Source organism: Gossypium hirsutum, chromosome A04 (genome assembly GCF_007990345.1).
Source record: "Gossypium hirsutum isolate 1008001.06 chromosome A04, Gossypium_hirsutum_v2.1, whole genome shotgun sequence".
Taxonomy (NCBI): domain Eukaryota; kingdom Viridiplantae; phylum Streptophyta; class Magnoliopsida; order Malvales; family Malvaceae; genus Gossypium; species Gossypium hirsutum.
The window spans coordinates 76039344-76111432 of record NC_053427.1 but is presented as its reverse complement, the minus strand read 5'-3'; the positions used below and the strand labels follow the sequence as shown (position 1 = coordinate 76111432).

At 35.7% G+C, this 72089-nt stretch overlaps 1 protein-coding gene and 1 non-coding gene across 2 annotated transcripts; one reads left to right on the top strand and one right to left on the bottom strand.

The window, feature by feature from the left end:
* Window positions 1-4798: 4798 nt before the first annotated feature.
* On the bottom strand, window positions 4799-7429 carry LOC107930146 (transcription factor DIVARICATA). The gene is made up of 2 exons (XM_016861719.2): window positions 6151-7429; window positions 4799-5893 (listed from the first exon to the last, which is right to left on the bottom strand). The coding sequence occupies exons 1-2, from the start codon at window positions 6573-6575 to the stop codon at window positions 5392-5394; spliced, it is 927 nt and encodes a 308-aa protein (XP_016717208.1). The 5' UTR covers window positions 6576-7429; the 3' UTR covers window positions 4799-5391.
* A 36687-nt stretch (window positions 7430-44116) lies between these two features.
* Window positions 44117-44223, top strand: LOC121228675 (small nucleolar RNA R71). The gene has a single exon (XR_005926250.1). It is a non-coding gene; the product is annotated as a small nucleolar RNA R71 (small nucleolar RNA).
* Window positions 44224-72089: the final 27866 nt, after the last annotated feature.

Genomic DNA, 72089 nt, shown 5'->3' with positions numbered 1-72089 from the left:
ATGGAAGAGGTGGAGAACTTGTTCGTTGAGAGTTCGCGATGAAGAACTTGTTCATTGAGAATTTGTGCCAAGGTGGAGATTGTTAGAATTAAATGACCCAAATCCTTATTTAAATAAAACACAGTGGCAAAATAAAATAAAAGTAAAATCCATACAGAACTACACTTCTTTTATTTTATTTTAGAATAAGGTTTTTTAAACCTTATTAGACTTCATCTATTTTATATTTATTAGAATAGGGTGTTTCAATCTTACTAGAATATGGCTTTATAAGCCTATAAATAGACATAGTCTATTCCTCTTGTAATTATTCGAATTCGACATAGTGAATTTTCTTCTCCTCTGCCCGTGATTTTTTTCTCAAAAGGGTTTCCACGTAAAATCTGTGTGTTCTTTATTTTATTTTTATTTTATTTTCACATTAGGTTTCTAGGGGACCCAAATGAAAATGTGCATTCATATTTTATTATAGTTATGTCCTTGTAGTTAAAGACAACACCGAAACTTTGAAGGCGAAGTGAAAAGAAAATACAACGGGCAAGTCTCAATATCAATTTGTGCTAGCTTAATTTGCTTTCATTACATGATTTCATTAACTAATTGTGTCTATAGAATGGTTAATATTCAAGGGTAAGTAAATGTGTGTTATTCCAATTGAATTAGAAAATGAAATAATATTGGTAATTGATCGCATGAAAGGTATGATATGCTTCGTGAATTTGATGACATTGTTGTGATAATATATATGTATATGTATGTATATGCTAGTGATATGGTGTGTATATGAAAATATAATGAAAAGAATGAAGAAAATATATATATCCAAGTTAATGGTATTGAGAATGTCTTATTAAACACTCTTAAATAGATTTTTGGGTATAGTTGGTATGCTATAGGATTCGTTATATCGAAGTTATTTTTACGTTGGATGCACGTTATTTGCTAGTTCTTTAGAGCTTTGTGGGTCAAGAACATACCACTTTAGCACTAGGTATGAATGATATAAAGAAATGAAATCTCTATTTGCATAAATGAGAATGAAATATGATAAGCATATGAAAGACCATTCAAAATACAAACTAAGAGCCCTGGGAGCCAAATCATGAAATTTATATATTATCATCTATTTACCATTCTTGTATTAACAAGGTTTTTGATGCCTTATTATCAGCGTGTGTTTGTTTTGTGCACATTTGACAAATAGGTTTTGATAGTTGATGACTCTTCAGCAGCATTCAAGCGCCTCTATTTTGGGAAGAATATTTTTTAAAATTTTTTTTTAAACAACTAAAACCTAAATCCTAAAAGAAAATATATTTATTTAAAATAATAAAAAATTTTGAACTCTCGAAACCTTTTTTTCTTTTCTAAAAAAACATTTTGGAATAGAAAAAATCTACATTTTAAAAAAAAAACATTTTTGTTTGTTAGCATTTGTGTGAAATCACTTACCTGTTTTTGTGTTTGATTCATGTTCATGAGCAATCTAGTTTGTAGATCTTGTGTTCTGTGAATTTTATTTATTTGAGATTTGTATATACAAATCTTTATAGATTAAAAAGTAATGGTTCTTTTACAAAATTTACGTATTTAGGTTCCAAGATTTTCCAAAACTTATTAGTTCATGTGTTGAAATCCTTTAGATCTAAATCTTATATAAGATTTCAATTTCACGTTTTGTTGCAATTGGTGCATAAGAAATGGAGAAGAATCAATCATTTAAAAATAAATAATAAAATTATTAAATGCTAATAAATAACAGCAAGAAAAGTCCAAAAGAAAGAAATCCTAAGAGGACGTGGTATGATGGAAATTTCTGATTATCTAAAGAATTTAATTAATTGAAATTGGCTTGGCATACAAAAATTTACCTACTTTCTTGGAATGCAACATTTCTTTAGAAGTCATTATCTTGCAAACAATAACATCCTAAAGAATCACATTTCATTATAATTCTAACATAAGAAAACATCAATGTTTCTAAGTGGCGCGGGAGATTCTATCCAAGCAAAGGTGTTGGATCTAAAATTGGGCTCAAGTATTATTATACTTACTCATTAAAGTGGATCCAAATCAAATTGAGCTTCTTAAATCCGAACCCAAAACATAATGGATATTTAAATATTCATCCATACTAAACGGGTAAATTAAATTGGTCTCAAATTATTTAATTAGATCCAATTCCAGCATTGTAATCAAGTCCCAAAATACATCCACTAATTCAAACCAAATTAATAAACCTCAAATTTTAATAATTAAATATAAAATGTGAGCCAAACAATTCAAATCGAAATTCAACCTAATATATTTATTTTTCAATTTTCTTTTGTTGAAATTAGGTATCCACCGATAATAGTGAGAGAGATAACCTAATATTAGATTTGTTTATGGGTCGGGTCACCCAGTTTAGCTCGAAAACTCGTTCGAAAAGTATAAAAGTTTGAGTAAAAATATATGCCTGAAAAATAAACTTGGGTAGAAAAATAAGGCCTCAGGTAAGGCTTTTTTTTGCTCGAGCCTGACCCGGATATGCACAAAAAAAAATTGTTGTTCTTTTTTTTAATGTTTTCTTCTCTTTTTTTTACTGTTTTGTTGTTATTTTCTTTTTCTTTTTTTCACTATTTTGTTACAATTTTACTATTATGTTACTACTATTTTGTTATTATTATTTAGATATTGTATAACTCTTATTTTATTGCTATTTTTTTTTACTATTTTAGAGGCATTTGCTTGTTAAGTTGCACTTTAGTGTTATTTAAGTATATATTTTTTTTAAAAAATTATTTTCAATTTGTTAGGAAACATTTATTTTAATATTTTTAGTATTTTTGATATACTATATATATTTTTAAAATAATATAAAAAATTAATACAGGCAGTCTGGGCTTGGACAAAAATTTAGGCCGATTTTTGGGTCGAGTCGTGCCTAGCAAATAGGCCTAAAATTTTGGATGAGCCCGGCTTGACACATGAACACCTCTGCTCAATACTGAATAAGTAGAACTAATGCCAAATTAGAGGTGTTTATGGGCCGAACCGAACCCAACCAAAAAAATTAGGCCCATTTGCTAGGCCCAGGCTCAGTTTGACCTGAAAAATGGGCCTAAAATTTTACCCAAGTCTGGCCAAGATAAAAATACTAAAACCCGAGCTAGCTTTGCCCTCCTATATTAATTTTTATATATTTTTTAAATATATATAATACATCAAAAATACTAAAAATATTAAAATAAATATTTTCTAACAAATTGAAAATAAATTTTAAAAAATATGTATACTTAAATAACACTAAAATAAATGCAACTAAACAAGTAAATGCCTCTAAAATAATAACAAAATTAACAATAAGATAAGTGTTAGACAATATCCAAACAATAACAACAAAATAGTAGTAACATAATAGTGAAATTGTATCAAAATAAGGAGAAAACAACAAAATAACATTAAAACAAGAAAATAGCATTTTTTTTGTCTTTTTGTAGATTCGAGCTAGTCTTGGGCGAAAATGGCTTACCCAATGCCCAACCCATTTATTTTTTTGTTCAAGTCTATTTTTCGGACTTATATTTCTACTCAAACCCTCTCACTTTATAGACGGGCTGGGTGATCCGACCCATGAATAGGTCTATGTGAAATTAAGTTTAAAACCAATTATTCTGACTATTATTAAGGGTTAATTAACGTATAATTCAAACTGAAATAATCTGGACAAAATTAAATATCTACCTTCTGAATTCAAATAATAATAGTAACAGAGGGAAAGTAATCAGAGTTTTCAATTTGAAGAGGAAAAAAAAGAGAGCAGAGTGGGATCTGTGCGGTCCCAAAAATACCCAAGGGCTTAAAGAAGCTGAGGGCATTTTTGATTGAAAATTTTAGAATAAAGTGACCGAAGTGCTTTCCCTATGCAACTTGCAAGAAAAGAAAGTGGATGGACAGTTAATTCATCCAACAGAAAAAAAAAAGTTTATTTTACTTAATATATTGCTCCATGCTGCCTTTAATTTGTTTGACAAGTTGGTGGGACCGAAATTTATACATGCATTGTGGTAGCAATACGGTGGCCACCGAGGTTTTCATGAAGCCAGTTGGAACAGCAAAGAACAATGGAAAAGCAGGCATAATGAAAAAAAAAAAAAGAAGAAAAAAGTAACACTTTAGAAAAAGTAATACGGGTTACAGATCACATCAGGATCCCTCACTGCACTAACCAGGACCAAGATGCTTACAAAATTTTTAGTGCTTTGACCCAAATGAAAAGCCATGGATACTACTATTATTGTTATTATTATTTTTTTTTGCAGGTACCTTTGAGGTCCATCCTGAAGAAAAGGAAAATGGAGACAAAAGATGCGGTCACATATGATCTGGTATTCCTAAATTCCAATTCCAAAATCCCACCATAATAGAAGAAGATAGATGAGAATCATTGATCTATGATGCTAAGATTCCTTCACTGACCATTAAAAAAATGGGAGTGGGGGGGGGGGGGTTTGAAAAAAGAATCAGTGAGTCTTTGGCAAAAATAATCAGTTTAAAATCGAAGTGGAATGGAAGAATGAGATGCTTTGATTAGTGGTTCTTAACCTTGGATCAGTCAAGATTCTATTATCAACATCAGTCAACTAATTAAACTACCATTTACTTCCTTTTTTTTCTTTATTGCCAACAAGGAATTTGCTACTAAAATATAAACCCGAATTTGCCAAAAAGACATCACCATTAAGCACAGTCATTAAACTATATCTTTAAAAAGCATGCATTGTGAGTCAGATAGATCAACATTTGACATGGCATATTGCTCAAATCACCTGCTTCCACTTTGGCCATATATCCTTTTAAACCACAATATTATTTCATTACAATAGCCTTATTAACTGCTTCAGAGCAAACTCATAAGCAACAACAAGATAACCCCTTGTGGCTAAAACACCAAAGCTGATCCATGGATTTCTTCATGTTGTCCCAAGTTAAGGTGCTGAACATCAGTGTTTGAAGCAAGGAAATATGAATTATTTCAGGCTCATATCAAATTTTAAGCCTCTATAGTACAGTCTGTCATTTTGCAGAGGACTCGGATCCACATGGTGGTATCTATAGAACACACACAATCAATCTAAGAATAACAGGTTACAACAGATGATGCAGACACACGACTAGACTAGAATTAACAAGAGCCCAAGCTTCAAGTAAATAAGCTTTTATCTTTTTGGTTCAATGATTCAGAATTTGAATGATAAATCACAAAACCACCTAACTGATCTCTCTTTAAGTGGAAACTACGGACTAAAATGCATCTCCAAGATATACACATCACTAGTAGGCTTCATCTTCATCTCTTTTAACTAATAATAATACCTTGAGAAAAGTCTTCCCACATTATCACTGAGTTTATTGATGTTGTTGCATTGACTGCATCTGGAAATGAGTGTTGTAAGATCCGAATTGAGATCTGGGAAGAGTTTCTCCAAGCAAATTTTGTTCCTCCAGCTTGGGTCCGTATGATGAAATCCCACAGAAAGGGGACAGGAAAGCATTGCAATTACTCGTCCGGTTGAAAACCATAGTTGCTCCATTTTGTTGCTTCCATTCAAAGTCGATCTCTTTAGTTGTGGCTAGTTTAGCTTGCTGCTGTGCCTGTATGACTGCAGAAGAATCACTTGAAGACGAATGCTTGCAGCGATCCGGTGACGAAGAGGGAGTATCAGGGACATTAACCGTTGTGATATCATGGATACTGGACCTCCTCTTGTCTTTCCCCCCAGTGACCTGCCTGATGAAGTATTTCTGAGCATGACTTGCCACTTGAGTCGGTGTTCGAGTAGTCACGAAATTGCGTGAAATATTTCTCCAATCCCCTTTACCGTACTTTTTAAGACCCATTAAGAATTGTCTGTCATTAATCATCAAGTCAAACATCATAAGCCGCTAGGAAAAATGCTGAAAACCATTGAACGGTACAGAATTTGCACAACCAAGAAAAGCGACATGCACCAACAAAACATACACAGTGTTTACCAACCAACCACATTGTCAACATTCATAACAATTGCAAGATTCAAACAGGAAACTCCATTGATACCTGATATCCTAAGGACTGATCATAATTGTCAAATATATAAAGAACCAAAAAAAAGGGCTAGCAGTTACCTGTGTTCTTCTTCAGTCCATGGCACTCCTTTCTTCCTTTCTTGATCAGAAGAACGAGACCCAGTCCCTCTTTTACCAGGAGTGTAATAGTGTCTAAATCCATCAAAGCCTTGACTATCATTACCCCACTCCAATGTAAAAGATTCACTGCTATATCCAGGGATTGGAATCAGGCCAGCCTCTATATCACTCACATCTTCTTCCAATTCTCTGTATTGCTTGATGACATCCCCAACTGTTTTTCCAGGAATCATAGATGCCACCTTAATCCATCGATCAGGGGTATCTTTATCATATAAAGCCAAAGCATTTTCAAAGCACTTGTTCTCTTCAGGCGTCCATTTAGTACCTTTACTCTCTTGAAAAAACCAATTGGAAGTATGTAAATAAGAGGCTGGAGAGAGAATTTCAAGTCCCCTATTCATTTGTTACTGGTTATGTAAACTGCCAAAGATGATTTGCCCGTACGCAAAAAAAGAAAGAAGAAAACTATGCTTTTCTCCCTCTTTGAATGAAATTGTTCAAAGAGAGAGAAAAACCAAATTAGAAAAATGCAGAGAAGTAAGGCTGTTTTAAATTAGCAACGAAATATCAAATCATAAAAACATTAAAATGGATTCGGTACCCTTTTTCACACAAGATTAAGTTGAGGAATCTCAAAAAATTGAACTTTCCAAAACCCAAGGAAAATTCGAGAGCTGGTAGAAAAAAAAAAAGAAAAAAGCAGATCTTTGCAAATATAAATGAAAAACCCCGACATACATAGTAGATCCAAAATTACATACTACAATTACAACTAGAAAATTGATATAGAGATTAAAATTTAAAAACCCAGATCATAGATTTAAACACAAACTGGAAAAAAAAAAGAACGCAGTAAATCGATGAAGAAAGCAAAAACAATAAAACAAAACAAAGAAGGTTCTAGAGAATTGGAGAGCTAAAAGTGGGGGGAAATCTTTAGCAGTTTATATTTTGTTAGGAAGATAAAGCAAAAGCAAGGAGAAGAAAGAGAGAGTGCATGATAGAAATGAATTATAAGCACACTCTTTTGAGTTATATTTTGTACTGCTTACAAAACTATGAAACAGAGAATGATGAGACTGAAAGTGAAGGCAGAGAGAAAGAGAGGGGTCAAAGCTGCTAACTTGTGATTGGTGTTGAAGAATTGTGGGCGCTACTGTGGCCAAAGCAACGCTCTTTTTCTCTAAAATATTATGAGGGAAGGGTGATGGCCAATCAGAAGAGAGACATCGACGGACATTTGGCTTGTTGGTGAATGAAATTGGATGTTTGGTTTTCTGGTCTTTTTATTTGGAGATGACCAATTTTGGCACGTGAGATGTTTGTCCTTCGTGTCATCCAAAGTTTTAATGGGAGGTGAAATGTGCTTTTTCATTACAAAATTAGTAGAGAAATTTGATTTTGAAGTTAAAAGTATTAAATATATTTTTTGAGAAATTATTAATTAATAGTGGAATTTTTAGATTTCGGTGAGATATTGATAAGTATTCTATAAGAGTATAATAAAATATTAAAACAAAGATATATGTCAATATTTTAAGACTATTTGTGGAATAAAATAAAATACTTGCTTTTTTTTTTACTAAACATAAAAGTTGAGATTTAGTTACTTTTAATTTTTGTATTTGGAAGTAAAATTATCAAATAACTTTATTCATATTAACTAGTTAAAATATATATAAGAATTAGATTAATGTATATTTAGTTAAAAGGATTTTTTATTCTCCCAATTTTGAAATTGAGCAAATTGATCGCTCTAAAAAATATTAAAGCAATTTAATCCTCGTCAGTTTCGAAAGTGAGCAATGTAATAACAATTAATAACGACGTTAATGTGTTGATTGAATTTTAGCTCAATTAACATAGACATTGATGTTAGTGTAGGAAGATGTGGGTTTGAGTGTGCTGAAGCGTATTATCCTCCTATTTAAGGGTTGGGGAGGGGCTATGAGTTGTTCTAGACATTATATTAAAAAAAGCAGATATCATCAAAATCTATAATGAGATTGTTCAAAAAAAATGACATTTATGTCATCTATCAATAGTAATACTTTGATTGATATAGCAACAAAATTAGCCTTCGATGTTTACATATTTTGTCATTTTAGTCTTAATTCTAAAAAATTCAACAAATTTAGCCTTAATTTACACAAATGTAATGAGATAAATTTGTTAAAATTAACATTAAATTGACAAAATATGTAAACTTTAAGGGCTAAATTTCTTATTGCCAAATCCAAATCAATTTTTTTATGTTTTTTTTTATGTTTGGTACGATAAAACAAGTGCATTAATGTAAAAATAATGTACAAGTCAACTTTTAAAAAACAAGTTTTATAGTAAAATGTCTTATCATTTTGTTTTCTGTAAAACATTGTACATCATAACCTTCTCTACTTTCTCACCTACTCTAGAGAATATATCTTGCCCTTCTCTCTTTCTGTAACACCCTTAACTCGTTTCTGTCGTCGGATTAGGGTTATAGAGTATTACTAAACAATCAGAAACATTTGAACCTTATATAATTCAATTGTAATCACATAATAAATTATTCATACACATGCATATAGTCCCTGAATTGAGCCCTTAAAAATAGTTTAGAAACAAATTGGGATCAATTTGAATCAGTTTGGAAAGTTTAGGAAAAAAGATAAAAAATCTACAAAACAAGGGTCACACGGCCATGTGGCCAGGCCGTGTGTCTCACAAGGCTGAGAAACATGCCCATGTCTTGGGCTGTGTAACAATTGAACTAGGGACACATGGCTGTGCCCCAACCCGTGTTCCTACCCGTGAAACTCTCTAAGTAGGGTCACATGGCCGTGTCACACGCCCGTGTGCCAGGCCGTGTGTTAGGCTTTGTAACTCACTGACTTGCACCCTAAATAATTCATCAAATGACACATGGTTGTGTCGCCAGGCTGTGTGTCTGACATAGCTGAGTCACACGCCCGTGTCTCAGGCCGTGTAGACCCAACATGAACCTTAAACAACAAGTTTACCAATTCAAGCTTACTTGAACTCTAAGTAATCCATTTACCAGCCAAAATACCTATTCAAAGTGACATTAAACAAGCTAAAAGCATGCTAAATCAACCATCTTAAGTGCCTAACCAATGCATCCTCATTGATACCACAAGTATATACAATTTTACAACAAAAAGAATTATCATTCAAGGCATTTTAAATAATACCATCTCACATTTAACCAATATTCCAAACATAGGCATCTCAATCATAATATTCCAAACACACTTACCATGATCTTGCACTTAAACATTAGACCTCATTCACATAAATCACATAAGTTGACTATTTGCACTTAAGATCATATTTTAACATTTTACATATCAAAACAATAGTAATGATATACAAGGCTATTACATGCCATATAATCCAAAATGAACATTCCAAAAACTACCAAAAATGGGGGGATAGTGTGACTTGAGTGCCAATCTGACCTTCCAATCTTCAAAATATCTACAAGAACAGAAAATAACACAAGTAAGCTCATTGAAGCTTAGTAACTTCGACTGACTAAAATGATAAATCTTACCGAAATAAGTACAACAAGTCAAATAATACTACAACTATATGTGTTCCCTGCCATCCACAATCTCAACTGGTGAGTTGTAAAATTCAATTCAAAACTCAAATACATGACAAAACCATCAAATTCACTAAACAAATTACCTTTCCAAGATTTACAATCTGATGAACGACTTACGGATACGAGTACATCTATATTCCAACCGAAACTTACCAGATGCTTATAAGAGCTAGTCCAATCGATACACACCAGATGCTCATATGAGCCAGTCCACCTGACAACGCACCAATGGCTCCGAAGAGGTAATCTAATCGAAATCACACCAAAATAGGGAGTATAACACGAGAGTTTAAAATAAATGCTAAATTTTAAACCGTACGAACTTACCTGGACTGAAATCTAGTAGTTGCAGAAGTTTAGGGACTAATTCGTAATTTTTTTCCACGTATATCAACAAGGTCTTGATATGCAAGGCAAATAGGTTGATCGAATCTTCAAGCTAAGTTTTTTTTTTGTGTTTTTCGGCTATAGAGAAAACTAAAATGAAGAAGAAAGACTATTTCTTTACTTAATTTTATTTTTTATTTTGTTTTAATTACAAAATTGCAATTATACTTGTAACAACCCAATTTTAGTGAAATTGAAATAGTGGTTTCGGGATCACAAATTTGAGCCGAAAATAAAATTTATTTTAATTTTATTACATGGTCTGTATTATGTTAGAAATGTCATGTGAAAATTCTGATAAGAAAATTTTACCGATTATGTGTTTAATTATGGGAAGCATCAAATTGTATAAAATGCAAAAGTTAAATTCTAGTAGCTAGAAGGATTAAATAGCTATGGAATTCAAAAATTGAGGTCCTTATATGGTAATTAAACCATTAAAGAAAAGTATTAAGATATTTTTTTGGTGACTCATCCATGGAAATTTAGACAAAGGGCAAGGACTAAATTGAAAATTGAATTAATTTAATTAATTAAAAGATGATAAAAGAAATATCATCTTATTTTATGTCATCTTCATCCCCAAAATACATGGAAACCCTAGGAGAGAGAGAAGAAACTTTCTTGGCTTAATTGGGTAAGTTTTCTTGTCCTGTTTTTAGTAATTTTGATATTTTTGAACTCGATATCACTTAATCTATCTATTTGAGGGATCAATTTGAAAAGTTATCAAAGTATGAAAATTATGTCATGGATGAATATGCTGAAAATTTGAAATTTATGGTAGAAAATGAACGGTTGTTGATAGATAAACAACTTTTACAAAGTGATTTTTGATAAAAACATTATTTAGGGACTAAAATGTAAATTTGTGAAAATTGAAGAAAAATTCTGAATTTTATAGAATGTTTGTGCTGTAAATTTTATAGTGAAATTTTGGTTAGACTTGCAGTAAGGAGTAAATTTCATAAATTTCATTTTTTGAGCCTATGGACGAAATTGGAATTTATGGAAAAGTTAGGGGCAAAATGGTAATTTTACTCAGGATGTAAATTGAGTTCACTTAAATGTGAAATGTGATAACTTGATGAATAAATTCATTTATATAGATCCTAGTAACAAAAATTTGAAGCTAGATCGAGGAAAAAAGAAAGTTATAGATTAGTAGATTTATATATGCGAACAGTTTCGGATTAGTAGATTTATATACGCGAACAAGTGTCGAGGTAAGTTCATGTAACTTAATTGAGCTTGTAAATATTATAAGTTGAATGTTGTGTTGTATGAAATGTGTTTTATATTTATGTGAGTTAATTTGAATGTTATAACATAAAAAATGATTACATGCTTGAGATTGTTTGAGAAGGGTTAAATTTCGTTTGAAGATTGGATTTCGATGGATAAACGAAATTCCCTTATTAAATTAGGTCTTGCATTGTTGTAGATGAGATTTAACCTGGACTGGTAATCCTGATATAATCCCTCTTGAGCATATGTTACAATTAGGATTTAGCCTAGACTAGTAATCCTAATTGAGCTCTTCTGAGCATATATTACAAAAAGGATTTAGCTTGGACTGGTAATCCTGTTATATGTTATGAGGCTCGAGAGTGTGCTTTCCGATTAAGTGCCCTAATGGGTACTCCTGAATATGAATTGGCAGGTTATTAAATTGTACACCTTAAGTGTACTGTTTGAATATCCATCGGAATTTCAATGATTCAACAGATAAAATACTTGACATGGTATGAGAATTATGAGCCGAAATGAACGATGTCTTGAAAGAATATAGTATGATGAGCTCATCTATACTTACTTGATGCATATGTGAACATTTATGTAACTAACTTGTTTCATTGAGTGTATGTGTATAGGTAAATTTTCCAAATTGATGAAAAAGCATGTTATTGAACGCTTAATGTTAATAAATGTAAAGTGGTAAGTTTTAATTTCTATTATACGATCTTACTAAGCATGTAATGCTTATTTAGTTTTATTTTCCCTATTTTATAGTGCACGAAAGCTCGTGAAGGTTTGAAACCAATTGGAGCATCATTACACTATCCACAAACTTATTTTGGTTATAAATAGTACACTTATTTTGGTATAATGGCATGTAAAGGCTAACTTGGCCATAGATGGCTTAAATATGTTAATTGTAATCTAGCCATTGGAATGGCTAGTAATGGTATGTTTTGGTACTTATAAAGCATAATGTCATGATAAACACTTACGTGTTAAGTATAAATTACCAAATGATGTTCAATGTTTGGGTTAAATAAAGGTAAGAAGTTAAACATGTATGGATGCTATGTTATATCATATTAGATTTTAAAATTTGTTTAAAATCAATACTTGGATTGGTTGGTATTTGGATGTAAGTTTTGGTGCAGGATAATGGTAAAATTTTGGGTGAGAAATGAAGCTAGAAATGACTTTATTTTGTCTACACGGGCAGACACACGGCTTGGTACATGGGCGTGTAGTTAGGCCGTGTGTCCCCTACATCTTAAATTCGAGAAACAGAATGCTCAGAATTGAGAACACGAGCGGAGACACAGGTGTGTGTCTTGGCTGTGTGAAACCTGTACCTAATTTCAAAAAATTTAATTAACCACACGGCCTAGCACACGAGTGTGTGGCTGGCCGTGTGGCACAAGTCAGAGAGTTACCTAGTTTTGAACACGGCCTACAACGCGGGCGTGTTCTAGGGTCACATTGGCGTGTCCCTTGGACCACACGGGCATGTGAACCCTGTAACTTGGAAAATTTTTGAAATTTCACGAAAAATTTTTAGAGTTCTAGATTAAGTCCCGATTCGATTCTAAAGCTCATATAGGGCCTCGAGGGTCTATTTAAGGGACGTTATGAATAATCTCGGAAAATGAACAATAATTGACATGATTATCTGTAAATGTTCTGAAAATTCTGGTAACGTTTCGTAACCCTGTTCCGGCGACAGATTCGGGTTTGCGGTGTTGCAATACTTAAATTATTTTTAATTTTTTCATTAAAATTCACTCCAAAACCTCCCATTATCAAGAAATAAGGTTTATCTACCTTATTGGCCCTTCCACATTTATTAGTTAAACTATTTGATGATCTAAATGCAATAATTGCTATGTTTTGCACCTTTTACAAATTAGTCTTTTTTCTTTAATTAACTAACTAAATGTTAAAATTTCTTAACAAAATTGTAATATGACTTTACTGACTCTATAAATATTATAAAAATAATATTTACGAGTCTATAAAACAAAATTTTTGGTCCTAAAACTACTGTTCCGTCACCACTGAAAATTTTGCTATTACACTTTCTCTCGTTGGCAACACCATCCAAGTTTTCTCTTAATTTCTTTTCTCCTTCATATTTCCTTCCACATTGATTCCTAGGAAATTGTGGAAAAAGAAGCCAGTTTCCATTCTCAAGTCTTGCTAATAATAAGTTGGCTAACCTTTTCTCTCATGTAAAATCTCTGTAATCTCACTTTTTTTTAGGTTTTGTTTAACACCTCTTACCTTCTTTAATAGCCCATATAGACACAAGATGCTATCAAGACAAATGCTTAACACTTACAACTTGTTATTCAATGGAATTAAAGTCTTAATAAAAGTAAATAAAATCATCAAATAAAGTTTGAGGTAATTACGAAGCTTGAAAATATTTTTAAAATAAATTCAAATCAATATTTAGATGTTTGTAGGTGTTGGAAACATAAAACTGTGATCCAGTGAATTAAAATAGCCAAAACACAAGAATTTTTCAATATAGTGGGGCAAGTCTTAAGACTTGGCCTTCTAGTATCTAGATTTAGCCTCAAAGTCTCAATAAGTGACCCATTAACTGTTACTTTTTATCTACTAACTTGTAGTGTTTCAACACCTATAGGTCTAGGTTCCAATACTTAATCCCTTAAAACAAAAATTTACTCTCGAATCACCAATTTTTGATACTTATAAGCAAGGTTCTAAAACCTTGTTTCAAGAGACCGAAACACATATTCAAAAACATCTCCCAATCCTACAAAACACAAGACTCAACATTCAAGCACCAGGAAATCAATTTGAAACAACCTCAAATCATGGCATAAACTTAAATTAACTCTAACAAAACATTCTATAATTATTTAATGTCTTTAGACTAACATTTAAGAATTCAAATTAGGCTCAGACAAACTCAAATCAAAGGCTAAAGAACAATATAAAATAAGTGCTCAAGCATTCATGTCAATCCTTCATACAACCATATCAAGTTAGCCAACCAAATAAGACTCCAAACTTAACAAATCAACATTCAAATCTCAAATACTTAATGACATATGAAACTAGCATATATATAAAAATGTTTGACACCTTAAGTACAAGCCACAAATCACATATACGCTAATTTCATACTTTCAAAGACTTTATGAAGATGTAATGATCTGAGGGTTGACTTGGGCTTCCCGAATCCAAAAGAAAAATCTACGCGTAAAGATAATGACGCGTAAGCATAAATGCTTAGTAAGTCCAAATGGAAATCACTATATTGATCTTACTTTGAGTTGAGCATATAAATTATATAACTCAACATTTGACATATAATAAGCAAAAGTAATAACATGGAAAGGTTAAGATATAGTGACAAGCTAAGCATAAAGGAATTTACATTGTTCCAATGTACTCAACCAATTGATAGATATTCATTTTAACTCTATGTCACAAAGTTCATAACATAGTGATTTGCCACAATTCATTGTGGCAAATTAAGGTCTTTTCGGTACTTAATGAGCTTGTTTTATAGTATTTTTATATGTTTTTATCTTATTTTCAGTTTTTATTACTTTATGTTTAAATTATGCAAAATAAGCGTTTTATGCAATTTTGAGTTATGTAACGACCTAATGGGCCAATACGGGCATAGGGATGATCTAACGATTTTTATCTAATGTGTAAGACACTATTTTCAAGCTTAGAAAACAAAGGGCGACTGCAGTGTCACCTCACCAATGAGTGGTGTTGCAACACCAAATTTCAAAGCCAAAGAACCTAGAATTTGAAGGTAGTGTCGCGACATCGGGCTACGGTTAGAAATATTAAGCTAGGGTATTTTTGTCCACAAAATGTAACTTAATCTGATTTTTGGGCTATTTAGGAACCCTAATTAGGTATTACTCTAGTTTAGTCTCATTTTAGGAGGCTTTGCCAAGTGAGCCACTTAGTCATTTTTAGGGTTTTACTCTAGTTTTTATATTATTTCAATTTAGTCATTTACATACTTTTTGTTCTTGTTTAACTTGGATTCGATTTCGATCCAAAGGTTTTAATTTAATAGTTTTTCATTCTTTCTTTTTGGATTCCAATTGCAATTGAAATGGTCTTCGTGGCTGTTAAAGAGGATTTTTCTTCCAAGCACAAATCGATATAAAAATAAACTTATTTCTTGATTCCCTACTTTTATTTAATTTACTATTGAGAAAAATAAAATAAAATAAAAAATAAAGAACACACAAATTTTACGTGGAAACCCTTTCGGGAAAAAACCACGGGCAGAGGAGAAGAAAATTCACTATGTCGAAAAATTTGAATTCAATACAAGAGGAATGACTATGTCTATTTATAGGCTTGTAAAGCCATATTCTAGTAGGATTGAAACACCTTATCCTAATCAATATAAAATAGATGAAGTTTAATAAGGTTTAAAAACCTTATTCTAAAATAAAATAAAAGAGTTCTATATGGATTTTACTTTTATTTTATTTTCCATCGTATTTTATTTAAATAAGAATTTGGGTCACTTAATTCTAACAATGTCCACCTTGACACAAATTCTCAATGAACAAGTTCTTCATCGCGAACTTTCAATGAACAAGTTCTTCACCTCTTCCATAAAACCCCTAAGGGTTTAACTTCAACAATGAACACCAACTAAGTCTAAGCAATGCTCAAACTTGGTTATAGGAAGTGACTTAGTCATCATATCTGCAGGATTTTGATGAGTACTAATTTTGCTCACAACAATATCACCACGAGCAATAATATCACGAACAAAATGATACCGAATATCAATGTGTTTTGTTCTCTCATGAAATATTTGATCTTTTGTAAGAAAGATGACACTCTGACTGTCACTAAATACTGTGCTGATTTGAAGGTCTTCATTGAGTTCATTAAAGAGTCCTTTCAACCAAATAGCTTCTTTACAAGCCTCGGTAATCGCCATGTACTCAGCTTCAGTGGTAGACAAAACAACTGTAGACTGCAAAGTGGCTTTCCAACTAATTGCACAACCTCCGATTGTAAAGACATAACCTGTGAGAGATCTTCTTTTATCAAGGTCTCCAGCAAAATCAACATCAACATACCCTATGACTCCATCTCTAGTTCTTCTAAACTGTAAGCAAACATCAGTAGTACCTCGTAAGTATCTTAGAATCTATTGAACTGCTTTCCAATGTTCTTTACTGGGATTTTCCATATATCTGCTAACTGCACTGATTGCATATGATAAATCTGGACGTGAACAAACCATAGCATACATGAGAGATCCCACTGCACTAGAGTATGGAACAGTGACATGTACTCAATCTCATCATCTGATTGTGGAGACAAAACTGATGAAAGTCTGAAATGGGCTGCTAAAGGAGTACTAACAGGCTTAGCACTTTGCATATTGAACCTGCAAAGAACTTTCTCAATGTACCCCTTCTGACTTAGGTACAATTTACTTGTTTTTCTATTTCTGAGAATCTCCATTCCAAGTATCTTCTTTGCTGGTCCTAAATCTTTCATCTCAAATACTTAGTTGGGTTTTGACATTTCTTATCTCTCCTTTATCTTTTGCTGCTATGAACATGTCATCAACATAAAGAAGTAGATACACAAAAGAACCATCACTGTTTTTCTTAAAGTAAACACAACTGTCAAAACTACTTCTTTTGAAACCATGAGAAGTCATAAAGGAATCAAACCTCTTGTACCACTGTCTTGGTGACTGTTTCAAACCGTAAAGGGACTTTTTCAGCAAGCAAACATAGTCCTCTTTTTCTGAGACTATAAAACCCTCTGGTTGTTGCATGTAAATATCCTCCTCAAATTCTCCATGCAGAAATGCAGTTTTTACATCTAACTGCTCAAGCTCCAAATCATGCATGGCCACAATACCAAGTAAAGCTCGAATTGAACTATGCTTAACAACTGGAGAGAACACATCTGTGAAGTCCACTCCTGGAATTTGGCTGTAACCCTTTGCAATAAGCCTTGCTTTATATCTGGGTTCTTCAACTCCTGGAGTCCCTTCTTTCTTTTTAAACACTCATTTACAATGAACAGCCTTTTTACCTTTAGGAAGTTTCACAAGGTCTCATGTTCTATTTTTGTGGAGTGATTCCATCTCTTCTTGCATAGCAAACATCCACGTTTCTGAGTCTTCACAGCTAACCGCCTCAGAATAATTAGATGGCTCTTGATTCGCATCTATATCTTCAGCCACATTTAAAGCATAAGCAACTAGATCAGCCTCGGCATACTTCATTGGAGGTTTAATTTCTCTTCTAGTTCTGTTTTTGGCAATAGAGTATTTTGGTAAAGAAGTAACTTTATTCTCAATTTTTGTTCTGGCTTGAGGAGTTGACTCTGTATTAATTTGATGCTCTACCTGCTTTTGATTTTCTTTATTGGAAGAGTCTTTAAGAGATAAGTTAGGTAGCATAGCAGTTTCATCAAAAACAACATCTCTGCTAATCACAACTTTTCTATTTTCAGGACACCATAACTTATACCCTTTTACACCAGCTTTATAACCAAGAAAAACGCATTTAATGGATCTCGGTTCCAATTTTCCATTATCAACATGAGCATACGCAGGACACCCAAAAATCTTTAAATCAGAATAATTAACAGGATTACTAGACCATACCTCTTGTGGAGTCTTTTTCTCAATGGCAACGGATGGAGATCGGTTGATTAAAAAAATGCAGTAGAGGCTGCTTTTGCTCAAAATGACTTCGATAAGTTGGCATTTGACAACATACATCGAACCTTCTCTATGATCGTTCTGTTCATTCATTCTGCAACGCCGTTTTGCTGTGGAGTATGACGAACTGTCAAGTGTCTCATGATCCCTTTTGATTTGCACAATCTATTAAACTCATCAGAACAGAACTCTAAGCCATTGTCTGTGCAGAGATATTTTATCTGTTTTCTTGTCTGTTTTTCTATCATAATTTTCCAAGACTTAAATGCGGAAAACACATCGCTTTTCTGCTTCAAGAAGAACACCTAAAATTTTCTGGAAAAATCATCAATAAAGGTTAGCATATAATTAGCTCCACCTCTCGAAGGCACTCTGGATGGCCCCCATAGATTAGAATGAATATACTCCAATATTCCCTTCGTGTTATGGATTCTTCTAGTGAATCAAACTCTCTTTTGCTTCCCAAAAACACAGTGCTCACAGAAATTTAGTTTGCAAATTCCTTGCCCATCAAAAAGTCCTCTTTTACTCAATTCTACCATGCCATTCTCACTCATATGCGCTAGGCGCATATGCCAAAGTTTAGTAATATCATCATCTGACAAGGAAGAGGAAGCGACAGCTGCATCACAAGTAATAGTAGAACCCTGCAAAACATATAACTTGGAAGTTTTTCTTTGCCCTTTCATCACAACAAGGGAACCTTTGGAAATCTTTAAAATCCCACTTTCAGCTGTATATTTGTACCCTTTTGAATCAAGAGTACTCAACGAAATTAAATTTCTTTTCAATTCTAGAACATGTCGTACCTCACTAAGTGTTCTGACAACTCCACCAAACACCTTAACTTTAACTGTTCCAACACCTGCGATTTTACACAAAGCATTATTTCCTATCAAAACAACACCTTCAGATACTGTTTCGTAAGTTATAAACCAATCCCGATTGGGACTCATGTGGAAGGTGCTGCCTGAATCAAGTATCCATTCCTCGCTTACTTTAGAATCATTGATAAAAGAAACTAGAAGTTCACCATCGCTGCAATCTTCTACAACATCAGCTTTACCAGAATTTTCTGGTTGTTTTCCCTTTTGATTCGCAGCCTCCCTTTTAATCTTATTTTGTAGCTTATAGCACTCAGATTTAATGTGCCCTTTCTTCTTACAGAAGTTACAAGTTTTACCTTTGTTTGAAGACTTCGATCTACCTTTAGATTTACCACGAGGATTTCGTTCCTGTGTCCTACCACGATCATCATCAGCATTCTGATCTTGTCTCCCACGAACAATGAGACCCTCTCCCTGAGAGTCGAGTTTAACCACAAGATGCTTCATCTTATCATACGAGGTTAAAGAATCATAAACCTCATCAACTGTGAGAGACTCGTGGCTATATAAAATCGTGTCTCTAAAGGTTGAATAAGACAGGGACAACGAACAAAGTAGAATCAACCTTAGATCTTCCTTATCATACTGAACCTCCATGGCCTCCAAGTTTGAGAGAATTTCTTTAAACACTGTTAAGTGTTCGTGTACAGACGCACCTTCCTCCAAACGATGAGCATAAAGACGCTGCTTCATATGCAACTTGCTTGTTAGAGTTTTCGACATACATATTTGTTCTAGCCTCTTCCACAATGCAGCGACAGTCTTCTCTTTCATCACATCCTGCAAAATTTCGTTTGACAAATGCAGATGTAATTGTGTTAACGCCTTTCGATCCTTACGCTTCTTCTCTTCATCTGTTAATGTCGAAGGCATCTTATCTATCCCTAGCAGGGCATCCTCCAGATCCATTTGTGCAAGAACTGCTTGTATCTTAATTTGCCACAACGCAAATCTGGTGTTGCGATCCAACAGCGAAATTTCATACTTCAAAGACGCCATTACCGTGATCGAGATGAATAACCTAGAAGCTCTGATACCAATTTGAGTAAAATAAAATAAAATAAAAAATAAAGAACACACAAATTTTACGTGGAAACCCTTTCGGGAAAAAACCACGGGCAGAGGAGAAGAAAATTCACTATGTCGAAAAATTTGAATTCAATACAAGAGGAGTAGACTATGTCTATTTATAGGCTTGTAAAGCCATATTCTAGTAGGATTGAAACACCTTATCCTAATCAATATAAAATAGATGAAGTTTAATAAGGTTTAAAAACTTTATTCTAAAATAAAATAAAAGAGTTCTATGTGGATTTTACTTTTATTTTATTTTCCATCGTATTTTATTTAAATAAGAATTTGGGTCACTTAATTCTAAAAACTATTTTGTATGTTAAATATGAGTTTAGTGATTATTGCATTTAAATCCATGCATAGCTAATTTCCTTAGGGAGATTAACGAACGAATGTGTGACTAATTAACCAATGAATAATGGTTTAAATCCGAGTTAGTTGGTTTAAATTATTTGCGATTAAACCCTAGGTAGTGGCGCCTCTAGGAAATAATTTAGGATAAACGAGATCGAGAGATAAGTTTACTAAGTAAATCATAATTTATCCTGGTCAAGAAAGTGAGGTCGATAGGTAAGTGTGTATTGGTCGATTAGTTAATTAGTTAGAGTGTGAGAGGTAATATCTGATTAATCAATAGATTGTTTTATTAGGAGCACAGAAGTAAGTTAATCCCCTGCTTGTTTTATTGGATTTGTTTCAATTGCTAATTGGTTGATTTTAGTTTTAGATAATTTTATGTTAGTTTAATTAATTCATTTTAATTCAAATTTCATAATATAATTTTAAGTTAGTACTATTTAGCCCTATTTGTGTAGAGAGTTAATTTAGGTTTAATTCAACCTCCTTTGGGTACGATCCTAAGAATGCTTCCCGGAGTGTTTTGTTGTAACATTCTTAACTATATTACAAATTGACCCGTATACTTGCGGACACCGCTGCTTAATTTGATATCTTTTTGTTGCAGTATTTCCAGTCCAGATGTTCGCACGTCTTGTGGTCACATAGCTTAAATTCAAATAAATTTAGAGAAATTGAAATTCTCACTCTAGAATATGTACAGAATTCTTGGAAATATAGTATGGTAAATCACAAAATTTTAGGGTGTTAAATTTTGCCTCCATTTTCAAAGTACCTCTTGCATTTCTTTCTTTTCTTTTTTTTTTATTATAAAATAGTCTAGGTATTTTACTTTCAATTATTTTTTATTAATTCTAATAATTTTTCAGAAACAATACATGGAAATTTATTGTTGAATTTTATTCCAAGTTCTAGTTAAGTATTTGCTTGATGCTTTTGTTTTAGGCTTCTAGTGGAATTGAGTGGTGTAGTAATTTTGATGTCATTGTTTAGTGCTATAACTTTTGCCTTATTCACTTCATTTTTATCTTTTAATTATCAAAGTTATTGGTGTTTTTCAGAATGCAATCCTTGTTGAGTTCCTTTTTTTTTGTATTTATTCTTTAGCTTATTGTAGCGGCTTCTTAGTTGCATTATAGTTGTATATTAGCATCCTGGTTCCTAAATAGCTATTTATTGATTCATTATTTGTGCCTTTCTCATTTCAAAGGAAGAAAATTTGCCCTCTTGTGTTTAAGATTTTAGTTTTCTCCTTATTAAGTAAATAGAATGTTATACAAATAGTTTGTTTAGGTATATGCTTTTGAAGTTGAGTTGCCAAATAGGTACATTAGAACTAGAAGCCATTTTGGTTGATCATTATAATGAATATCATTGTATGTAGCTTATTGTTAGTTTCCTTTCTTTAGTACAGAAGTATTAGATTGTAGGCCTTAGTATGGTTTATGTTTATTTATCAAATTGTGGCTAAAATGGGGAATGTTTAAATTCATAGTTTAAGAGACCTGTTCTCTAATGAAACTATTTAAGATTGAGTTGGGATTGTTTTATATAAACACAATGTGTTTCTTTTATCATAGTACCTTATTAGAGTGAAAAACTTAGAAAAGGTAAAAGAGTTGTAATGTTTTTAAAACCTCTAGAGTCATGAATAGTGTTAATTCAAGAATATACTTATTAGAATTTTTGAAAAAAATAAATAGAAATTACCAGTATTAGTAGATAAGATAGTTGGATATAGAAGGGAATTGAAAAGACTCATGTGTCGAGAGAAATAAATCAGGGGTATTGACTAAATCGTAAGAGTGCGAAAAGTGTAGGGATAGAAGTATGGAAATTAGAAATATGGAAGGATCAAATTGAATTGGAGGGAAAAAGAAAGAATAATAGTGTAATTTTACCAAAGGTGTATAGTGATTTAAGGTAGGAATTGTAGGTATTTTCTATGGGTAAAATGGTTTTTCCTAATTAGACAATTATGAGAAAAATCTTATGTATGTAAACAAAATCTCACACTTGGATTAAATTGGAAATTGAGAATGAATGTCCACTATTGGATTAAAATAGTGATAAATAGATTTTTTATATTATATTTTAATAGTTAATTTATTAAATTAATAAGATACTTTGATGGAAAAGTGTAGAAAACTCATTCATCTTCCTTACCATTTGATGCCACCTTTTGGTATTTTCCACTATTTTTAACCAAACCAAGCTTGAAAACTTAAAAATTTTCCATAGCTGTAACAACCCAGTTTTAGTTAAATCAAAATTGTGGTTTTGAAACCACAAATCCGAGATTGAAAAATTATTTTAATATTATTTTTGGTGTTTACAGCATGTGGTTATATATGTGTGAAAGTTTCGTGAAATAATTTTATCGTTTAAGTGGTGAATTTGAGAAAAGGACTAAATCGCGTAAAATGCAAAAGTTGCATTCTATTTGATAAAGGTGTCTAATTGCTATGGCTTATTAAATGAAATGTCCTTATATTTTTATTAGACCATTGAAAGTGGAAATTTTAACAAATGGTGTAACACCCCTCACCCGAGTCCAAGGCCGGGACAGGGTACGAGGCATTACTAAACTTAAATACAAACAATCATGTAAAAACCAGGCCATGAAATTTCATTTAGATTCAAATTAATCATAAGCTTGCATATTGTCCCTTACTTGGGTTTACGAAGCCTAAAACATACATTGGGAGAGGTCCGTGACTAACCAAGAACCTTGGAAAGTTTTGAGAAAAAACTTAGAAAATTCTTCCGTGAAACAGGGTTACACTGTGACAGCCCAAAATTGACCCTAGTCGGGAAGTGGTTTCGGGACCGCTAAACCGAGTCGCCGAAATGTTTGAATGTGATATTTATTGTCTAGAATATGTATATATGCATGTGTGAAAATTTCATGGTTGAATTTTGTAAATTGTAAGTGAAATTTTATTAAATAGGACTTATGTGAGAAAATTTAGAAATGTGCTAGGCTAATGTAAGGTGGCCCATTTATGCATGTTGCAAATAGTTGTACTTGCATGTCAAATACCCCTTTTATTTTAAGTGGTGGCCGGCCATGATGGTCATATATATATAATATGTATTAAATCTTAATTAAATGGCCATTATTTTATGCAAAAGAAGGGAAATAGATTAAAGAATGAATAAAAAGAAAAGTAATGAAGACAAAGCTTCATCTTTGTCTTCTTGGCCGGATTGAAAGAAAGAATTGGGGCAAAAACATTCGGTCACTTGAAGCTTGAGAAGGGGGGAAATGGGTGAAGAAAACTAAGTGTTCATCTTTGTTTCTTCTAAGCCGAATGTGAAGGAAGGAATAGGGGCAAAGAACTTTCGGCCATTTGAATGCTTAATAAGGTTAGTATATTGTGTTAAAGTTGTGAAATTTTAGCTTGTTTTAGGTTAATTATCATGGTTCTTACTTAGACCATGCAAAATTTTTAACTTTGATGGATGGATGGAGCATTCGGCTATGGCTATTAAAGAAGGAAATTTGATTACTTCCTTTAAGTTTTGATGAAGAATGTGTTGAGGAAAGAAATTGATCTTGCTAAAAATATAAATTCTAAATGCTCATATATGTAATACCCAAATAAAAATGCTTGATGTCTTGAACAAATATTGTTTCGATGGGTGGAATGAGTAATGTCATGTATAGGTTTCGGCTATGGATTTTCATGTTTAATATTTTTATGTTGGTGTTCAAATTGAAAATGGATGTTAGTTGTGCTATAACACTTGCTTAATGATGAAAGGATCATGAGCTTAGGGCTTGAGAGGCATTCGGCTTTGGAGTAAAAATAATAGAAATGGTGTTTAGTCAATGCAAGTGGCCATACTTGTAGAATGTATTGAGTGTTGCAATCGGCCTTAACATAGACCTGTGTGTGTTCGGCCACATAAATGAGCACCTAAGTTGATGTGTATGTTCGGCCAAAGGTAAGCATGTTGATGGCTTTATCTTGACTTAGAAGGTTCGGCTAAAGGGAAAATTAGCTAATATGTCGAATTCGATTCGTGAATTCGTACATATGTGACTCTAATGTCTAATGTGTATATGGACTAAGTACCTTGAGGTTCTCTTTTGATGTTCGAGTGAATTGTATTGAATCATTTGATGTGATTAAAAATGCATATGACCATTGTGTATTTGAGCTAAAAGGTGGCCATATGACCCATCAAACTCCTTGTCATATTCGGCCATAAGCTAGCAAAATGAGACTTTAATGAGTTAAATTTGTTTGATTTAGCTCAAGGAGTTAAAGGAGGTGAATCGAGCAAAGGCAAAGAAAAGGTCATCGAGTAGCCGAGTTGGAACCGTCTTACCCAACACGAGGTAAGTCGTTAAGCATGTAGTTGGTATTATTTCAAATGGTCATAATGTTTATGTATTGATGCTGAATGGAATGAATAAATATATATATATATATGCATGTACGTATGTGATGATGAAATTGTTGAATGAAAAGAAAAGAGGTAAGATGTACTGAGTTGTTGATCTCGGCACTAAACGTGCGGGTATAACCATTTATGACCATGAGATTGGCGCTAAGTGCGCGGGATTAAATTGTACAGCACTAAGTGTGCGATTTGACTATGTTGCACTAAGTGTGCGAAATGAATATGATGCACTAAGTGTGCGAATTGACCATGCGGCACTAAGTGTGCGAGTTTGACTATGTAGCACTAAGTGTGCGATTTGATTACGTAGCACTAAGTGTGCGAGCTGATTATATAGCACTGAGTGTGCGGACTCAATATACATTCGTGAATCATTATGGACACTATGTGTGCGACACTATTGAGTCGATCGCGGACAGCGGATCGGGTAAGTGTCTTGAGTACATGGCTAATAGGTGCTATGCTTATACTTGGTGTTGAGCTCGGTAAGTTTGAACCTATGTGACAAATATACTTGAAGTCACGTACATAAAATTTATCGTAGGATGGGTGAAAGGCCGTTTAGTCGTTTGATTGTAACGGAGATAAATTGATTTATGAAAATGCTTCAATGTCCTATTGATGAGTATATGGAATGTGAATGCATGAATTGATATGAAATTGAATCGATAGGTTGGAGGAACTATGGTATGGTTCGGTATGGATGGAGTAAATTGTCTCGTTCCATTTTGTTTCCTCTTGTGATAATGTTATTGATGGATGGTAGTGCATTGCTTATGACTTACTGAGTTATAAACTCACTCGGTGTTTCCTTGTCACCCATTATAGGTTGCTTGGACTCATCTATTTTTGCGGGGTCAGGCCGTCATCGAAGTCATCACACCGGATAGCAAGTTTTGGTACTTTCTTCTTAGTTGGCTTAGAAGAACATTTTGGCATGTATAAGCTATTACGTTGTGTTTGAACTTTGGCATGTAAACTTTAAGCCATGCGAAAATGGCACGAATGTTCGATTGAGTTGGATCAAGGGTAGGCATGAAATGGACCTAGTTACTTTCGTAACAGATGCTGGCAGCAGCAGTGTCATGAGATTGAAAAATCACTAAAATAGTAGGAGTGGAATTAATTGATGAATAAATTATGTAATCGAAGCTCGATGAGTCTGTTTTCATGAGGAAGTAACGAAAAGATCATATGGGCAGTATATTAAGAGATAATCAGATTTTTGTGGGACAGGACCAGAACGGTTTCTGGATTCCCTGCTCCGACTTTGGAAATTCATTATAAATTAACCAGAGATAATTAGGGGTCATACCATATATGTACAGATTCCTCTCTGAGTCTAGTTTTCATAGAAACAAACGGAATCAGTATTGGAGCCCCGTGCAGGGAGATATCCAAGTCGTAATGGGCAAAGGTCAGTGTAGTCGACCCCTGCAACATGGGAGACTTTGACTAATAAACTGTACTAATTGGCCCGACCAAAATTTCTAGAAAAAAATACATAGATGGGCACATGAGTCTAGTTTCTGGGAAAAATCACGAAACTGATTTTTGAGTTACGAAACTCAAGATATGATTTTTAAAATGACTAGTACACAGATTGGGCAGTGTCTGGAAAATAAATTTTATAAGGGGTTAAAGTCAGTTAACACCTCGTGTTCGACTCCGGTGTCGGTTTCGGGTTCGGGGTGTTACATACACGCCCATGTGGACATAGGGGCACGCCCGTGTCCTCAGGCCGTGTAACTCTCTATTTATGACGTCAGCAAACAAATTGAACCACGCGGCCAAGCCACACGCTCGTGTGTTAGGGCCGTTTTTCCTCACACGTTTGAGATACACAGTCGTGTCTCAGCCCGTTGGCCAACACTTAGGCTATTTTCCAAGCCTTTATGTTACCCTTAATCTTTTACATCTATATACACATGAAGGACACATATCATTAAGCCATTTCAATGATTTAGCATCCCATAATAAGACACATTCACAAGCATTAGAACATAGCATAGATAGATAGGTTCACAACAATGATCCATATGAGCCACACCTCTTAGCCATATACAAATAACTCAATATAGACCAATACATTCAGCTAAGCATAATTACACACACATATATATAAAAAAACAAGGCCCTATACATGCCACTCACTTGAAAACGCTTAATATATATATCAATATTCCAAAGGTGATGACTTGATAGTGTGGTGCTACCTCTGACGATCTCTAATCCCGAGCTAACCTGTCAACACTAAAGAAAAAGAAAGGAAGGGAGTAAGCTATATGGCTTAGTAAGACCATACGAAATTAATAAGCAATTTATCAACTTGCTTCTCAAGGTAATACCACTATATTTGCACTTTTGGTTGTGGTCAAGTCAAGTTGTTTTCTCGAGTCATAGTCACTAATTTATTTATATATTGAGATAGGGAACTCCAAATTAAGATCTGATAATTTTTCCTAATACTAGACTCACATATCTTTTTACCATAAAATTTTTAGAATTTTTGGTCTAGCCAATAAGTACAGTTTATTCTTTAAATTTACCCCTATTTCGTTGTCTGGTATTTCCGACCCCTCTTCACTAAAAATTAATTATCTCCTTGTGTGGGATTCAAATGATATTCACTTTTGTTTATTTTAAAAATAGACTATTAAGGATTCTAAGAATATAAATTATAACCCATAATTATTTTTTAATTTTTAATGATTTTCCCAAATCAGAAAAGGGGATTTCGAAATCTTTCTGACTCTATCTCACAATAATTCAAATATCTCATAATATGAACTTTTTTTTCTTAAACTGTTTCTTGTATATGAAACTAGACTCAATAAGATTTAATTTCATATTTTCAAAGTCAGACTGCTGCTGCTGTCCAAAATTGTTTCAATGCTAATTTTACCCTTTCATAATTATCTTTAAATAGGCTTTTATGCCAATCAATTTCTCTTTTCATATTCATTAGGCCACAAGATGAAGGGATTAACATATCATTTCACAATTTAGTTCGACCTAAAAGCCTCACACATAATCCTCCATCAAATTTACCCCATATTTATATACCATAGGTATCGACCTAATATTTACAAGGTCGTCACAAAGTCTTTCTCATAGGTATGACTTACTCATTTACATTCTTACCAAAAGTCCAATGTACATCAAGCTCATCACTCATGAATTTTTAGTACATACCTGTACCCTTTCAACATGATTATAAACATAGCTTACTCATTTTCATTCCTTACTAATCATACAACATAAATGGAACACGCATTTCATGAATTTCATGTAAGTACCTGTACCACTCCCAACATGGTCATAACCTCTCTTATTCTGACATAAACCGTAAATTTCCCGTTGAACCATTTGGAATACTACAGGATATTCAATAAGCCTCAAGCATAGGGTAAGGTTTCGACGCCATGTCCTAAACATGGTCTTACACAGGCTCACACATCAAAGTCGATTACTCCCAGACATGTTCTTACACTGACTCTCGTATATCAAGGCCGATGCCATGTCCCAGACATGGTCTTACACTGGCCCTCATCTATTGGTGCTGATGCCATGTCCCAGACATGGTTTTACACTGACACATATCAAGCCAATGCCATGTCCCAGACATGGTCTTACACTGGCTCTCATCTATCGGTGCCGATGTTATGTCCCAGACATGGTCTTACACTGAAACATATCAAGCCGATGCCATGTCCCAGACATGGTCTTACATTAGCTCTCATATATCCCTAGCATCATGGCATGAATATCAGATCTATTCCTACAGTTCAACTAGGAGTTTCCTGTATTAATCTCATCATACATTACGCATAGCCACATTCAAACATTTTATGCAAAATCAATCATTAAATGCATAGTAATGATAAATTTGTAACATTTACACACATTTTACTCGTTTCAATGGAATATCATATTCCATCAAATTTCCAATGTATTCAATCATCACATAAATGTTATTAACATTTCACATCACTTTCTCATGCTCAATATCATCAAGATAGATTTCAAGTATATTAACAATAACATGGATAATATGTTTATTTAGTCACACGGACTTACCTTAAATGCAAAAACGACTAATTATTCCCTTTTTGTCCTAAGCACATACTTTCTCAATTTAAGCACGAATCTCGATTTTCTTGATCTAAAATAGTAAAATTTACTCATTTAGTCATCACATTAAATTAAGCGGTCCACAATTCATACTTTGACAAAATGACCATTTTGACCCTAGACTTTCACAAAAATTATGATTTTGCCCCTAGGCTCGTAAAACGATTTTTATCAAATTTCCTCATTAACCAAGCCCAGCCCAACCTTTATTACTCTTGTAGTAATTCAAAATTCCAATTATTTTGCACAATTCCCATCCATTTAATAAACTTTACAAAATGGTCCATATTAGGTGTTTTCATGAAAATCTTTTCACAAAAGTTATTTATTTTACAACCATGACTCAATTTCTTCCGTAAAGTCTCAGCTAACAACATAATTACTCTCATGGCAAAACCCTAGACTTTCAACCATTTTGCAAAATAGTCCCCTATTAGCTAGCCTTTGCTAAAAGGGTCCTAAAAGTACAAAAATCATCAAGAAAAGCAATCAAAATCACTTACTTGTAAGGGATATAAGTTGCTGATATTTTTGAGCCTTTAAAACCCCCTCTTTGCTGATATTTTCGGTGGAGAAGATGAATGGTAAAACGGTGAAGTCCTTTTGTTTTATTTTATCTTATTTCTAGTCAAAATTAGCTACCAACTTCACCTAATATTGACATTTCTATTCTTCTTTGTCCCTATGGCTGACCATGCCATTACTAAAGGCCTATTTTCTCTTTAAAGACCCTTAATTTTGGTTTTCTAGCTATTTGACATCTTTATCTAATGAAATAAAACTTTTGTCCCTTATGCGATTTAGTCATTTTTCTCAATTATGCTCACAAACACTAAAATTAATTCACCAAAATTTTCAAGTACCCATATAATCATGCTATAACACCAAAATAATATTAAAAATAATTTCTCGACCATCGAATTTGTGGTCCCAAAACCACTGATCTGACTAAGCCCAAAATCGGCCTGTTATAAATGGGCTTGTATTAGGTGATTTCATAATGGTTTCATTAAGGGTAAATTAGTAAAAATGTTAATTAACATAACATAAATAAAATTAAAGCCATAATTTTGAGTTATCATCTTTGTTCTAGCCAAAAATTAAAGCCATTTAGGGTTTTTGATATTCGACCAACACTAAGCTTGATTAAGGTACGATTTTAGCTTAGTTTTTGATGATTTCTATGTTTTTGTGATCGTTGCTTCATGTTCTAGCTAGCCCATGTCTTAATTTTTGAAACTGTTAAAGATTTTGAAAGTTGACGTTAATGAATTCATGTGTTTTTGGATGTTTGATGATGAAATATGAAAGCTTGGTGTTTGATATACATGTTTTGTAAAGTGATTTTGAGTAAAAATGCATATTAGGGATTAAATTGAGAAAGGTGTAAATTGAGGGGTTAAATTGTGAAATAAATGAAAAATATGGGCTGCTAGGGACCTATAGAGAATTCGACTAAGCATGGGTCTTATTGAATTTTGTGAATTTGGTGTATTTATGAAATAAGGACTAAATTGTAAAAAATGTGAAAGATTAGGGCCAAAGTGTAAATTGGCTTAAATATGTTTTTGTGGAGGAAGTTGATTGAGTTGGTGATTAAATGAATTAATTTTGAATGTATATAGATCAAGAATGAAAGAAATCAGATTTAGATTAAGGGAAGTCGAAAGTTATCGAATAGTCGATCTGGTCCCTCTATTCCGACTACAAGGTAAGTTCATATGCAAATAAATGTATTTAAATTGAATTATATGTGTTTACTTGTCATTGAATTATTATGAACGTTGAAAGAACAATTACAAGAAAGAATCGACAGAGTTACGACATCTGAAAGTCCCGTACGAACCTTAGGAATAGTATAGGATATGAATGTCATGACATCAGGTTACCGAGATGAGATTACATGTAAGACTATGTCTGGGACATTGGCATCATTAATCGATTACATGTAAGATACTTTTTGGGACAGTGGCATCGATATGTGATAACATGTAAGACCATATCTGGGATATGGCATTGTACGAGCTATATGTGATTGCTGAGTATCCTTAATGATTTTGAACCGTTCAACGGGCAAAGTCAAGTCGAGAAAGAATATGTGAATGAGCTAAGTGACCCAGGTACGTATGAAATTCATACGAGTATTGAAAAGGGGAAATATTTGATGAACTCGATTAAGAAATTGAATATATGTTCAATGAGAAAGGTTTGTGAATTTGAATGTGATTAGCTATGTTTAGCATATTTGAATTGCTATGCAAATATTCATGTGTTGACTTTATTTGTATATGGCTTACTAAGCTTTTAAAGCTTACTCTGTTTAATTTTCACTGTTTTATAGATTATCGAAGCTACTCGGACTCGGGGATCGTCGGGAAAACATTATCACGCTATCGACCATCTTGTTGGTACTTTTGGAGCTTTGTATATATTGTATATGGCATGTATAGGCTAGTGTCATCTTGGTGTGTTTTGAGTTATGATATTAGCCATGAGATTTGGCTTGTAAATGTTGGTATGTATGGCCATTTAAGTTGGCCTGAATTGTGTTTGATAAATGATATATGTGATGTATTTAATGCCTATGTGTTGGCTTGTTTGGTATGGTTATATGATTTCTCTTTTGGATAGTTGTAAGTTGATGTATTATTGCTTTGAAGTTGGTATATTGTGGTTTAATTTTGAGGTGATGATATTGTGTGTTTTGGTGGCATAAAATAGATGATAAGTTGATGAGGAAATGCAGTTAGAACTTATGTAAGTTTTTGATGATTTTGGTATATTGATTTGGTATGTTTTTGAATATGCAATTCAGTAGTTGAAATGGTTGTGGATAGATGGCATGATATGTGTATGAATTGGCATGTTTTGACTGCTTATATATGTAATGAACTGGTATTATTTTGGTTACTTTGTGTGCATGAAAGAAGGGTGGCAAATTGACTTTACAAATGGCCTATTTTTGTCCATACGGGCAGAGACACAGGTGTGTGTCTCAGCCGTGCACGACACAGGGTTATGCTATACAGCAGTGTGTCCCTGGGGTACCCTTTCTAATTAAGGCAGTATACTCTATAATTTTGACACGGTCTAGACACACGAGCGTGTCTACTGGCCGTGTGTGACACAAGGGCTGGCATATGGGCGTGTGGCTGGCCGTGTGTCCCAAGTTAGTAACCCGTCTAGTTTTCCCACGGCCAAGGACACGGACGTGTCTCCGACCGTGTGGTGCAAGTCAGTATGTATGCCCTGTTATCACACGGCCTGTGACACCTGCGTGTCTGGTGAACGTGTGAGGCACACGGTGTGACAACCCGAATTAGGGCCTAACCAGAATAGTGGTTTCGTGACCACAAATCCTAGATAAAAATAATTGTTTTATAATTATTTTGGGGTTTATGATATGATTTCATGATTTCGTGAAAATTTCGTGATGAAATTCTATGCATTGAGTGCTTAAGTTGAGATTAGGGACTAAACCGAATAAATTGTAAAACTCGTGTTTTAGAAGTTTTTAGTATGAAATTGTTTTGGGATATTAACTAGGAGGTCTTAAATAGCAATTTGACCCATTCCTAAGTTATGGACAAAAGTTGGACAAGGAGGGAATTTTTGGAAAGTTTAGTAGTAAGGGCATTTTGGTCATTTGTATATTAAATGAAATAAAATGGGAAAAATAACACAAAATTGGTCATCATCTTCACTAGTTGCTGCCGGAATTTGCTCTCCTCCATAGCTAGGGTTTCTTCAATTTTCAAGCTTCATAGTAAGTGATTTCAAGCCCCGTTTTTAATGTTCTTCATATTTTTGAAATCCTCGTAGCTCGGTTTACTTATTTCTACCATTATTTCGAGTTAGGGTGTATGTTTAAAAATTTATCCATGAATGATAGGCATGTATTGTGTTGTTTGATGGCAGAATATGAATGTTTGAAGTTAGGAGAACTATCTTTTCTAAGCGATTTTTAACGAAAACGAGCAAAACGACATAATCGATAAAAATACCTATTCTTCATAACTATGTGTTAGAGTGAGAATTTGATGTTGCCATAGAAGAGAAAAATGATCAGTAGGTCATTAAACATAAGAATAAGGGCTGAAATTAAATTCCCGAGCCTTGGGGAAAAATTGTAATTTTGTAAAAGTTAGGGGGCAAAAATGTAATTTTTTATAATGTGTTTTTTGGATTAAAATAAATAGTTCGAGTGTTAAATGAACTAAATATGTTGTTATAGATCAAGAAAAGCATGGAATCGACCTCGAACGGGGGAAGGAGAAAGTTTTGAACTAAATTGCAAAATTCTCATATTTTGCACTGAGGTAAGTTTGTACGTAAATAATACATTAATTTAATTTACATTCTTATATTTCAGCCTATTATATATATTAGATGATGTTGAAGTATAAATCGACTATTGGAAGAATGGAAATAAGTAATAGAGAGAGAGATCTCGGTTGATCATTCGGAAAGATCGAATAAAATAGAGGGGGCGTAGCTAGGTCACATGTATGGTGCCGAGTGCACATGATGTGTACAAGAAAGCTACGAGATACTATGTAGTAGCTAGGTCACATGTGTGATACGGGATGTATCCCATGTAGATAAGAGAGCTACGTGAGAGATAAATGTAGCTAGGTCGTATGCGTGATTCCAAGTGAAGGACACCATGTAGATAAGAGAGCTACGAGACAAATCGGCTAGGTCACATGAGTGGTACTAAGTGTTCACCATGTGTACAAGAGAGCCGAATTAAATGAAATATGATGGTGGGGCTGTGTGCTGAAACCATCAAGTATCGAGGATTAATCCGAATTGTTCAACGGGATGGCTTTGTGGTGACATTGTAGTCATAGGCCTATACTTGTGATGTATGAAATGTAGTGAAAATTATTTGTGATATATATATATAAGTTAAAATGAGGTTAGTACAAAGAATGTGTGAAAGAGTGAAATTAGCATTAAAACTGTTTTGGACAGTATCAGTGATGTGATTTTTAAAAAATCACCAAAAATAGAAGGAATTTAATTAGAGGTTAAATGAGATGTGAAATTAAATATTAATGAGTCTATTTTCTTATAAAAGAAACATAGAAAGCAAAGGAATTCTATATTTTGAGATATTTACAATTGTGTGTGACTTGCTCAGAATGACTATGTGATCCCCTGTTCCAACTTTGAAAAATCATTAAACATTGTAAAAAACAAATTAAGAAATATAGTTTATAAGCCTAAATTCCTTATTGAGTGTAGTTTTAAATGAAACAGGTTTAATGGTTATTTGAATTGTGTACTGAGAGAAATTCAATTCGTAGTGAACAGAGGTCAGATCAGTTGAGCTGTGTAACAGGGGAAATTTTAACTAATAAACTGTACTAATTGGCTGAACAAAAAAATTCTAGAAAGAAATTAGTAAGAATTTTTATGAGTTTAGATTCAGGGAAATTTTACGGATTTGAATTTCGAGTTTCGTAACTCGAGTTATGATTTATTTAGTGATCATGACGTAGGAGGGACAGTTTGATCAAACCGGAGTAAATAGTAAAAAAATTAAAAATATGATATAATTGAGTTATGTTGTAAACATATTAGATTCCTTATCTATTATTTATATACTTACTTACTAAGCTAGAAGCTTACTTTCTTTTCTCTCCTTTGTCTTATAGTGTCATCCTGCTAGCACAGGAGTTAGAGATCGTTGAGGATCCGCCCGCACTATCAATACTCTTGGTATCTGAACTCAACATTTTGAAATATGGAATGTATAGCAGAGTTAGTTATTTTGTTATGTGTCATAATTGTCTAGGTTTAAAATACTACTTATAGTATCAAACTAATCATTTTGTATGAAGCCTTTGAAATTGGTTTGTATTGTTAATGGCATATGTTATAATGATTCATGATCAAATTGCACGCCATATTTTTGTTGTGTTTTATTTAATAGTATATACTATAATTTGTTAATACCTCGTACCCTATTCCGGTGACGGATACGGGTAAGGGGTGTTACATTTAGTGGTATCAGAGCTATGGTTTAGTCAGTTCTCGGACTAGTAAAGTATGTGTAAAAGTCTAGCTATACATGCCATAAAAATATTGTGATAGTGTGGTGACTCCTGATTATTCTAAGCTGTGTTTTGTTTTAATATAGTAATGGATCCTGAAGGAACTGCGGCTGATGATGCTATTAGTAATGCACCAGCTCCCGTACAAGGGACTGCGCCTGTGGAAGGTAGACTTGAGACATTGAGACAGGGAGATGAGGCTCGGGATGCCTTTCTCCAAATGATGAACAATTGGTATACTGAATTTATTTGAGCAAATCCAAATGCTCAACCTCCTCCACCCCCTCCCATACCTCAGACGATTCCTGTAACTGCTCAAGGCATAGATTTGGTAAGAACGAACAAGCCTCCGGTTGACAAGATTCGAAAACAAGGGGCCGAAGAGTTTAGAGCAAAGATCGATGATGATCCTGAGAAAGCGGAGTTCTGGCTTGAAAATTCTACCCGTGTATTTGATGAACTCTCATGTACACCCGAGGAGTGCTTAAAGTGTGCTGTATCACTTTTGAGAGATTCAGCCTACCACTGGTGGAAGACTTTGGTAGCAGTGGTGCCAAAAGAAAGAGTTACTTGGGATTTCTTCCAGGAAGAATTCAGAAAGAAATACATAAGTCAGCGATTTATTGATCAAAAACGGAAGGAGTTCCTTGAATTGAAGCAGAGTAAGATGTCTGTGGCAGAGTATGAACGTGAATTTGTAAGACTCAGCAAGTATGCCCAGGAATGTGTGTCCACCGAGGCCATTATGTGCAAAAGGTTTGAGGATGGACTAAATGAGGACATTAAAGTGCTTGTAGGAATTTTGGAGTTGAAAGAATTTGTAGTATTGGTTGACCGAGCTCTTAAAGCCGAAGAATTGAACAAAGAAAGAAGAAAAGCTGCTATTGAGGCTCGAGATGCCAGAAAAAGACCGATAAGCAAGTCATTTCAATCTCAATCAAAGAGGTCCAAAGAGACAAACCCTCGAATGACAGTTTCAACTGGGGATTCACACAGAGATCGTGGTAGAGCATATTCGGGGTGTAAAGCTCAAGCTACTTCGGTGGCAAGTGTGGGTAATGTGCGACCTAGAAAGCCCGAGTGTCTGCAATGTGGCAGACAATATTATGGTGAGTGTTGGGGAAATGAGCGAGCTTGTTTCAGGTGCGGTTCTCACGAGCATTTTATTAGAGACTGTCCGGAGAAAGTTAAAGAAGAAAGATTTCAGAGTGTTAGACAGAATACCACCGCTAGTAGAGGTAGACCACCGAGAAATACTGGAGGTGGGACTAGTAGTAAAACTACGATGAAAGATTCAGCGGCGAGATCAGAAGCTAGAGCACCTGCTAGAGCTTATGCTATACATGCCCAAGAAGATGCATCATCTCCCGATGTCATTACTGGTACATTTTCTCTCTATGATACTATTGTTATTGCATTGATTGATCCGGGGTCCACTCATTCCTATATTTGCATGAATTTAGTATCTAATAAAAAGTTGCCTGTTGAGTTTACTGAGTTTACGATTAAAGTGTCGAACCCCTTAGGCCAATATGTGTTAGTTGACAAGGTTTGCAAGAATTGCCCATTAATGATTCAAGGTCACTATTTTCCGGCTAATCTAATGCTGTTACCATTTGATGAGTTTGACGTTATCTTGGGAATAGACTGGTTGACATTGTATGATGCCAAGGTAGATTGTAAACAAAAAACACTAGAGTTGAAATGTGAAAATGGAGAAATTCTATGGGTTGAAACAGATGAATCAAATAAATTGCCTATGGTGATTTCGCACATGTCTGCACAGAAATACATGAAGAAAGGGTGCGAAGCTTATCTGGCTTATGTAATGAATACTGAGTTGCCTCAACTGAAGTTTGAATCAGTACCGATAGTCTATAAGTTTCCAGATGTATTTCCAGAGGAATTGCCTGGGTTGCCTCCGAATAGAGAGATAGAGTTTGCCATTGATTTGTTGCCGGGTACTGCACCGATCTCGATTGCTCCATATAGAATGGCTCCGATTGAATTAAAAGAATTGAAGGCTCAGTTGCAAGAGTTAACAGATAAGGGATTTGTGAGACCGAGTTTCTCTCCATGGGGTGCTCCTGTATTGTTCGTAAAGAAGAAGGATGGTTCAATGAGACTTTGCATTGATTACCGTCAGCTTAATAAGGTGACTATAAAGAACAAGTACCCATTGCCGAGGATTGATGATTTATTCGATCAGTTAAAGGGGGCCACAGTGTTTTCAAAGATCGATTTGAGGTCTGGTTACTACCAGTTGAGAGTTAAGGAGTCGGATGTGTCGAAAACCGCCTTTAGGACAAGGTATGGACATTATGAGTTTCTTGTGATGCCTTTCGGCTTAACAAATGCTCCAGCTATATTTATGGACTTAATGAACCAGATCTTTCGGCCATATTTGGATAAGTTTGTAGTAGTGTTTATAGATGACATTCTAATTTATTATCGGGATGAGTCTGAACATGCTGAACACTTGAGAACCATATTGCAGATCTTGAGAGAAAAGAAACTGTTTGCTAAGTTTAGTAAAAGTGAGTTCTGGCTTTGTGAAGTCAGATTTTTGGGACATATAGTCTCAGGTGATGGTATTCGGGTGGATCCAAGCAAGATTTCTGTGATCGTTGATTGGAAACCACCAAAGAATGTATCCGAGGTTAGAAGCTTTTTAGGGTTGGCCGGGTATTATAGACGTTTTGTTGAGGGATTTTCGATGATTGCCTCTTCTATGACTAAGTTGTTGCAAAAGAATGTTATGTTTGAATGGACTGATAAATGTCAGCAGAGTTTTGAAAAGTTGAAAGCACGATTGACTGAAGCACCAATTTTAGTACAGCCCGAGCCAGGAAAGGAGTTCGCAATTTATAGTGATGCATCATTGACAGGCCTTGGATGTGTGTTGATGCAAGAGGGTATAATGGTAGCTTATGCTTCGAGACAGTTAAAACCACATGAGAAGAACTATCCTACACATGATTTGGAATTGGCCGCTGTTGTCTTTGCCTTGAAGATTTGGTGACATTATTTGTATGGTGAAAAATGCCGAATTTTTACTGATCACAAAAGTCTGAAGTATTTGATGAATCAAAAGGATTTGAATCTGCGACAGTGGAGATGGCTTGAATTATTAAAGGATTATGAGTTAGTGATTGATTATCATCCAGGAAAAGTAAATGTAGTTGCTGACGCCTTGAGCAGGAAATTTCTTTTTACTTTGAGAGCCATGAATACGGGGTTAGCATTGTCTGATGATGGGTCAATCTTAGCAGAGATGAGGGCTAAACCGTTATTTCTCCAGCTGATTTGTGATGCTCAAAAGAACGATAGTGAGCTGCGAACTAAGAGAACTCAATGCGAATCAGGTTACGACTCAGATTTTCGAGTTGGACCAGACGACTGTTTGATGTTTCGAGACAGGATATGTGTACCGAAAAACGATGAATTGATTCAGAAAATATTACATGAGGCGCACAGTGGCTGTTTATCAGTTCACCCTGGTAGCACAAAAATGTATAATGATTTAAAGAAGTTGTATTGGTGGCCAGGTATGAAAAGGGACATTTCTAAATTTGTAGCCAAGTGTTTGATCTGTCAACAAGTAAAAGCTGAACATCAAGTGCCTTCAGGACTACTTCAACCAGTAATGATGCCTGAGTGGAAATGGGACAAGATTACCATGGATTTTGTAACCGGTTTGCCTTTGACTCCTAAAAAGAAGGATGCTGTCTGGGTAGTGGTTGATAGATTAACAAAGTCAGCCCACTTTATACCAGTACGTACCGATTACTCACTTGATAAATTAGCCGAATTATATATTGCTGAAATTGTGAGGTTGCACGGAGTACCTATGTCTATAATATCAGATAGAGATCCGAGATTTACCTCGAGATTTTGGGAAAAAGTTACAAGAAGCTTTGGGTACAAAATTGAACTTTAGTACCGCGTTTCATCCACAAACAGATGGTCAGTCGGAAAGAGTAGTCTAGGTACTCGAGGATATGCTTAGATGCTGTGTCCTAGAATTTGGAGGTAGTTGGGAGAAATATCTATCTTTGATTGAATTTTCCTACAATAACAGTTATCAGTCAAGTATACAAATGGCACCGTACGAAGCCTTGTATGGTCGTAAGTGTCAGACTCCTTTATATTGGACCGAACTTAGTGAGAAACAGATTCACGGAATTGATCTAGTGAAAGAAACCGAAGAGAAAATAAAAGTAATTCGGGATTGCTTGAAAGCTGCTTCAGATCGACAAAAGTCATATGCAGATTTAAAAAGAAAAGAGATTTAATTTCAGGTGGGTGATAAAGTGTTCTTGAAGGTGTCACCATGGAAAAAGATTCTGAGATTTAGCCGAAAAGGCAAGTTGAGTCCGCGTTTTATTGGGCCGTACGAGATTACTGAGAGGATTGGACCAGTGGCATATCGGTTGGCCTTACTGGTAGAGTTAGAAAGAATTCATAACGTGTTTCATGTATCAATGTTGCGACGTTATCGTTCTGATCCTTCACATGTGATTTCTCCAACAGAAATTGAGATTCGACCGGATATGACCTATGAGGAGGAACCAATAAAGATTTTGGCTCGAGAAATTAAACAGTTAAGAAATAAAAGTATAGTATTAGTGAAAGTATTGTGGCACAGACATGGGATAGAAGAGGCTACGTGGGAACCTGAGGAAGCTATGAGGAAACAGTACCCAAACCTCTTTACCGGTAAGATTTTCGGGGACGAAAATCTCTAAAGGGGGAGAATTGTGACAACCTGAATTAGGGCCTAATTGGAATAGTGGTTTCGTGACCACAAATCTGAGATAGAAATAATTGTTTTATAATTATTTTGGGGTTTATGATATGATTTCATGATTTCGTAAAAATTTCGTGATGAAATTCTATGCATTGAGCGCTTAAGTTGAGATTAGGGACTAAACCAAATAAATTGTAAAACTTGTGTTTTAGAAGTTTTTAGTATGAAATTGTTTTGGGATATTAACTAGGAGGTCTTAAATAGAAATTTGACCCATTCCTAAGTTATGGACAAAAGTTGGACATGGAGGGAATTTTTGGAAAGTTTAGTAGTAAGGGCATTTTGGTCATTTGTATATTAAATGAAATAAAATGGGAAAAATAACACAAAATTGGTCATCATCTTCACTAGTTGCTGCCGAAATTTTCTCTCCTCCATAGCTAGGATTTCTTCAATTTTCAAGCTTCATAGTAAGTGATTTCAAGCCCCGTTTTTAATGTTCTTCACATTTTTGAAATCTTCGTAGCGCGGTTTACTTATTTCTACCATTATTTCGAGTTAGGGTGTATGTTTAAAAATTTACCCATGAATGATAGGCATGTATTGTGTTGTTTGATGGTAGAATATGAATGTTTGAAGTTAGGAGAACGATCTTTTCTAAGCGATTTTTAACGAAAACGAGCAAAACGGCATAATCGATAAAAATACCTATTGTTCATAACTATGTGTTAGAGTGAGAATTTGATGTTGTCATAGAAGAGAAAAATGATCAGTAGGTCATTAAACATAAGAATAAGGGCTGAAATTAAATTTCTGAGCCTTGGGGAAAAATCGTAATTTTGTAAAAGTTAGGGGGCAAAAATGTAATTTTCTTATAATGTGATTTTTGGATTAAAATAAATAGTTCGAGTGTTAAATGAACTAAATATGTTGTTATAGATCAAGAAAAGCATGGAATCGACCTCGAACGGGGGAAGGAGAAAGTTTTGGACTAAATTGCAAAATTCTTGTATTTTGCACCGCGGTAAGTTTGTACGTAAATAATACATTAATTTAATTTACATTCTTATATTTCAGCCTATTATATATATTAGATGATGTTGAAGTATAAATCGACTATTGGAAGAATGGAAATAAGTAATAGAGAGAGATCCCGGTTGAACATTCGGAAGGATCGAATAAAATAAAGGGGGCGTAGCTAGGTCACATGTATGGTGCCGAGTGCACATGATGTATACAAGAAAGCTACGGGATACTATGTAGTAGTTAGGTCACATGTGTGATACGGGATGTATCCCATGTAGACAAGAGAGCTACGTGAGAGATAAATGTAGCTAGGTCGCATGCGTGATTCCAAGTGAAGGACACCATGTAGACAAGAGAGCTACGAGACAAATCAGCTAGGTCGCATGAGTGGTACTAAGTGTTCACCATGTAGCTAGGTCTCATGTTGACCGTTAATCAAATTGTAGGTCAACATAATAGCTCATGTGGCATGCCACATAAGTGCACGACTTCATAGATGATGTCATTCTATTTAACAAAAAATTTCTCTCATTTTCTCTCTTGCCAAACACCAGTTTTTTTTCTTCAAAACACATGGTTGTTGCCATTTTTTTCTCTCATTTTCTCTCTTGCCAAACACCATTTTGATGTCTGTAAATGAATTAGAGAGTAAAAAAATGTTGATATTCAATAGAAAAAAATAGACAAATACAAGTTATTTATACATTCAAGAGATGACATGGTTATGTATACATACCTTCCATAGGCCATCATTGAGATAATGCATGTTGTCTACCCCAATTCCCTTGTTGATTGCCCTTTTGTAAATGGAAATGAACATACAGTTATTGTAGTTTAACAACATTTAGCTTGGACAGAAATTCTTGTCAGTTTGAAAATAGAAAGTGTGTATAAGGATAAGAACTAAACCCCCAAAAAAGAAACAAAGAATATTTTAGGAGTTATAATTCAATGCTTATACTCTCTTGGATACAAAAAATTTGCTTCTTGTTTGGAAATAGAGTCCAGTGTTAGGTACAAATCCATCGAATTTGATTTGTTAGAATCACAATTCCTTAGTGGTGATTAGGATGATTATATTGATACGTTGAATAAAATTAAAGAATTGATTCATGTATATATCATAATTCCAAGGATGCGGTCTTGCTTTATGAAGATCATTGCTATGGTAGAGATCAGATACCTACAGAAACAGTTCAGAAGAAGAAAAATGGTGTTTGGCAAGAGAGAAAATGAGAGAAAAAAATGGCAGCCGACAGTGGAAAAAAATAATGATTTTTAGTTGAAAGTGTGGTGTAGGTTTACAAAAAATTGCACAAAAGCATGATTATAATCATGGTAATGGAGATTCTTGTAGATTAAATGAGACAACCATATGTTTTGAAGAAGAAAAATGGTGTTTGGCAAGAGAGAAAATGAGAGAAAATTTTTGTTAAATAGATGACATCATCTATGATGTTGTGCACTTATGTGGCATGCCACATGGGCTATTATGTTGACCTACAATTTGATTAATAGTCAACTCACGTTTACTGTTAAAACTGGGCTGATTTCTTAAAAAATCATAATGTTGAAGGTGTCAATCAAAAAATAAAAAGGTCAAGGGCACAAAACCAAAAGCTCCCAAGTATTAAGGTTTTTTTTTGCAATTATGCCTACTTTATATTATGTTATTTTTATATATTATGTAATTTATAACAAAAAAAAATCTATACTAAATATATAAACTACTCCAATGTAAACATTAAAATAATGTTAAGATGACTATATAAAAAAATTTTAATAAATAAAAAATATTAAATTATTGAATATTAAATTAAAATAATATGAATAATTTTAAAAATTTTTAAAAAATATATGGGTGAACCTAAAATGGGTTTGGGTTAATCTTTTACAAAATGGAAAGGGCTTGGACAAACATAAGGCCTGACCTTAAACCGATCCATGAATACATCTTATCAATACCATGTTGAAACAATTTGCAGGAATAACTTCTTGTATGCATTTTGCACTTATCCAACATTTTATTCAAGCTGGATAAACCATTTCTGAAATTTTTGTAGTGGTTTCAAATACTTTTAGCATGAAAGAGGCGACTTTTATTAGTTTTACTCATGAGCATTTTCAAAGTAGCATTAATTTCATAAACTAAAAACATTTGAATAAACATTATTACTTGAAAGTGTATCTGTCATTATTTTCTGTGACACCCGACACTCAATCTGGTTGCTTAATCTGAATGTATGACATCACATCACTTTATTGAAGCAATTCAGACTATTTCAAAAAATTTAATCAAACAAATTGACATTAAATTATATACAATTGCAATTATCATTATAATGATGATGATTTAATATTATGTGATTCGATAAATAAATTTACAACTTTGTGTTCGATCAAAAACGGAGTTAAGGTTTGAATCCAAACTCTATTCATAAAATTTTAACATGATTTCTCGAGATAAGGATCACAATGTCTCGAGATAGGCTACAATTTATTTTTAGAAATTTTGTTTCGATGATGACACATCTCAAGTCATTGAAATCCATGTCTCGAGACATGGCTTCTCAAGTTTTGAGACTAAGTCTCCAGACAAACTCCCTATATCATTAATTTAATTTAATAAATCCATATAGTAATTAATTAGACATGTTTAATTGTTTCTTAGTGGAGAATGATGACATGATAGGTCATTAACATTATCATACATATTAATATGGTCTAATTGTTCTCAAATCCTTTGTATACTTACATATTAATGCCCCTTTTTAATGTCATTTAATCAAACTCCCTTGTTAACCTTGTTTTCCAATTAAGTCCCTGTACTATTTATAAAACTTGATTTGAACTGCTACCTCATTCTTGGTTTCCTTCTTATCTTAGATTTGGGTGATCTCTCCAGCCGGGATTATCTGTATTCGAATAAGGGTTTCCACCCCTATTCCCAACGCAATTTATATCCTCAGCTAGATTTTTGATATAGTGGAAGAGTGATTTGTCTCCCCCATGCATCAACGGTGTAGAAGCAGATTTGATACAGTTGAGTCTATTCACTAACTATTTATACTTATCGTCCTCTTGGATAGCTTTTGCTGTAGTAGGTTTCTGACCATATGTGAATAATTCAATTGGCCATTAGTTGGAGTTTAGTGCCATATTCTCAACGATCTCATACTGATCCTCATACGTCTTATTCATATGGCTCCTCTTGCTGCTCCGTCTAATCCAGATCGTGCATTTGCATCCAACCCATTATAAAATACCTACAGTCACATCCACTTAGGAAATCTTTGGTGCGGGCATTTCAGAATCAACATTTTGAATTGTTTCCATGCCTCATAGAAACTTTTTTCCTCTATCTGTCTAAATATAACAATCTCTCTTCTTAGTTGCACTACTTTGCTGATTGAAAAAAGCTTCTATAAGAACTTTCTGGCAAGTTCATCCCATGTCATGATAGAGCCTAGTGCCTAAGAGTCTAACCAAGAAAAGCATTATCAATCAAGGAGAAGGGGAATTAATATGTCATCAGTGATCCCATTATACTTAAAAGTATCATAGATTTGATGAAACCATTTTAAATGTTGATTAGGGTCCTCTGTCATAGTGGCCCTAAACTGCAGATCACTCTAGATAATTTGAATCATAGCTGATTTTATCTTGAAATTATTAGTTGCAATTGCCGACCTTGCTATACTTTCTTGAACCATGTCCAAACTTGGTAAGGCATAATCCCTTAAATTTCTTTCATTCCAAGCCATCTGAATATTTGCAGGAAGTTGTGGTGCTGGTAGGTTTCTTCAGGCGTTATTGTTAGTGTCATCAAATAATGGATTTTCACGTGGTACGTTACCTACGATAGGCAGTGGATTTTGCATCTATTTTTCCTGCTACTGTTGTTGCTGTCGATGATTCCATCAAATTATTCTCTTTGGCTCTGTGGTTGCTACAATAGGTGTATCTCAATTGCAAGTCATACACTAAACCCAGAAAGAAAAGATTAGTAAAAATAAAATAAAATGGTATTTATAACCGAGAAATTTCCTAATTATTATTTTACGTGCAAAAATTAAAATAAACCTAGTGATTTTGCCTCCCTAGCAACGACACCAATAACTTGATCGCTTCCGGGTATTCTAACGTCTAGAGCGTAAATATTGCAATAAAAATATAGAAAGACAAGGTAGTATCTGCAAGTATATGAGTGGTTGTAATATAGTTTTACAACTAAGTAGAAATGTACTGTAACGCCCCATACCCGTAACATACGTCGGGGTGGAGTATGAGGCATTACCTTTACTTGATCTCATGCATACAAACAATCTCATGTCACCAAAACTCGGTCGAAATTAAACATTTTCAATTTCTACTTTAAACTTCGTATTATTGGCCTACAAACCTCAAATCGACCGTTGAAAACCATTTGGGACTATACCGGGCCCTTAAACAAACTATGAAATTTTTTCCTTAAAGCAGGACACACGCCCGTGTGGAAGGGCAATACGCCAATGTGACCAACTCGACATGGTCGTGCTGATGGCCCGTGTGGCTCACATGGCCTAAGCACCCTGGGACACGCCTGTGTCCCACACTCGTGTAGAATTAATTTCTAATTCACACCTATAGGGGTTTTCACGCGGCCAGACACACGCTCGTGTCATTGGCCCGTGTCCCTCACACGGCAACGACACGCCTGTGTACTAGCCCGTGTGCAAAAACTTGGGTATTTTGTTTGTGACGTCAGCATGCTCATAATATCATACGGCCAAGGCAAATGCCCATGTGATGGGCCGTGTTCTCCACATGGCTGAAACATAGTGCCGTGTCTCTGCCTATGTGTTTATTACCATGCATACTGACTTGAAATTTTTATGTGCAGGGGACACATGACCGAGCCACACGCCCATGGGGCGGACTGTGTGCCATACACAGCCTAGACACACACCTGTGTGCCTACCCGTGTGGACAGTATAAGGCTATTTACCAAGGCCCATTACTATCCTTACATATATAGTTCCATACAAATACCAACCAATATCGAAACAAGTACAACTCCTATAACTAAATCAGCCATAATAGACATTTATTCAACCATGAGAATGCATCTTTTATAAATTCAAAATGAATATTACTATCATTCAAAGCTTAATACAAATTAAAGGGATTCCAACCCAAGCCAACACATTTGGCCAATTCTCAAAGACACAAAATAATAAAGTCTAAGTCCTATACATGCCATATTCAAAAATATAAATCCAACTATACCGAATGCTTCGGTTGATAGTGTGATCGATATCTCTGACTTCTGGAATCCTTGAGCTAGTTTGGCGGCATTGTAAGGAAATGGAAAGGAAAGGGAATAAGCATAAAAGCTTAGTAAGTTGCATATAAGTAGGCACACAACAACAACATTTTATCAATGACCCACATATTCATGATACCAAGTTAGGCATAGGCATAACTTACTCATTACCATCCATACTAGTCACAAATTGTTCAATGAGCTTATATCTCATACGTACCAATTAGGTACCTGTACCACTCACAACACGGTTATACTTTCCTCATTAGATTAAGAACATAACGTTCACTGTTGAACCATTTGGAACACTACCGGATATTCATTACGCCTTAGATGTGGGTAAGGTGCCGATACCATGTCCCAGACATGGTCTTACACTGGTTCATATCTCAAGTCGATGCCATGTCCCAGACATGGTCTTACACTAACTATCATCTCGTAGCCAATGCATGTCCTAGACATGTAGTACACTGGCTTACATCTCAAGGCCGATGCATGTCCTAGACATGGTCTTACATTAGCTCTCATAATGTTGCCGATGCATGTCCCAGATATGTCTTACACTAGCCAACAATAACCCATATGTCACAGCATGAATATCTGATTTATTTCCTAGGTTCAAACAATAACTCTACTATCTTTACTATCATCATGCTATCTCAATTCCATAATCAAGCAATTCATGCTATGTTAATTCAAATACAATTCAACACATATATTAGTAATGTAGTTGTATTATTTATATATAACTTACCTCGAATTACAAAATGTGGCAACTAGTCGGTTTAGTCAATTTGCTTGGTTTTCCCCCGGTCTAGATTTGATTTTGGGAATTCTTGATTTGTGAGTCAACTAAGTAGCTAAAAATTTTGAGCATTTAAACCCCCTTCAATTGCTGATTTTCAGTGGTGTATGGGAGAAGAAAAGAAAAGATGACAACTTTTCTTTATTGATTTCCTTGTCTCATGGTCAGCTATGCTTTCTTTTAAGGGTCTAATTTCCCTTTAAAGACCCCCAATTTTAGTTCTCTAGCTATTTAACACCTTTAGCTATCAATTGAAAACTTTTGCACTTTATGTGATTTAGTCCTTTTTCACAAGTGTGCTCACAAACGTCAAAATTAACTCACCAAATTTTTCATGCACTCCTATAATCATACAATGACTAAAATAATAAAAAAATAATTTACTCTACTCCAGATTTGGGGTCCCGAGACCACAATTCTGACTAGCCCCAAAATCGGGCTGTTACATTTCTCCCCCTTAGGGATTTTTGCCCTGAAAATCTTATCGGTGAATAAGTTCGGGTACTGATCTCTCATAGTTTGTTCGGGTTCCCATGTGGCTTCCTCGACTCCATGTCTATGCCACAAAATTTTCACATGTGCTATACTCTTATTTCTCAACAGTTTGACTTCCCGAGCTAAAATCTTGATCGACACTTCACCATAAGTCATGTCCAGATGAATCTCATCCTCGGATGGCGAAATCACATGCAAATGATTTGATCTATTTTGATGTAGCATGGACACATGAAACACATCGTGAGTCTTTTCCAATTCTGGTGGCAAATCTAATTGGTAGGCAACCGCTCCTACTCTCTCAATAACCTCATAAGGCCTATAAAACGAGGACTCAGCTTGCCTTTTCTACCAAATCTAAGGACTTTCCTCCACGGGGACACGTTCAAAAATACCTTATCACCGACTTAGAATTCAATTTCCTTTTGTTTCAAATCCATGTAGGATTTCTGTCTATCCGAGGCAGCCTTCAAGTAGTCACGAATTGTTTTAACTTTCTCTTCAGTCTCTCTGACTAAATCGACCATGTGAACCTGACCCTCTCTGAGCTCAGTCCAATATAAGGGCATTTGACACTTTCGCCCATACAAAGCCTCATAAGGCACCATTTTCACACTTGTCCGATAACTGTTATTGTAGGCGAATTCAACCAACGGTAGATACTTTTCCCAACTTTCTTGGAGCTCAAGGACGCAACACTATAACATGTCTTCTAATATCTGAATTTCTCTCTCTAACTGACTGTCGGTTTGCAGAGGGAAAGCTATGCTAAAACACAACTTTGTTCCCAATGCCTCTTGTAAATTTTTCCAAAACCTCGAGGTAAATCTCATATCTCTGTCTAAAATAATTGATATGGGCACCCCGTGTAGTCTCACAATCTCAAAAATGTACAAGTCGGCTAATCTCTCAAGGGAGTAATCAGTACGCATAGTTATGAAGTGTGCCGACTTTATTAGCTTATCCACAATGACCCAAATAACATCCTTTTTCTTCAAGGTTACTGGCAAACCCGTCAATAAATCCATAGTGATCCAATTCCACTTCCACTTGGGAACCAAAATAGGCTGAAGTACACCCGAAGGTACTTGGTGTTCAGCCTCCACTTGCTAACACACTAGGCACTTAGACACAAACTCTGAAATGTCTCTTTTCATACTCGACCACCAATATATTTTCTTCGAGTTGTTGTACATTTTCACACTACCTGGGTGGACAGACAAATGACCACTATGTGCCTCTCTCAGAATCTTCTGAATAAGCTCATTGTCCTTGGGTAGACAAACTCTGTCTCTAAACATTATGCATCCATCAGTACCAATACGAAAATCTGATTCAATTCCCGACACACACTAAGTTCTCTTGGCTTGCAATTTCTCATCACCTTTCTAAGCTTCACGGATCTCTTTAAGAATGTTGATCTAGCTCCCAACGCTGCTAGAACCAAACCATCATCAGACAAAGCCATACTAACATTCATTGCTTTCAGCGCAACTAATGATTTTCTACTTAATGCATCGGCAACCACATTCGCTTTTCTCAGGTGGTATTTGATAATCAACTTGTAATCTTTTATTAGCTCTAACCATCGTCGTTGCCTTAGGTTCAAGTTCTTTTGGGTCATCAAGTACTTCAGGCTCTTGTGATCAGTGAACACGCGAAACTTCTCGCCAGATAGATGGTGTCTCTAAATTTTCAACGCGAACACTATGGCAGGCAACGCTAAATCATGCGTCGGCTAATTTTTCTCATGTGGCTTTAACTGTCTTGAAGCCTAAGCTATGACCTTACCTTCTTGTATAAGCACACACCCTAAACCATTCAAGGAGGCGTCGCTATATACCACAAACTCCTTGCCGACTCTGGTTGCACTAACACTGGGGCTTCTGTCAACAAAGCCTTTAATTTCTCGAAACTCTGCTGGCACTTTTCTGTCCATTCAAACTTGACATCCTTTTGCAGCAGCCTTGTCACCGGCGTAGCTATCATAGAGAATTTGTTTACAAATCGTCTATAATATTTGGCTAAACCCAAAAAGCTTCGAACCTCAGTTACATTCCTCGGCAATTTCAACTAAAAAATAGCCGAGATCTTGCTTAGGTCAACTTTGATCCCATCACCCGATACAATGTGCCCTAAAAATCTGACCTCTTTAAGCCAGGATTCACTCTTGCTGAACTTGGCGTAAAGCTGCTTATCTCTCAATGTCTGTAACACAGTTCTCAAATGCACCACGTGTTCATTCTCATCTCGCTAGTAAATCAGTATGTCATCAATACAAACCACTACGAACTTGTCCAAATATGGCCGAAAAATGCGGTTTATCAAATCCATAAACACCGCCGGAGCATTAGTCAAACCAAAGGGCATGATGAGGAACTCATAATGCCCGTATATTGTCCGAAAAGCAGTCTTCGGTACATCTTGCTCTTTAACTCTCAACTGATAATAACTAGAGCTCAAGTCTATCTCGGAGAACACCGTGGCTCCCTTCAACTGATTGAATAAATCATCTATCCTTGGAAAAGGATACTTGTTCTTCATAGTTACCTTATTGAGTTGTCCATAGTCGATACAAAACCTCATTGACCCGTCTTTCTTTTTCACAAACAACATTGGTACGCCCCACGGTGAATAACTAGGTCTCGTAAAACCCTTATCTATTAACTATTGCACCTGTACTTTCAACTCTTTCAAGTCTGTTAGGGTCATTCTATACGGACCAATAGAAATGGGTATCGTACCGGGGACTAACTCAATTCCAAATTCTATCTCCCTTACCGAAGGCAATCGGGGTAATTCTTCCGGAAACACATCTGTAAACTCTCCAACCACTGGCACCAATTCAATCTTTAACTCAGACGCTTGAGTATTCAACACGAAAGCTAAGTAGGACTCATATCTTTTTCTCAAATATTTCTCGGTAGTCAAAGGCGATATTACTACAGACAGATTATCTGACTCATCTGGTCTAACTCGAAGAACATTCCTATTTTCACATTTCAACTCAATTATCTTTTTCCCGCAGTCTATTACAACACTATGAGTAGTCAACCAATCCATTTCAAGGATTACATCAAACGCATTAAACGGTAGTAACATCATGTTCGCCGGAAAACAATGACCTCTAATTGTCAAAGGGCAAGTTCTACATACTTGGTCCACTAGTACATGTCTGCCTAAAGGATTGGAAACTTTTATTACAAATTCAGTGGACTCCACTAGCATACTCATACGAGGTATCAAATCCATACAAATATAAGAGTGAGTAGATCCTGGGTCAATTAAAGAAACAACAGATATTTCATGAATAGAAAAGGTACTCGTGATCACGTTGGGAGACTCTGCCTCTTCCCGAGCTCGTATAGCATAAGTCATTGCAGGCACTCTGCCCTCAGACCTCACCATAGCGTCTCTTGGCATGCTTCTACTGCTAGCCCCACTTTTTGGGTTCTTCTGTGGCCTACCCCTCAAAGGGGCACTACTAGCTTTCACATATTATTTTATCTCTCTCATCCAATTCAGGAACAATCACGGATGAAGTGTTCCAATGATCCGCACTTGAAACAACCCCTTTCATTCCCTCGACTCTTGCCAAAATGACGCCTACCACACTGTGAGCATTCTGGCCTATTTGGCTGAGTGCTACCAACACTTGTGACCAATGTGGTCTAGGCTTTAGAAGTTGTGTTCTGTCGATTCTTGTTCCTATTCGAATACCCTACCGAAGCATTCGATCGGGTAGTGAACTCTCTCGATCTTTTAGATGAGGACTGATGTGATTTCCCTATCTGTCTCTTGTTTGAATCTCGTTACTCAAAAGCTGCTTTCCTCCTTTATTTAATCAACTCTTTGGCCTTACAGGCTCTTTCAACAAGTACTACGAATTCGCGCAGCTCTAAGATGCCGACAAACACTCGGATATATTCATTGAGGCTTTCCTCAAACCTCTTACACATGGTGGCTTCTGTAGATACGCACTCCCGTGCATACTTGCTAAGCCTCACAAACTCACGTTCATATTCCGTCACTGACATTTGGCCTTGCGTTAGCTATAGGAATTCCCTCCTCTTTTGGTCTATGAATCTTTGGCTAATATACTTTTTTCGGAATTCCTCCTAGAAGAATTCCCACGTGATCCTTTCTTTCGGTACGACAAACACGAGAGTGTTCCATCGTTGATAAGCCAAATCTCGTAGATGCTACACTACACATTTCACGCACTCTTCAGGTGTGCATGATAGTTCATCAAATACCCTAATGGTATTTTCTAGGCAAAACTGTGCTCTCTCCGGGTCATCATCTATGCTAGCCCAGAATTCTTTAGCCTCTTTTTTTCAAATCTTGTCTATCAGAGGCTTCTCTCTTCTAAACATGTCTGCGCCTTGCAGAGCTACCGGGTATACTGAAAAATCAGAGGACGTGGGGGAGGTGGAGTGTTCGGATTCACATGAACAAACTCTGTGTACCAAGCATCTATCATTCAGAGGTAGGCTTCTCTAGCCCCTCCTCCTTGGCCCATAGTTACGGGTTCACTCTCTACTGGCGCGGTCCCTTCAGCGGGAGCCGGCGCATTAATTTCCATGTCATCTATCGTGGTTCTATCAGGACCCATTTATTATATGAAAATGTAATTTATAATTGTCAGAAATCATCACACTATCATTATACGGTTATGACATGTATAGCTAGATTCGTACTCTCACTAGGTTAGTCCTAGAACCGAATAAACCATAACTCTGATACCACTAAATGTAAAACCCCATACCCGTAACCCACGCCGGAGCAGAGTATGAGGCATTACCTTTACTTGATTTCATGCATATAAACAATCTCACATTAACGAGACTCTATCCAAATTAAACTTTTTTAATTTCTACTTTAAACTTCTTATTATGGGCCTACGAACATCAAATCAACCGTTGAAAACCATTCTGGACTATACCGGGTCCTTAAACAAACTATGAAAATTTTGTCCTTAAAACAGGGTACACGCCTGTGTGGAAGGGCAACACGCCCGTGTAACCAACTCGACATGGTCATGCTGATGGCCCATGTGGTTCACACGGCCTAGGCACCCTAGGACATGCCCGCGTCCCACACCCGTGTAGAATTAATTTCCAATTCACAGCTACAGGGTCTTTCACACGGACAGACACACACCCGTGTCATTGGCCCGTGTCCCGCACACGGCCATGACACGCCCGTGTGTAAAAACCTGGGTATTCTGTTTGTGACGTCAACATGCTCATAATGTCACACGGCCAAGGCACACGCCCGTGTTCTGGGCCATGTTCTCTACACGGCTGAGACATACGGTTGTGTCTCTGTCCGTGTGCTTATTACCATGCATACTGACTTGAAATTCGTACGTGTAGGGGACACACAGTTGGGCCACACGCCCGTGTGCCTACCCGTGTTGACAGTATAAGGCTATTTACCAAGCTTTATTGCCACCCTTACATATATAGTTCCATACAAATACCAACCAATATCGTAACAAGTATAACTCCTAGAACTAAATCAGCTATAATAGACATTCATTCAACCATGAGAATGAATCTTTTATAAATTCAAAATGAATATTACTGTCATCCAAAGCTTAATACAAATTAAAAGGTTTCCAACCCAAGCCAACACATTTGGCCAATTCTCAAATACACAAAATAGTAAAGTCTAAGTCCTATACATGCCATATTCAAAAATATAAATCCAATTACACCGAATGTTTCGGTTGATAGTGTGATCGATATCTCTGACTTCTGGAATCCTTGAGCTAGTTAGGCGGCACTGTAAGGAAATGGAAAGGAAAAGGAGTAAGCATAAAAGCTTAGTAAGTTGCATATAAGTAGGTACACAACAACAACATTTTATCAATGACCCACATATTCATGATACCAAGGTAGGCATAGGCATAAATTTCTCATTACCATCTATACTAGTCTCATATTGTTCAATGAGCTCATATCTCATACGTACCAATTAGGTACCTATACCACTCACAACACGGTTATACTTTCCTCATTAGCTTAAGAACATAACATTCACCGTTGAACCATTTGGAACACTACCGGATATTTATTAAGCCTCAGACATGGGTAAGGTGCTGATGCCATGACCCAGACATGGTCTTACACTGGCTCATATCTCAAGTCGATGCCATGTCCCAGACATGGTCTTACACTGAATATCATCTTGTGGCCGATGCATGTGCCAGACATGTCTTACACTGGCTTACGTCTTGAGGCCGATGCATCTCCCAAACATTTCTTACAGTAGCTCCGTCTCAAGGCCGATGTCATGTCCCAGACATGGTCTTACACTGGCTCTCATAATGTGGCCAATGCATGTCCCAGGCATGTCTTACACTACCCACCAATAACCCATATGTCACAGCATGGATATCCGATTTAGTTCCTAGGTTCAAAGAAGAACTCTACTATCTCTATTATCATCATGCTATCTCAATTCGATGATCAAACAATTCATGCTATATTAATTCAAATTCAATTCAACACATACATTAGTAATGTAGTTGTATTATTTATATACAACTTTACTCGAATTACAAAAATATGGCAACTAGTCGGTTTAGTCCATTTGTTTCGTTTTACCTCGGTCTAGATTTGGATTTGGCAATTTTTGATTTTTGAGTCAACTAAGTAGCTAAAAATTTTGAGCTTTCAAACCCTCTTCAATGGTTGATTTTCGGTGGTGTATGGGAGAAGAAAAGAAAAGATGACAATTTTTCTTTATTTTACTCAATTTGCTAATGCTATCAAAACCTAACACTTTGACTAATTGATTTCCTTATCTCATGGCCGGCTATGCTTTCTTTTAAGGGTCTAATTTCCATTTAAAGACCCCCAATTTTGGTTCTCTAGCTATTTAACACCCTTAGCTATCAATTCAAGACTTTTGCACTTTATGCGATTTTGTCATTTTTCACAATTGTGCTCACAAACGTCAAAATTAACTCAACAAATTTTTCATGCACTCCCATAATCATAGTATAACTCTAAAATAATAATAAAATAATTTACTCGACTCTAGATTTGTGGTCCCAAGACCACTATTCCTACTAGCCCCAAAATCGGGTTGCTACATTTCTCCCCCCTTAGGGATTTTCGCCATCAAAAATCTTACTGGTGAATAAGTTCGGGTATTGATATTTTATAGTCTCTTCGGGTTCCCATGTGGCTTCCTCGATTCCATGTCTATGCCACAAAAATTTCACCTATGCTATACTCTTATTTCTTAACTGTTTGACTTCCCAAGCTAAAATCTTGACCGGCACTTCACCATAAGTCATGTTCGGATGAATCTCAACCTCAGACGGTGAAATCACATACAAAAGGTCTGATCTATATCGACGTAGCATGAACACATAAAACACATTGTGAATCTTTTCCAATTCCGGTGGCAAATCTAATTGGTAGGTAACCGGTTCAAATCTATTAATAACCTCATAAGGCCTTATAAAACGAGGACTCAGCTTGCCTTTCTTACCAAATCTGAGGACTTTCCTCTACGGCGAGACTTTCAAAAATACCTTATCACCGACTTGAAATTCAATTTCCTTTCATTTTAAATCCGCGTAGGATTTATGTCTATTCGAGGCAGCCTTCAAGCAGTCACGAATTACTTTAACTTTCTCTTCAGTCTCTCTGACTAAGTCGACCCCATGAACTTGACCTTCTCTGAGCTCAGTCCAATATAAGGGCGTTCGACATTTTCGCCCATACAAAGCCTCATAAGGTGCCATTTTTAGACTTGTCTGATAACTATTATTGTAAATAAATTCAACCAACGTTAGATAGTTTTCCCAACTACCTTGGAACTCAAGGACGCAACAGTGTTACATGTCCTCTAATATCTGAATTACTCTCTCTAATTGACCGTCGGTTTGCGGATGGAAAGCTGTGCTAAAACTCAACTTTTTTCCCAATGCCTCTTGTAACTTTTTCCAAAACCTTGAGGTAAATTTCAGATCCCAGTCTGAAATAATCGATATAGGCACCCCATGTAGTCTCACAATCTCAAAAACGTACAAGTTGGCTAATCTCTCAAGGGAGTAATCACTACGCATAGGTATGAAGTGTGCTGACTTTGTTAACCTATCTACAATGACCCAAATAGAACCCTTTTTCTTCGAGGTTACCGGTAAAATCGTAAAAAAAAATCCATAGTGATCCGATCCCACTTCCACTCGGGAACCAAAATAGGCTGAAGTAGACCCGAAGGTACTTGGTGTTCAGCCTTCACTTGCTGACACACTAGGCACTTAGACACAAACTCTGAAATGTCTCTTTTCATACCCGACCACTAATACATTTTCTTTAGGTCGTTGTACATTTTCACACTACTTGCGTGGACAGACAAACGACCACTATGTGCCTCTCTCAGAATCTTTTGAATAAGCTTATTTTCTTTGGGTATACAAACTCTGTCTTTAAACATTTTACATCTATCAATACCAATACAAAAATCTGATTCAGTTCTCGACTCACACTGAGTTCTCTTGGCTTGCAATTTCTCATCACCTTTCTAAGCTTCACGGATCTCTTGAAGAAATGTCAATCTAGCTCTGAACTCTGCTAGAACTGAACCATCATCGGACAAAGCTATACTGACATTCATTACTTTCAGTGTAAATAATGATTTTCTACTTAATGCATCGGCAACCACGTTCGCTTTTCTCGGGTGGTAGTCGATAATCAACTCGTAATCCTTTATTAGCTCTAATCATTGTCATTGCCTTAGGTTCAACTCCCTTTAAGTAATCAAGTACTTAAAGCTCTTGTGATCAGTGAACACTCGACATTTCTTGCCATATAGATGGTGTCTCCAAATTTTCAACGCGAATAATATGGCAGCCAACTCTAAATCATGTGTCGGGTAATTTTTCTCATGTGGCTTTAACTGTCTTGAAGCGTAAGCTATGACCTTACCTTCTTGTATAAGCACACACCCCAAGCCATTCAAGGAGGCGTCACTATATACCACAAACTCCTTGCCGACTCTGGTTGCACTAACACTGGGGCTTCTGTCAACAAAGCCTTTAATTTCTCGAAACTCTGCTGGCACTTTTCTGTCCATTCAAACTTGACATCCTTTTGCAGCAGCCTTGTCACTGGCGTAGCTATCATAGAGAATTTGTTTACGAATCGTCTATAATATTTGGCTAAACCCAAAAAGCTTCAAACCTCAGTGACATTTCTTGGTGATTTCAATTCAACAATAGCCGAGATCTTGCTTGGGTCAACTCTGATCTCGTCACCCGACACAATGTGCCCTAAAAATCTGACCTCTTTAAGCCAGAATTCACTCTTGCCAAACTTTGCATAAAGGTGCTTATCTCTCAATGTCTGTAACACAGTTCTCAAATGCTCCATGTGTCCATTCTCATCTTGTGACGAAATCAGTATATCATTAATAAAAACCGCTACGAACTTGTCCAAATATGGCTGAAAAATGCAGTTCATCAAATCCATAAACACCGTCGGGGCATTAGTCAGGCCAAAGGGCATGACGAGGAACTCATAATGCCTGTATCTTGTCTGAAAAGCAGTCTTCGGTACATCTTGCTCTTTAACTCTCAACTGATAATAACCAGACCTTAAGTCTATCTTGGAGAACACCGTGGCTCCCTTCAGCGGATCGAATAAATCATCTATCCTTGGTAAAGGATACTTGTTCTTCACAGTTACCTTATTGAGTTGTTCATAGTCGATACATAACCTCATCGACCCGTCTTTCTTTTTCACAAACAACGCTGGTGTGCCCCACAGTGAATAACTAGGTCTCGTAAAACCTTTATCTGTTAACTCTTGCAGCTGTACTTTCAACTCTTTCAACTCTGTCAGGGCCATTCTATATGGAGTAATAGAAATGAGTGTCGTATCGAGGACTAACTCAGTTCCGAATTCTATCTCCATCACTGGAGGCAATTCGAGAAATTCTTCTGGAAACACGTCTATAAACTCACCAACCACTGGTACCGATTCAATCTTTAACTCAGACGCTTGAGTATTCAGCACGAAAGATAAGTAGGACTCATGTCCTTTTCTCAAGTATTTCTCGGTAGTCAAAGATAATATTACTACAGGCAGAATATCTGACTCATCTTGTGATAACTCGAAGAACATTCCCGTCTTCACATTTCAACTCAATTATCTTTTTCACGCAGACCACTATAACACTATGAGTAGTCAACCAATCCATTCTAGGGGTTACATCAAACTCATTAAACGGTAGTAACATCAAGTTAGCTAGAAAACAATGACCTCTAATTGTCAAAGGGCACTACTAGCATACTCATACGAGGTATCAAATCCATACAAATATAAGAGTGAGTAGATCCCGGGTCAATTAAAGCAACAATAGATATTTCATGAATAGAAAAGGTACCCGTGATCACGTCGGGAGACTCTGCTTCTTCCCGAGCTTGTATAGCATAAGTCCTTGCAGACGCTCTACCCTCAGACCTCACCACATTGTCTCTTGGCATGCTCCTACTGCTAGCCCCACTTTCGGGGTTCTTCTGTGGCCTACCCCTCAAAGGGGTACTATTGGCTTTCGTATCTTATTTTCTCTCTCTCATCCAATTCAAGATAATCACGGATGAAGTGTTCCAATGATCCACACTTGAAACAACCCCTTTCATTTCTTCGAAACTCGCCAAAATGACGCCTATCACACTGCGAGCATTCTGGCCTATTTGGCCGGGTGCTACCAACACTTGCCACTGAAGTGGTCTAGGCTTTAGAAGTTGTGTTCTGTCGATTCTTGTTCCTATTCAAATACCCCACCGAAGCATTCGATCGAGTAGTGCACTCTCTCGCTCTTTTAGATGAGGACTGATGTGATTTCCCCATCTGTCTCTTCTTTGAATCATGTGACTCAAAAGTCACTTTCCTCCTTTCTTTAATCAACTTTTCGGCCTTACAGGCTCTTTCAACAAGTGCTACAAATTCCCACAGCGCTAAGATGCCGACAAACACCCGGATATCTTCATTGAGGTTGCCCTTAAACCTTTTACACATGGTGGCTTCTGTAGATACGCACTCCCGCCCATACATGGTAAGCCTCACAAACTCACGTTCATATTCCGTCACTGAAATTTGACCTTGCTTTAGCTCTAGGAATTCCTTCCTCTTTTTGTTTATGAATCTTTGGCTAATATACTTTTTTCGAAATTCCTCCTGGAAGAATTCCCACGTGATCCTCTCTCTCGGTACGACGGACACGAGAGTGTTCCACCACTGATAAGCCGAATCCCGTAGAAGCGACACTGCGCATTTCATGCACTCTTCAGGTGTGCATGATAGTTCATCAAATACCCTAATGGTAATTTCTAGGCAAAACTCTGCTCTCTTTGGGTCATCATCTATGCTAGCTGGTATACTTCGACGCCTTGTTTTCAGATCTTCTCTACCGGAGGCTTCTCTCTTTTAAACATGTTCGCGCCTTGCAGAGCTATCGGGGCATACTGAGGAATCGAAGGAGGTCGGGGAGGTGGAGTGTTTAGATTTGCACGAAAAAACTCCGTGTACCAAGCGTTCATCATTCGGAAGTAGGCTTCTCTAGCCCCTCCTCATTGGCCCATAGTTACGGGCTCACTCTCTACTGGCGCAGTCCCTTCAGCGGGAGCCGACGCATTACTTTTCACGTCATTGGTCATGGTTCTATCAGGATCCATTTACTATATGAAAACATAATTTATAATCGTTAGAAATCATCACACTATCATTATACAGTTATGGCATGTATAGCTAGACTCGTGCTCTCACTAGGTTAGTCCTAGAACTGACTAAACCATAGCTCTGATACCATTAAATGTAACACCCCATACTTGTAACCCATGCTGGGACGGAGTACGAGGTATTACCTTTGCTTGATCTCATTCATACAAACAATCTCACGTCACCGAGACTTGGTCCAAACTAAAATTTTTCAATCTCTACTTTAAACTTCTTATTATGGGCCTACAAACCTCAAATCGACTGTTGAAAACCATTTGGGACTATACCAGGTCCTTAAATAAACTATGAAAATTTTGTCCTTAAAATAGGGCACACGCCCGTGTGGAAGGGCAACATGCCCGTGTGACCAACTCGATATGGTCGTGCTGATAGCCTGTGTGGCTCACACGGCCTAAGCACCCTGGGACATGCCCGTGTCGTACATCCGTGTAAAATTAATTTCTAATTCACACCTACAGGGGTTTTCACACGGCCAGACACACGTCCGTGTCCCTCACACGGCCACGACACGTTGTGTCCTAGCCTGTGTGCAAAAACCTGGGTATTCTATTTCTGACGTCAGCGTGCTCATAATGTCACACGGCGAAGGTACACGCCCATGTGCTGGGCCATGTTCTCCACACGACTGAGACAGATGGCTGTGTCTTTACCCGTGTGTTTATTACCATGCATGCTGACTTGAAATTTTTACATGTAGGGGACACACGGATGGGCCACAGGCCCATGGGGCAGACTGTGTGTCACACACGGCCTAGACACAAGCCCATGTACCTACCCGTGTAGACAGTATAAGGCTACTTACCAAGCCTCATTGCCACCCTTACATATATAGTTCCATAAAAATACCAACCAATATCGAAACAAGTATAACTCTTAGAACTAAATTAGCTATAATAGACATTCATTCAACCATGAGAATGCATCTTTTATAAATTCAAAATGAATATTATTGTCATTCAAAGCTTAATAGAAATTAAAGGGTTTCCAACCCAAGCCAACACAATTGGCCAATTCTCAAATACACAAAATAATAAAGTCTAAGTCTTATACATGCCATATTCAAAAATATAAATCCAATTATACCTAATGCTTCGGTTGATAGTGTGATTGATATCTCTGACTTCTGGAATCCTTGAGCTAGTTAGGCAGCACTGTAAGGAAATGGAAAGGAAAGGAAGTAAGCATAAAAGCTTAGTAAGTTGCATATAAGTAGGTACACAACAACAACAATTTATCAATGTTCTACATGCTCATGATACCAAGGTAGGCGTAGGCATAACTTACTCATTACCACCATACTAGTCACAAATTGTTCAATGAGCTCATATCTCATATATACTAATTAGGTACCTGTACCGCTCACAACACGTTTATACTTTCCCCATTAGCTTAAGAACATAACATTCACCGGTGAACCATTTGGAACACTACCGGATATTCATTAAGCCTCAGACGTGGGTAAGGTGTCGATGCCATGTCCCAAACTTGGTCTTACACCAGCTCATATCTCAAGTCGATGCCATGTCCCAGACATGGTCTTACACTGACTATCATCTCGTGGCCAATGCATGTCCTAGACATGTCTTACACTGACTTATGTCTCGAGGCCGATGCATGTCCCAGACATGTCTTACACCACCCAACACTAGCCGATATGTCACGGCATAAATATCCGATTTATTTCCTAGGTTCAAACAGGAACTCTAGTATCTCTATTATCATCAAGCTATCTCAATTCCACAATCAATCAATTCATGCTATATTAATTCAAATACAATTCAACACATACATTAGTAATGTAGTTGTATTATTTATATACAACTTATGTAACACCACGTACCCGAGTCCGTCGCCGGAGTCGGACACGAGGGGTTTGCAGACTTAAATCACTTCTTTGCAGTCCAATTTAAAAATTTCCAGGCAATTGGCTAACTGTGTCACTGTCACCTTAAAAATCATATCTTGAGTTCTAAAACTCGAAAATCAGTTTCGTAATTTTTCTCTGAAACTAGACACATATGTCCATCTACATATTTTTTTCTAGAATTTTTGGTCAGGCCAATTAGTACAGTTTATTAGTTAAAGTCTCCCCTGTTACAGGGTGCGACTACACTGACCTTCATGCATTACGATTTTGATATCTCCCTGAACAGGGCTTCAATGCTGATGCCGTTTGTTTCTATACAAATCCAAAGGGTCCATGACCCACTACAAAAGGGTAGTCCTATACATGCCATTTTCAGAGTTCAACCAAAAGTGTACCAAAAGGGCTTTGATAGTGTGGGCGACTTCGACTTCAATAATCCCGAGTCCGATAGCTGACGAACCAAAATCTATAAAACAGAGATTCAAATAACAGAGTAAGCATTTAATGTTTAGTAAGTTTTAAGCAAGACAAAGTGTTCTCAATCACTATTATTGGTCATTCATTTCAACTGTTCGATGAAGTTAATCTAGAGCTTCATCTCGATCTATAATATCATTAAACGCAACACTTGGCTGCCACATATATACTTTCGAATAATAATGACCTAGATTGTCAAATATTTCCAAAGCACATTCTCACATTTGGAGTTATAATATTAATCACATTTACCTACCTCTTTGATACTGATAATTCACCTCGAAATCACTCCACCGATGAGTAAGTAATACGTATCTGAACATCTTGAATACATAATACTTATTTGATGGTAACTTAATGCAGATACTCAATATCAAAGTCTTACTTGAATCCTAGCATTTAGCCGTCGGGTCTTTAAAGCTCGGATATAGTACGTGCATGAAGCCTACGGACATTAATCAGGATAATACTCTCGCATAAAGCCTGCGGGGTTTTAACCCGGATATAGTACTGACACAATTGCCCTTCGGGACTTATCACATTTATACACTTTCACATCCATCACGTTGGCCACTCGGCTCTGTCACATATATACACTTTCACATTCATCACATCGGCCATTAGGCCTCATCACATATATACACTTTCACATTCATCACATCGGCTATTAGGCCTTATCACATATATACACTTTCACATTCATCACATCGGCCATTAGGCCTCATCACATATATACACTTTCACATTCATCACATCGGCCATTAGGCCTTATCACATATATACACTTTCACATTCATCACATCGGCCATTAGCCTTATCACATATATATACACTTTCACATTCATCACATCGGCCATTAGGCCTTATCACATATATATACACTTTCACATTCATCACATTGGCCATTCGGCCTTATCACATATATACACTTTCACATTCATCACATCGGCCATTAGGCCTTATCACATATATATACATTCACATCACAATTATCCAAATATACTTCACATATCACATATACTATCATGTATACACATTGTCTTGGCCGAATCTACATTAATCATTTCCCAATGAATAATTCAATTTCACGCCATACTATCATTTCATATTCGAATACTCATAAACTTACAATTTCACAAATTTTAATATCAAAGATCCATCTAACACTCATGTATCGTTTTACAATATCACGATTTAGAATTCACGTATGGGTTTAATCAATAGCTTATGAGTAACTAAAACAAGTTTTATCCATGTTTACAACAAAATCACATATTCACTACGAGCTATTTTCCTGAGCAGTAGTCACTAAATTATTTATAATTGGAGCTACAAAACTTCAAATCACTTGCCGTTAATTTTCCCTGAATATAGACTCGTATATCTTCCATCCATAAAATTTTAAGAATTTTAGGTTTTGCCAATCAATACCAGATTTTTCTTAACGTTTCCCCTGTTTCACTGTTTGACTAATCTGACCACTCTTCACTACGAATCAAATTTCTCATTTTACAGAATTCAAAATGTGTTTTATTTGATTTCATTTGAAACTAGACTCATTAAGGAGTCTAAGCATATACATTTTATCTTATAACCATTTTTGTACAATTTATAATGATTTTCTAAAAACAGAACAGGGGATTTCGGAGTCATTCTGACACCGTCTCACACAACTTTAAATATCTCTTTATAGGAAATTTGTTTGCTCACAAGGTCTCTTTTATAAGAAACTAGACTAATTAAGACTTGATTACATATTTTATTCGGCCTATACTTCCACACCAACAATTTATAGTGATTTTCTAAAATCACGTTACTGCTGCTGTCCAAAGCAAATTATTACAATTTGCTCTTAACTTTCCAAGTCCAAACACATATGAACTTACCATTTGAGTTTAAGACATATCATGGCCACATCATATCTTATTAAATCAACTCATTATGTCCTATTATGATTGAATTTACTCAACGTTTAATCACTTAAAACTTACCTCGGAAGTGGTCGACGATTAGATGTCCACGGCTATTCGTTTACTTTCTCTTTTCCCCTATCCGACTTTGATCCTCTTTGCTCTTAAGCTTAAGTAAAACAATAGATTTGCTTAAGTACTTAACTAATATTATTCACTTAACAATCACATTTGGCAATCACATATCATTTAATCTTTGATTGACCAATTTAACACATACCAAAATCCAATCATACGTCTAACCTTTATCTCAATACCAAACCGAGTTATAAGATCATACATTATACTAAGCATATTATTAAACATACCTATTCAATTTAGCTAATTTCATAGCCAATTAATCACCTTACCCCACATTACTCAATGCCGAATATTAACCCAACATCACAAGCATAATCACCATGAAACTTACCTTAATACACATTTTATCCCATTGCCGAATACATATATATATATCATCAAACAAATCAACTAGTTTAGCATTCAAATTCTTCTAACCATTCCTCAATAATTTACTCAATGAACAACAATCCAAGCACATCAAAGCGTAGTCGAATGTATCATTCTTCTTAAATTCAAAAATAAATGCATGGGCTAACTTCAAAATCTATTTAACAACTCAACTTTATAAACACATATTCGGCTAGGAAGAAAGATTGATAATTTAACAACCTTAGCTTAACATATAATTTGTTGTGACACATCTTTAAGCATTCTTTTATTCCATCAACTCAATAACTAAACTCATATTCGGCAATGGCCTCCAATATAGTGACCGATTCTTCTCAACTAGCACCTAGTGTACACACATGATCATTTGTTTGATTCAAGCACCTATCCACCAAAATTCATCCAAATTAACAAGAACAACAACCACATTCTTTGTTATCTACCATGACCGAAACCCATATTCATTCACCAAATATAAAAAATTTATCATCAATTTGACATATAAGGACATAACCAAATGTTTCTTGCAACACAAACTCAAAAATTAACACATGGGTCATGTTATGAGCACCAAAACAAACTCAACTTCACAAAAATTCCAAAAGAATCACATGATATCATACCTTAATTCCCCCCACACAAGATGGCCGAATGCCTTAGGTGTGCTTTCTTCCATTTCTTGGTTAGTTTCGGCTTGAGAGAGGTAGGAGAAGAAGATGAACATTTTTTTTTCTTTTGTTTTCTTCCTTCAATTCACGGCAATGGAAGGGGGGGGCAACCACACACATTTTTTTTTGTCATCATTTACCTTCCCATTAAATTATTTTATCCTTTCTCCCATAAACCATTAGCACAACATGTTTTATGACATGTTTTACCCATCACCCTTTGTCATGGCTGGCCACTAGTAATTAAATGGGGGAAATTGACATGCAAGTCCACCCTTTTGATTACATGCACTAATAGATCCTTATGGATTAACCTATCACATTTCAAAAGTGTCACACATAAGTCCTATTACTAAATTCACATGCAATCGACTAAATCGAAGCTCAAAACTTTCACACATTCATATTCACATATTTTAGACAATAAATATCATATTCAAATAATTTGGTGACTCGGTTTAGCGGTCCCGAAACCGCTCTCCGACTAGGGTCATTTTAGGGTTGTCACAACTCTCCCCCACTTAAGAAATTTTCGTCCCCGAAAATTTCTACCGATGCATAGTTTAGGATAACGTCCTCTTATTGAATTATATCCACAAAGACATTAGCTCATCGATAGCAATTGAAATTCATTATTGATTTCGCATCGATCTATAAAATCATTTTCTTATCTTAAAACAAATACATAAACATTTCTACAAGTATGCGCATATATCTCATTTTCTTGATTTCATAAGCAATAATCACTTAATTTAATTCACAATTGCATTTCAAACACATATTAAGTACATATTAACATGTATAATTCACATCATCAACCCACATATTTGTAACCCACATTTTCATTCATGTATAAGCTGTAACCTGACCGAAAGTACACATATACTCAAACATCCCAATAAATATCCTTTATAACTCCATCATATCTCACTATTCAACTTAACCTATTTCCAACAGAAAATCAACTTCCACATACCTGAACATTGAATTCATTTAGCACATTTAATCACTGTTAACGATACCCGTTGAATCATTCGAAATCATTACGGATACTCATTAAGCACATATAGCTCTTACAATGCCATATCCTAGATATGGTCTTACATATGCTCACATATCGAGCCGATGCCATGTCCCAGACATGGTCTTACACACTATCTCAAATCAATGCCTTCGTCCCAGACGAGGTCTTACATGAATTCCACTTCACACACTTAGTGCCCACTGACCGATCTCGCACTCATAGTGCTCGGTTAAAGGAATTCGCACACACACAGTGCCTCTAATCATTCACACACATAGTGCTCTTATTCATTCGTTATTACACATTGAAATGACTTAACTAAGTCTATAAACATCATGTATGTACACTTTTAAACATATCATCTCATTTAAATTTGAATTCGTATAGTAATGAATACTTAAACTTTGCTCAAATTACCGGCACGAAGCCTACTAGGCACGAAGGCCCAAATACACGTCACCAGCATGATTGCTCTTCGGGACCTAGCCCGGATATAACACCAGCACGAATGCTCTTCGGAACTTAGCACGGATATATCACTAGCACGAATGCTCTTCGGAACTTAGTCCGGTCAGAACTTAGTCCGGATACAACACTAGCACGAATGCTCTTCGGGATTTAGCCCGGATATATCACTAGCACGAATGCTCTTCGGAACTTAGTCCGGATACATCACTAGCACGAATGCTCTTCGGGATTTAGCCCGGATATATCACTAGCACGAATGCTCTTCGGAACTTAGTCCGGATACATCACTAGCATGAATGCTCTTCGGGACTTAGCCCGGATACATCACTAGCACGAATGCTCTTCGGGACTTAGCCCGGATACATCACTAGCATGAATGCTCTTCGGGACTTAGCCCGGATACATCACTAGCACGAATGATCTTCGGGACTTAGCCCGGATCATCGTCGAGACCTTTAGCTCGGATGAAGTCTCCACACAAAGCCAGCGAATTTTAATCCGGACATAATCTCTGTACATAGCCATCGGGTCTTTACTCGGACATAATCTCTTCATATAGTCAGCGGGTCTTTAAACTCGGATTCACATCACTGAGTCTCATACATATTTATTCACATGTTATCATGTTTCACATGGCACAAATCACATTTATAATTTAATCAATTCATTCACATGTAAACATATAACATGATTCTTGACTTTAAGTCGTAAATATCATTCAAATCTAATACATGTATGCTTCTTTTACTAAACTTTCAGCTCAATAAGCAATCACACAAAAGCATATATCCCCAATCTCTTCCTTTGTTCATTTCTCTAATAACCTTATTATGATAAGGACAATGGGACATCATTCATCTATCATACATGTATATCATGGCATTTTAAGTTAAATACCAAATTCAATTACTCAAAACTTACTTATGTTATACCCTTCTCAATATTGACACATCATAAGCATGTCTCAGTCCTCTCTATACCATCTACTACAGCTCGATCGGGATCGGAATTCATTACAATAAATAAACACATTTTCAATTGTCAGAAATCACCACACTATCAAATATTCACATAATGGCATGTATAGCTAGACCGAAACGTATTAAGGTAGTCCTAGAATCGACTCAATCGTAGCTCTGATACCAATAAAATTGTAACACCCCGTACCCGAGTCCGTCGCCGGAGTCGGACACGAGGGGTTTGCAGACTTAAATCACTTCTTTCAAGTCCAATTTAAAAATTTCCAGGCAGTTGGCTAACTGTGTCACTGTCACCTTAAAAATCATATCTTGAGTTCTAAAACTCAAAAATCATTTTCGTAATTTTTCTCTGAAACTAGACTCATATTTCCATCTACATATTTTTTTCTAGAATTTTTGGTCAGGCCAATTAGTACAGTTTATTAGTTAAAGTCTCCCCTGTTACAGGGTGTGACTACACTGACCTTCATGCATTACGATTTGGATATCTCCCTGTACAGGGCTTCAATGCTGATGCCGTTTGTTTCTATAGAAACTAGACTCAAAGAGGAATCTATACATATATGGAATGACTCCTAATTATCTCTGGTTAATTTATAATGAATTTCCAAAGTCAGAACAGGGAATCCAGAAACCGTTCTGGCCCTGTCTCACGAAAACCTAATTATCTCTTAACATACCACTCATATGACCGTTTCGTTTCTTCCATATGAAAGTGGATTCATCAAGGTTCATTTAAATAATTTTTCACTATTTAATTCTATTCCTACTATTTTTAGTGATTTTCCAAATCTACATCACTGCTGCTGTCAGCATCTGCCTTTAAGGTAGACTTTACCTATTTCATAGTTTCCATGATTCAACTAGCCCTTTTAGCATAAATAGCACAAATTATGATAGTGATTAACCATTCCCATGGCCAATCCTTGTTAAGCATATCCACACCTCTCAATAACCATATCCATACCAAATGATTATAACATTATGCTCAAACTTATATAAGCCATTTTCGCATGGCTATCCAAAATTATACAAATCCAAAGGGTCCATGACCCACTACAAAAGGGTAGTCCTATACATGCCATTTTCAGAGTTCAACCAAAAGTGTACCAAAAGGGCTTTGATAGTGTGGGCGACTTCGACTTCAATAATCCCGAGTCCGATAGCTGACGAACCAAAATCTATAAAACAGAGATTCAAATAACGGAGTAAGCATTTAATGCTTAGTAAGTTTTAAGCAAGACAAAGTGTTCTCAATCACTATTATTGGTCATTCATTTCAACTGTTCGATGAAGTTAATCTAGAGCTTCATCTCGATCTATAATATCATTAAACGCAACACTTGGCTGCCACATATATACTTTCGAATAATAATGACCTAGATGGTCAAATATTTCCAAAGCACATTCTCACATTTGGAGTTATAATATTAATCACATTTACCTACCTCTTTGATACTGATAATTCACCTCGAAATCACTCCACCATGAGTAAGTAATACGTACCTGAACATCTTGAATACATAATACTTATTTGATGGTAACTTAATGCAGATACTCAATATCAAAGTCTTACTTGAATCCTAGCATTTAGCCGTCGGGTCTTTAAAGCTCGGATATAGTACGAGCACGAAGCCTACGGACATTAATCAGGATAATACTCTCGCATAAAGCCTGCGGGGTTTTAACCCGGATATAGTACTGACACAATTGCCCTTCGGGACTTATCACATTTATACACTTTCACATCCATCACGTTGGCCACTCGGCTCTGTCACATATATACACTTTCACATTCATCACATCGGCCATTAGGCCTCATCACATATATACACTTTCACATTCATCACATCGGCTATTAGGCCTTATCACATATATACACTTTCACATTCATCACATCGGCCATTAGGCCTATTAGGCCTTATCACATATATACACTTTCACATTCATCACATCGGCCATTAGGCCTCATCACATATATACACTTTCACATTCATCACATCGGCCATTAGGCCTTATCACATATATACACTTTCACATTCATCACATCGGCCATTAGGCCTTATCACATATATATACACTTTCACATTCATCACATCGGCCATTAAGCCTTATCACATATATATACACTTTCACATTCATCACATTGGCCATTCGGCCTTATCACATATATACACTTTCACATTCATCACATCGGCCATTAGGCCTTATCACATATATATACATTCACATCACAATTATCCAAATATACTTCACATATCACATATACTATCATGTATACACATTGTCTTGGCCGAATCTACATTAATCATTTCCCAATGAATAATTCAATTTCACGCCATACTATCATTTCATATTCGAATACTCATAAACTTACAATTTCACAAATTTTAATATCAAAGATCCATCTAACACTCATGTATCGTTTTACAATATCACGATTTAGAATTCACGTATGGGTTTAATCAATAGCTTATGAGTAACTAAAACAAGTTTTATCCATGTTTACAACAAAATCACATATTCACTACGAGCTGTTTTCCTGAGCAGTAGTCACTAAATTATTTATAATTGGAGCTACAAAACTCCAAATCACTTGCCGTTAATTTTCCCTGAATATAGACTCGTATATCTTCCATCCATAAAATTTTAAGAATTTTAGGTTTTGCCAATCAATACCAGATTTTTCTTAAAGTTTCCCCTGTTTCACTGTTTGACTAATCTGACCACTCTTCACTACGAATCAAATTTCTCATTTTACAGAATTCAAAATGTGTTTTATTTGATTTCATTTGAAACTAGACTCATTAAGGAGTCTAAGCATATACATTTTATCTTATAACCATTTTTGTACAATTTATAATGATTTTCTAAAAACAGAACAGGGGATTTCGGAGTCATTCTGACACCGTCTCACACAACTTTAAATATCTCTTTATAGGAAATTTGTTTGCTCACAAGGACTATTTTATAAGAAACTAGACTAATTAAGCCTTGATTACATATTTTATTCGGCCTATAATTCCACACCAACAATTTATAGTGATTTTCTAAAATCACGTTACTGCTGCTGTCCAAAGCAAATTATTACAATTTGCTCTTAACTTTCCAAGTCCAAACACATATGAACTTACCATTTGAGTTTAAGACATATCATGGCCACATCATATCTTATTAAATCAACTCATTATGTCCTATTATGATTGAATTTACTCAACGTTTAATCACTTAAAACTTACCTCGGAAGTGGTCGACGATTAGATGTCCACGGCTATTCATTTACTTTCTCTTTTCCCCTATCCGACTTTGATCCTCTTTGCTCTTAAGCTTAAGTAAAACAATAGATTTGCTTAAGTACTTAACTAATATTATTCACTTAACAATCACATTTGGCAATCACATATCATTTAATCTTTGATTGACCAATTTAACACATACCAAAATCCAATCATACATCTAACCTTTATCTCAATACCAAACCGAGTTATAAGATCATACATTATACTAAGCATATTATTAAACATACCTATTCAATTTAGCTAATTTCATAGCCAATTAATCACCTTACCCCACATTACTCAATGCCGAATATTAACCCAACATCACAAGCATAATCACCATGAAACTTACCTTAATACACATTTTATCCCATTGCCGAATACATATATATATCATCAAACAAATCAACTAGTTTAGCATTCAAATTCTTCTAACCATTCCTCAATCATTTACTCAATGAACAACAATCCAAGCACATCAAAGCGTAGTCGAATGTATCATTCTTCTTAAATTCAAAAATAAATGCATGGGCTAACTTCAAAATCTATTTAACAACTCAACTTTATAAACACATATTCGGCTAGGAAGAAAGATTGATAATTTAACAACCTTAGCTTAACATATAATTTGTTGTGACACATCTTTAAGCATTCTTTTATTCCATCAACTCAATAACTAAACTCATATTCGGCAATGGCCTCCAATATAGTGACCGATTCTTCTCAACTAGCACCTAGTGTACACACATGATCATTTGTTTGATTCAAGCACCTATCCACCAAAATTCATCCAAATTAACAAGAACAACAACCACATTCTTTGTTATCTACCATGACCGAAACCCATATTCATTCACCAAATATAAAAATTTATCATCAATTTGACATATAAGGACATAACCAAATGTTTCTTGCAACACAAACTCAAAAATTAACACATGGGTCATGTTATGAGCACCAAAACAAACTCAACTTCACAAAAATTCCAAAAGAATCACATGATATCATACCTTAATTCCCCCCACACAAGATGGTCGAATGCCTTAGGTGTGCTTTCTTCCATTTCTTGGTTAGTTTCGGCTTGAGAGAGGTAGGAGAAGAAGATGAACATTTTTTTTTCTTTTGTTTTCTTCCTTCAATTCACGGCAATGGAAGGGGGGGCAACCACACACATTTTTTTTTGTCATCATTTACCTTCCCATTAAATTATTTTATCCTTTCTCCCATAAACCATTAGCACAACATGTTTTATGACATGTTTTGCCCATCACCCTTTGTCATGGCTAGCCACTAGTAATTAAATGGGGGAAATTGACATGCAAGTCCACCCTTTTGATTACATGCACTAATAGATCCTTATGGATTAACCTATCACATTTCAAAAGTGTCACACATAAGTCCTATTACTAAATTCACATGCAATCGACTAAATCGAAGCTCAAAACTTTCACACATTCATATTCACATATTTTAGACAATAAATATCATATTCAAATAATTTGGTGACTCGGTTTAGCGGTCCCGAAACCGCTTTCCGACTAGGGTCATTTTAGGGCTGTCACAACTTACCTCGAATTACAAAATATGGCAACTAGTCAGTTTAGTCAATTTGCTTGGTTTTCCCCTGGTCTAGATTTGGATTTGGAAATTCTTGATTTGTGAGTCACCTAAGTAGCTGAAAATTTTAAGCTTTCAAACCCCCTTCAATG

What these genes read in the sequence shown, in the direction of transcription:
- LOC107930146 (XM_016861719.2), bottom strand. Translation starts at nt 6,575, where the DNA reads ATGAATAGGGGACTTGAAATTCTCTCTCCAGCCTCTTATTTACATACT. An exon ending in TGGACTGAAGAAGAACACAG is followed by an intron (nt 5,894 to 6,150) that starts GTAACTGCTAGC and finishes GATTAATGACAG; the next exon opens with ACAATTCTTAATGGGTCTTA.